Raw genomic sequence first — 72,089 nt, 5'->3', positions numbered from 1 at the left:
GTGGTGTACACATTGTTATGAGGTGTTTTCTTCCTCTTTTCTTGGGTTACGTGATCACCTAAAGAAAAGGTCGTATCTCACCTTTCGAAAATAGTGTCTCGTTTCCTTTAATTATTTATCAATGACAGATTTCCAAAATCGATTCTAATAATTAATCATAAACAATAAATTTGGAATTGATAGTAATATCGTACATACATTCGTAGTATATAATCTATGTATCTTGTGAACGCTGAATTATTGAAAATGGCAAATGGTGAGACAACCTTGTAATTCTCACAAAAGAAAATAGAGACGAAATATATAACTTATATACTTTAATATATACATCTAAGGATATAAGGGTTTACAGATCCCAGTTTATTAGCTTGCAGTAGCCGTTAATACACCCCAAGAGAGATAAAAACTTCCAGAAACCTCGCTCCAGGAGCTGTAAACTATTAATATACAAGCTTTCATATGTGCGGTTTTCAGACCTCATGAGTATAGTACAGTATAATACGAGCACGAGACCGGCAGTTAAAATGCTCACATTAAGATTCCAATATCCAGTTTCATGCTTTGTCTAACCAATAAGTCATAAAACATGTCAGACCATCTTTAATTCATTCCATAGAAGCCACAGAGTCCATAATAAACCAATTATTTTATTCCAGCTTTAAATCATCACCTAAACTTACATAAAGAAACTTCTTTGTTCTCTCAAATTATCATCCTCGCCCTTCGTCTACATCCTGTACGCTACTGGCTGAATACAGAACTAGAATGCGGGCTATGGCTGGTTACCAAAAATCATTAAATATATACCCTCTTGAACAGTCAATTAGTGCCGTAGCCACGAAAGGGTTGTAGAGGCTACATCTCCCCTGCATGAGGTCTTGTTAGGAGACTTAAAAATATAATCTAAGAAAATTATTAGAAACTCATATCTTCTATAGCAATCAAAAAGTGCCGTGGCCCTGGAGGGGTTGTAGAGGCCACAACTCCCCTGCATGAGGTCTTGTTAGGAGACTTAAAAATATAATCTACAAAAAAATTAGTAACGCATATCTTCTATAGCAATCAAACTGTGCCGTGGCCCTGGAGGGGTTGTATAGGCCACAACTCCCCTGCATGAGGTCTTGTTAGGAGACTTAAAAATATAATCTACAAAAAAATTAGTAACGCATATCTTCTATAGCAATCAAAAAGTGCCGTGGCCCTGGAGGGGTTGTATAGGCCACAACTCCCCTGCATGAGGTCTTGTTAGGAGACTTAAAAATATAATCTAAAAAAAATTAGTAACGCATATCTTCTATAGCAATCAAAAAGTGCCGTGGCCCTGGAGGGGTTGTAGAGGCCACAACTCCCCTGCATGAGGTCTTGTTAGGAGACTTAAAAATATAATCTACAAAAAAATTAGTAACGCATATCTTCTATAGCAATCAAACTGTGCCGTGGCCCTGGAGGGGTTGTATAGGCCACAACTCCCCTGCATGAGGTCTTGTTAGGAGACTTAAAAATATAATCTACAAAAAAATTAGTAACGCATATCTTCTATAGCAATCAAAAAGTGCCGTGGCCCTGGAGGGGTTGTAGAGGCCACAACTCCCCTGCATGAGGTCTTGTTAGGAGACTTAAAAATATAATCTACAAAAAAATTAGTAACTCATATCTTCTATAGCAATCAAATTGTGCCGTGGCCCTGGAGGGGTTGTATAGGCCACAACTCCCCTGCATGAGGTCTTGTTAGGAGACTTAAAAATATAATCTAAGAAAATTATTAGAAACTCATATCTTCTATAGCAATCAAAAAGTGCCGTGGCCCTGGAGGGGTTGTAGAGGCCACAACTCCCCTGCATGAGGTCTTGTTAGGAGACTTAAAGATATAATCTACAAAAAAATTAGTAACACATATCTTTTATAGCAATCAAACTGTGCCGTGGCCCTGGAGGGGTTGTATAGGCCACAACTCCTGCGTAATTACTTATCCTTGCAGTGTGTTACGATTATGAAATTCAGTTTATAAGTGCAGAGCTATTGGTTCAAGTATGGGGAGAACATTATTTGAAGTATAATTTGCCATATTATTTCATAAAGTGTAATATATAGCAATTATTACATATTGCGTATTTTATATTCCTCTTTATCATAAAAAGTATACAGAATATGCACATGTAAATAAGAATATTCAACTACTAATATATGTTTAAGTATTGCTTTCTTATATCCATAACAGTACTATATATGTATGTAAGATTTACAGATTACAAATCAAATCGTAAAATCATGTTTAATAATAACGTGACGCTGCAATCCGCTATATTGACGCAGGCAGTGAGCTATGTAAATGTGAGCTCTCGCCTGTCAGATGACTAAACAATAATGAACAGTTGGTAATCTAACGCTAACATACGAATACAAGTTGAAAATATTAACTCTACGGGACAACACATTTCGTGTCTTCTTTTACATCAAATATTAGTTTTTATTATTTTAACAGTAATTATTTTTATAATATCCCGTGTTTATTTAGGTGTTACTACAGTATCAGAAAATAATTTTCTGATAATTATTGTCGACAATAATTGTCGACCAGATTTACAAAGTTTTGTTGAGTTTAAACCCCTCATGAGCACCCACCATGAATAACATTACAATTTTTATCTCTAATTAATGGTAAATTAGAATGAACATTAAATTATCTTATCTGCGTTACTTTAAACACTCACTGGTTTGATACTTAGCTTTCAATATTAATTGCATTAGAAACAGTAGAGATGCTCGATGTCTCAGTGTGGTGTAGTCTCTACTCGCAGTCACGCACTAATTAGGATCCAAGTAAGAGATCCAGTCTCAAAACCTCAAGAAGTTCTAGAGTCTTGTGAAGTGCAAACCGTTTTAGAGTTAATTAGTCGACACTTTAGAGATGCTAAGCGTCGAGTTATTACATTCGTGAGCGAGTTCTTCTCACCTTAATCCGAGTTCATTACTGCCGACTACTTTATTACATACGCTTTTACACGTTGGTTCGTTAACCGTACTTCACTTGGATTAAACTATTTGCAAACTCTGCCCAATTAAAAATATTACTTTCTAATTAAACAGTTTCAAGTTTGATATTCACTAACCGAGCAATACATTTATTTTCTGAAGGGAGAGTTATAGCAAATTACTTTTATTTAACTTGAATTTATACGAACTCCAGTCTGTCAAGTAACTCTCCAGTTTAAAACATTTATGAAATTTTTAAAGTAATAGTTTATTTTATATTTGTATACACTACCGTGATGTCTATAAATTATAGATCTCTCTCCTTTCCACAATAGTTATTGTGTTCGTATATTATTGATAGTCGTCTTCAAAGAAAGTGGATATCGTTTCTCTTGGACATTTAAATAAATTCACCCAATGTAATATAATATTATAACTTTTAAATTTGTTATCTAAACTTTTAGTTAAGAGCAATAACACTTTTAATATTTTTGCCATCTATGCTTGTTTTAATTCTCCGCTGGAATTAATTTTGGAAATCGTAATTTCTGCAACGTCATGCATCCAAATTAATATTTCATGTTTTCAGATATATCTATTTCGTTTATATTCTCTTTACTTGAGTTTTTAATGATGAATATATGTTTAGGTTATTAATTTTTTTATTTAACGCTGAAATCGATTTCCAATAGTACAAATATTAGAAATACGGTGAGAGAGCAGCAATCTTATTTCTTCCTAAGGTGGGTTATTAATCTAGAGTAAAAATAACCTCTAGCGGCTTTTGGCCATTGGGAAATTGTAGCACGTGGGAGATTTTTAAAGAAGGTTCTGTATTCTGAGAGCACTGTCTCGGATTCCGTGACTGTAGCAGCGCTCAGCCCAGGTCCGGATTAATCCCTCCCTCTGAAAACTCTCACATGTGGAAGCTTATAAATTATGCTGAAGATTCCAGCATCTGCAAAAGTTTCTACTATCTGATTAGTTTCAGCATCCGAACTTCCGATGGGATTCAGTTCCTGAAACCATCCAGGTCCCAAAAGCTTCCACTCTGCACCCTGTGGAAGCTGTCAGTCCATGAGAACTCGTGCGCAAACGTCTAGTCCCGGTCTCTGATATAAATACTTCGATATTTATATTTATAAAACTGTATAAACTTAAAATTAGAGTTACTATTTATTTCATATGATTTCTATCCAACTTTTCATCAAAATCCATCGATTAAAATTAAGGCCAAACTTTCATGACTTTTGTGAAGAAATTATAATGACCTTAGATTAGACCCTCTGGCACCAACAATGTTTGGCAACTAAAAATATCCATTGCGTATAAAACCATAACACAATTTGTTCAGATTAACGCATCCATTCGTCACGCAGCTTACTTGTGTGAAAGCAGTTTGGAACTTGGAGGTCTATTGCGTCAAACTTATTTTATGCATCGCCAAACCAATTTTCGTTAATAATGTAATAACATTTTATAATTAGTAAATAGTAGCATTTCAGAACCGTTATGTAGAAATCAGGCTTAGCTGTGGGCTCCGCTATGTTTGGCCCTTGACAAACAGTTCTTGGTTAACACTGCTTGACTCAGATAACCGCCGCCGTACCCGTAACACAGCGCCATTGACAATAATATGGGGCGTAATTGTAGTGATAAACAAACAGAAAGTCCTTGAAAAGTACACGTAGTACATTTTATCATCCTCAGGTTAGTTATCAGAGGTTGATTATCGCGAGCGAGCTGACTTTGGTACAGAATTTTGGTACAGTGTATTACTGTAACAAGAAATAGTGTATTGTTGTAACGTATTAGGAGATAGTGGGCGTTAAGTTGGCACACAACTTAAATTGTGTCATTGGTGATCCATGCGAGATCAATACGTTGGTATGTTTTCTTCATTTTGACCTAGATTTCGTTGTTTACCTAATAATGAAATTAAATTCCAAATCTCAAAAAGTAAAGTTATTGACTTTTTATTGTTGAAAATGGCAAATCTTATAATTCTCACAAAAGAAAATAGAGACGAAATATATAACTTTAATACTTTAATATATACATCTAATGATATAAGGGGTTACAGTTACCAAAGTTTATTAGCATGCAGTGGCTGTTAGTACACCCCAAGAGAGATAAACCTTCCAGAAACCTCCCTCAAGGACCTGTAAACTATTAACATACAAGCTTTCATATGTGCGGTTTTCAGACTTCAGGAGCACTCAGATCAGAACACTTCCTAAGGTGGAAAATTTAGTAGCTGAGAGTTCTCACAACTCCTACAAGCCGGACGTTCCCCTATTGTCTGGCATGGAAATTGATAGGCTGAGTTCTTCTGGACATTAGAAACATTCAGGTGATAACATTTTAAGGGGCATAAACATAAAAGAAGGTACAGATTTCTCAGATTTCTAATACTCCATACTCCAAACTCCTTGAAATGGTGTAAGCACCAAAAATAAAATATAAAATATAAAACCATCACTTTATAACTGAACTATGGTAAATTTCCAGAAAATCCTGTTTCTTTCGCAGTCCTCCCATTGTCAAAATCGTACTATTGTTTGTACTCTAGTCCTATAAATGTGATTACACAGTTCTTAAATGATTTAGTTTGGTCTTTGAACATAGAGTTCAAAGAGTTCAAACTAAATGTGGGTCACTGTCTCAATAAAAATGAAACCCTGTAGGGGTGCCCCTTAACACACGATAATGGCTCTACAGCAATTCCGTTGATATCAAAGTCTCACTATGCATTCCTGCCTCTTAGAAAATGTCCCTTAAGTTTCATTGTAACTCTTTGTAACAAACTAAAAGCGGAGTTGTGCGTTTTAATGCACTAAACGAATGTTGAGTGTATTCTTTATCAGTATAAAACTGATATATATATATATATATGTATACCAAGGTAAAGATAAAGGTGTCGGTGGTGGGTAAGAGTAGGGGGTGGTGTATATATATATATATATATATATATATATATATATATATATATATATATATATATATAAAACATCCGAAAAAAGAAAAGATACCAATTTAAATTCTCCATCTCTCCCTCTCTCCCCCTCTCGCCCCCTCTCTACCCTCTCTCCACCTCTCTCCCCCTCTCTCCCCCTCTCACTCCCTCTCTCCCTCTCTCTCCCTCTCTCTCCCTCTCTCCCTCTCTCCCTCTCCCTCTCTCCCTCTCCCTCTCCCTCTCTCTTTCTCTCTATCTCTATCTTGCCATGGTGACATCTAGCTAGTAGGCCCACTAATTAGGAACGAAACGTTAAGGAGTTTAATTTTACTTTATAATGTTTCATTGACCTATTGCGACATCTTGTAATTCAGGAATATTTAAGATTCCTCTTTAAGAAACTAAACTTGTTGAGAATCACACATAATGTGTTTGTTCTCGATGTAGTGATTACGACTTGGTACAACAATAAGCTGAACAAACACTGCAGTTATGTTTGGGATCAATGTAGACTCTTAAACAAACACAAACTTCATTACAGGGGTGATGTAAACAGTTCTTGCATCAAAATAAACACAACTTAACTACCCTGAAGGCACACGTGCTGTATTGTTTATCAAATAAAGACCGTAGTTTTGAATATAAATCATTTGAATACTGGAAACATTTCTTTTTGACCGAATGCATATTTTATTAAGCTGTTAATGTTTTAATTGCCATTATCTATCGTTGATAAATCACTAATTATTACATATAAATCTTACCAGGTCTCCTATTGTGAAGGATTACAACGGACGAACGATTAGAGCTTATCGTACAACAAAGAAACTGCTTAAATCACATAATATAAGTTTAAATCTTGCATTGAAATTTTATTTACAGGATGTAACAAAACGGAAAGTTTATTGTTTAAAATTAAAATAATTTAATAAAGATTGTATCGAATGGACGAAAGACATGGGTTTCGATAACGCTAGGGTCGTAGTAACGAATACTCGATTTGCAAAGTTTTATTATATGTTTAACTGTGGCAAATAAACATGAAAGTACCGCTTCTAGATGTTAATAATAAAATAATTTAATAAAGATTGTATCGAATGGACGAAAGACATGGGTTTCGATAACGCTAGGGTCGTAGTAACGAATACTCGATTTGCAAAGTTTTATTATATGTTTAACTGTGGCAAATAAACATGAAAGTACCGCTTCTAGATGTTAATAATAAAATAATTTAATAAAGATTGTATCGAATGGACGAAACACATGGGTTTCGATAACGCTAGGGTCGTAGTAACGAATACTCGATTTGCAAAGTTTTATTATATGTTTAACTGTGGCAAATAAACATAAAAATACCGCTTCTACATGTTAATAATAAAATAATTTAATAAAGATTGTATCGAATGGACGAAACACATGGGTTTCGATAACGCTAGGGTCGTAGTAACGAATACTCTATTTGCAAAGATTTATTATATGTTTAACTGTGGCAAATAAACATGAAAGTACCGCTTCTAGATGTTAGTAATAAAATAATTTAATAAAGATTGTATCTAATGGACGAAAGACATGGGTTTCGATAACGCTAGGGTCGTAGTAACGAATACTCGATTTGCAAAGTTTTATTATATGTTTAACTGTGGCAAATAAACATGAAAGTACCGCTTCTAGATGTGAATAATAAAATAATTTATTGCCACGTTGCTGCAAAATAGAGTGATAATGAACTAAATTATATCATGTGGGTGGTCCTAATGGTTCCAATGTTCTATGGGAATTTAAAAATTTACTTCCCTTCACGTTAATGTCAACTCACAAGCACGGACGTCAGCATCTTGGTTCGGAATTGCGGCTGTAGTAAGAAAAAGAGAAGATTAGCAGACTAAAAGTGTAAAACATGAATGCTGGAAGCACTCAAAATTGTACTCATAGTTAAAATCAAACTCAGAGACTCGGACAAGACGCGCGAGATGTAGCAGGAACGGCAGCTACAAAGTTCACGAGAGAAATAACTAATACGCTTACCAATTAGGTTATTAATCCGCCAATAATTTAGTTCCAAGAACATTGGATGTAACTTATATTAACCAGTATCGAGTGACAGGGGCACGGAAATATCAAGAATTGTTATGGTTGTCCCACATTGACAGTTAACAATGTCACAGGATTGGCATGAATTAGGCTACATCATTTGTCATATTTCATTATAACTAAATTTAAATTTCTTTACAATTAGTTTAAACTGTCCTGTAGGTAGTTTAACATTTCTTTACATTTAGTTTAAAATTCAATATCATTAAAATTTAGGAACACCTCTTAAACTGAATAAAAAGCCTTCATTTTCAGCCACTTAACCAAAACATTCTTAAAGTTCTTAGTGCACACTGTTTAGGCATTATGAGGTAACTTATTGAAAAGATTTGTACCAATGTAGACAAAGCTATGTTGGGACTTGCTTAACCTAGTGTATCTCACATAAATTAGATTTGCAGATCTGGTATTATTAGAGTGTACAGAATTTCTTAAACTAAACAAGGTCAGATTTTCTTTGATATCATGATTACTAGGCTCTGTAAAATGTAGATACTAGACAATGTTTGTATGCCTGATTCTATAAAGAAAGGTCTGCAAGAATCTCTCTCATTAACGTTCATGAGGAAGCGAATAGTTTTTTACATTTAAAAACTTTCTTTGCACCAGCAGTGTTGTCCCAAATAGTACCGTACAAAAGGTGACATTGAGAAAGTGAAAAATAGGCATTAATAAGTAAACTAGAACTTGTACATAACTTAAGTTTCTTTAGACAAACATTTACTCTGGAAAGGCGGGAGCAGAGAGTTGGTATGAGTACTCCAGGTAAGCGTAAAATATAAATTAAGTCCTAAAAGCTGAACTGATTCATTTTTAGTCTGTTGTCCTACTTCTTAGACTAAAAACATTTTTTCCGTTTTTTTATTGTTTGACCTTTATTTTATTTGCATGCAACTTGTATGTGTGACGTTTTTCTCATGTAATCTAATATTATATTATTCAGGTCATAATCATAACCAGATGTTAACAGAGTTGTGTCATCTGCATAGAGTATGTTTCTGTTAGGCACAAAGTTAGGCAGGTCGTTTATAAAGACAATAAATAAGAAGGGGCCCAGGTCAGAGCCCTAAGGCACTCCACAAGTAACATATTGAAGACTAGACTGATCTTCATCTATTTTTACAAACTGTGAGCGGTCAGACAGGTATGAAATAAACAGGGACAGTTCTTTCCGCTCAACATCATAGTAACGTAATTTTTCTATGTCTTCATTATGACGTACCATGTAAAACGCTTTACTTAAGTCTAATAGAAGTGGGCAGGCTTTTTCCTTTTTCAAAATTCTGTAAAGCATAGGATACAACATTTTCCATTCCCTTGATAGTAGTCAATTTATTCCTAAATCCATAATGTGCTGGTGTAAATAAGTGGGCATAACAAGCTACAACTCCATAGTGCACATTTCTGCAGTAGTTCGCAACTAACATATAGACTACAGGTGTATATGTGTACAGTTCATCATGAGTATATCGCACTTGTTGTTATACATATAGACTACAGATGTATATGTGTACAGTTCATCATGAGTATATCGCACTTGTTGTTATACATATAGACTACAGGTGTATATGTGTACAGTTCATCATGAGTATATCGCACTTGTTGTTATACATATAGACTACAGGTGTATATGTGTACAGTTCATCATGAGTATATCGCACTTGTTGTTATACATATAGACTACAGGTGTATATGTGTACAGTTCATCATGAGTATATCGCACTTGTTGTTATACATATAGACTACAGGTGTATATGTGTACAGTTCATCATGAGTATATCGCACTTGTTGTTATACATATAGACTACAGGTGTATATGTGTACAGTTCATCATGAGTATATCGCACTTGTTGTTATACATATAGACTACAGGTGTATATGTGTACAGTTCATCATGAGTATATCGCACTTGTTGTTATACATATAGACTACAGGTGTATATGTGTACAGTTCATCATGAGTATATCGCACTTGTTGTTATACATATAGACTACAGGTGTATATGTGTACAGTTCATCATGAGTATATCGCACTTGTTGTTATACATATAGACTACAGGTGTATATGTGTACAGTTCATCATGAGTATATCGCACTTGTTGTTATACATATAGACTACAGGTGTATATGTGTACAGTTCATCATGAGTATATCGCACTTGTTGTTATACATATAGACTACAGGTGTATATGTGTACAGTTCATCATGAGTATATCGCACTTGTTGTTATACATATAGACTACAGGTGTATATGTGTACAGTTCATCATGAGTATATCGCACTTGTTGTTATACATATAGACTACAGGTGTATATGTGTACAGTTCATCATGAGTATATCGCACTTGTTGTTATACATATAGACTACAGGTGTATATGTGTACAGTTCATCATGAGTATATCGCACTTGTTGTTATACATATAGACTACAGGTGTATATGTGTACAGTTCATCATGAGTATATCGCACTTGTTGTTATACATATAGACTACAGGTGTATATGTGTACAGTTCATCATGAGTATATCGCACTTGTTGTTATACATATAGACTACAGGTGTATATGTGTACAGTTCATCATGAGTATATCGCACTTGTTGTTATACATATAGACTACAGGTGTATATGTGTACAGTTCATCATGAGTATATCGCACTTGTTGTTATACATATAGACTACAGGTGTATATGTGTACAGTTTCATCATGAGTATATCGCACTTGTTGTTATACATATAGACTACAGGTGTATATGTGTACAGTTCATCATCATGAGTATATCGCACTTGTTGTTATAGATATAGACTACAGGTGTACTGTATATGTGTACAGTTTCATCATGAGTATATCGCACTTGTTGTTATACATATAGACTACAGGTGTACTGTATATGTGTACAGTTTCATCATGAGTATATCGCACTGTTGTTGTTATACATATAGACTACAGGTGTATATGTGTACAGTTCATCATGAGTATATCGCACTTGGTTATATGTGTATATAGCACTATATAGACTACAGGTGTATATGTGTACAGTTCATCATGAGTATATCGCACTTGTTGTTATACATATAGACTACAGGTGTATATGTGTACAGTTCATCATGAGTATATCGCACTTGTTGTTATACATATAGACTACAGGTGTATATGTGTACAGTTCATCATGAGTATATCGCACTTGTTGTTATACATATAGACTACAGGTGTATATGTGTACAGTTCATCATGAGTATATCGCACTTGTTGTTATACATATAGACTACAGGTGTATATGTGTACAGTTCATCATGAGTATATCGCACTTGTTGTTATACATATAGACTACAGGTGTATATGTGTACAGTTCATCATGAGTATATCGCACTTGTTGTTATACATATAGACTACAGGTGTATATGTGTACAGTTCATCATGAGTATATCGCACTTGTTGTTATACATATAGACTACAGGTGTATATGTGTACAGTTCATCATGAGTATATCGCACTTGTTGTTATACATATAGACTACAGGTGTATATGTGTACAGTTCATCATGAGTATATCGCACTTGTTGTTATACATATAGACTACAGGTGTATATGTGTACAGTTCATCATGAGTATATCGCACTTGTTTGTTATACATATAGACTACAGGTGTATATGTGTACAGTTCATCATGAGTATATCGCACTTGTTGTTATACATATAGACTACAGGTGTATATGTGTACAGTTCATCATGAGTATATCGCACTTGTTGTTATACATATAGACTACAGGTGTATATGTGTACAGTTCATCATGAGTATATCGCACTTGTTGTTATACATATAGACTACAGGTGTATATGTGTACAGTTCATCATGAGTATATCGCACTTGTTGTTATACATATAGACTACAGGTGTATATGTGTACAGTTCATCATGAGTATATCGCACTTGTTGTTATACATATAGACTACAGGTGTACTGTATATGTGTACAGTTCATCATGAGTATATCGCACTTGTTGTTATACATATAGACTACAGGTGTATATGTGTACAGTTCATCATGAGTATATCGCACTTGTTGTTATACATATAGACTACAGGTGTATATGTGTACAGTTCATCATGAGTATATCGCACTTGTTGTTATACATATAGACTACAGGTGTATATGTGTACAGTTCATCATGAGTATATCGCACTTGTTGTTATACATATAGACTACAGGTGTATATGTGTACAGTTCATCATGAGTATATCGCACTTGTTGTTATACATATAGACTACAGGTGTATATGTGTACAGTTCATCATGAGTATATCGCACTTGTTGTTATACATATAGACTACAGGTGTATATGTGTACAGTTCATCATGAGTATATCGCACTTGTTGTTGTTATACATATAGACTACAGGTGTATATGTGTACAGTTCATCATGAGTATATCGCACTTGTTGTTATACATATAGACTACAGGTGTATATGTGTACAGTTCATCATGAGTATATCGCACTTGTTGTTATACATATAGACTACAGGTGTATATGTGTACAGTTCATCATGAGTATATCGCACTTGTTGTTATACATATAGACTACAGGTGTATATGTGTACAGTTCATCATGAGTATATCGCACTTGTTGTTATACATATAGACTACAGGTGTATATGTGTACAGTTCATCATGAGTATATCGCACTTGTTGTTATACATATAGACTACAGGTGTATATGTGTACAGTTCATCATGAGTATATCGCACTTGTTGTTATACATATAGACTACAGGTGTATATGTGTACAGTTCATCATGAGTATATCGCACTTGTTGTTATACATATAGACTACAGGTGTATATGTGTACAGTTCATCATGAGTATATCGCACTTGTTGTTATACATATGGACTACAGGTGTATATGTGTACAGTTAATCATGAGTATATCGCACTTGTTGTTATACATATGGACTACAGGTGTATATGTGTACAGTTCATCATGAGTATATCGCACTTGTTGTTATACATATGGACTACAGGTGTATATGTGTACAGTTCATCATGAGTATATCGCACTTGTTGTTATACATATAGACTACAGGTGTATATGTGTACAGTTCATCATGAGTATATCGCACTTGTTGTTATTTAGAAATACCTCCGGAGTATTTACTGTATTTTTAATTGACTGAATGTTAAGATGCGCAACTACCAATTCCGAGTGTTCCTGGGTAAAACTAGACCTAGGCCTGCACTGAGTTCCACTTATATCTACATTTAAGTCTACGTCCTCGGTTCCATACATTGCCCATGTTCCAAAAAAGAAGAGTCACTTCTAGTAGAGGAGTTTTTCTGGTTAAACGAAAGCGATTTACGTTTTATATGTATTGTATAAAATACAGCTAAGTAACGGTACAATATAGTTCTTTCTAAAGTGTTGTAGACCACATCATAATAGAGGAGCAAAATGAAAAAATCAGGACTTTACTTGTATATTTAATATTACTTTACGGTATGAAGTCGGTACTTAGTAATTTTAAGAATAAAGTAAAGTAAAATTCTTTATGGATTTCTATAAATATGACGTACAAAGTTGACGTATAAATATTCAAAACTATCCAACAGTTTACTTAACTAATCCCTATTAAATAAATATACAAATCTAAAATAGTTGTAATATAAAAACTTTTGGCCAGGTGGTTACTTCAAGTAATAATTCAAATTATCATTGTGTATGTCTTCGAAAAAAGCTTTCACGTTGTCATGGATAAGAAGGTAAGCAGCTTATAAACGTTCTCCAGTGGAGACAAATAAATAATTTCAGTACTATTATTGGAAGCTGTTACTTCTACGCAGTCATATTTTTTAATGTAACGTTTATTGTAATAAATAAAATCAACTATAGATATTTTGCATATTTAAACAAACTCACCAAGAAAATATATCTAGTTGATATAATATGTCCTCAAGAAACGGAAAAGATACCTTATTACCACATGCAACTGACCTTCAATTTATTTATATTTTTTATGTGTAAAACAAAAATACAAAATAAATGTTATAGCTCAAAGATGCCTATCTCTCTTAACATAACGTATATAAAAAAGCTTTCAACATCAGATATGGTGGGGCCAATTACTCATATGGCTCTTCGTGTTAAAAAAAAGTAGTTTAAAACCAATGTAGTAGTTTTATCTTGTTAAATCTTAGGAAATTTATTTTGTAAAACAACCATTACATACCAGTATATAACATATTGGTTTATCATTTTGGAACGATTTAATATATCCAGATAATATTATCACCAAATGGTTTTAATGAACATGTATCATGAAGCAATTATTTACATATAAAAGTATTGAGATTGAACTGACCACTAGCTATGGCATACTCTAATTTATCGTAAATATTTGAAGTGGATTCCTTGAATATGACGGAGAGGAGTTCATTGTGTACATAATCCACACGCATGATTGATTTAACATTACACGTTTATAAGAATAATTAATAATACTCACGCCATAAATATGTTCGATTACTTATTCTGTGAAATTTTCAGTTCGCTTGTTTGCGGCATGTGAATAGTTTGTACAGACGAATATATAAATCACTATGTTACGATTTATTGTATTTATTATATATATTTTGTATCGTTCTAATACATTTTAGTCACATTTGAGTCATTTTGTCAAATTTGCGTGCTGAATATTTTTTATAGACATCTCAATTAAGTTTTGGTTCAATAAAAGCAAATATCTTGATTTTTCAAAATAACTTGTCTTTTAAATAAGTATGCATATTGTATAGACAGCTTATATTCATGCTAGTTTCATATTTTATTAGTATTTAAGGAACTCGAAACGGGACGTAAGTCGGTTGAGTATAAAGGAATGTTTGATGTATCAACCGCTGTTGCTGTGCTATAAAAAGAAAAACGTGGACAGACCTGCCCGACCCTGCAGCAAACACTCATGTTTGGATATAGAAATCGGTGTTTGTAATCCACTAGAGTTTTGCAATTCCAGCAGAGTTTTACAGCTTGACTCGAGTGTTATATACACGTAATTACATTTCTATCAATTCGGCCTTCCGTCTCCCTGGCGAGGTTTAGGTGGAGAATGGTCTGGGTGTTTGCGACTGACTTGTAATTTGGGTTTTATACCAGCTTTAATTCTGCAGTGTGAACCTGAAATCCCCATTCATTATAAGTGTTTTGTCGTAATAATTACTTACGAGATAGAGGGCTATTAGGAGACTTCTAAACAGACCTCAGAATATATTTAACAGAATTATTTTATTTTATTTATTTACTGTATATCACTACGAGAATGTTATGATGATATTTAATCAGATATCTTTAGATTCTTATAACACAGTTTGAATGCTAAAAATTAATTGTTATTTTTTTTAATCTTGTTGTCTCAAAGACTATGATACTACGATGTAAAAATCGTTTACCATCAACCAAATATGGAGTGAACTACGCAACACCGACGGCCAGTAAACGTTGTCAAAAATAGTTTATGACATTCTCTATAATTAATACACTATTTAAAGTTTTTATTATTGAAGTACCGTCAATGATGTCACATTTTGAATAGAACAAACACAAGTGGTAATGTAGTAACAAAAACCATTATTTAATCTTTGCCAACTTTAACTCAAGTCAAAGTAATACATTTAATAGTAACACAATCTAATATTCAACAATGATAAATTTTGTACTTAAAATATGTTTTTGGCTCCAGAAATGTTTACATATTCTGTAATAATTACGAGTAAATACGGAAGTCAGTTAATAAATTTTAGTTTGTCATGGAAGTTGAACCTGTCGCATAGCTAATAAGTTAGTAATTTACAGATATTTCTTTAGTAGCAATTTAAATAGTAGTAAGAAATCTAAAATAAAGAAATCTAAAATACTATATAAATTGATTAACGAGAAATTTTACGTTCATTTAATTCTTTAAGAATATGAGACTTTTCTCTATGTGGAATTCTTCACAGTTAAGGGCATTTTCTTTGACGGGAACTAATTTCATTCAATAATTACTTTCACTTTATCTTCCTCAAACGGTTTATAAGCGGCAAGGACTCATTTAATTAAAACTCTCATTGATTGAATATTGTCAATTAATATTGTGAGTTTAAATACAATTTAGTTTTTGTATCTAATATTTTCTCGCTATAAGGTCTATAGCGAAAAGTGATGAGAATTAGGGGATAATTTAGAGCAATATAAAAGCTATAATCCTACATTATATTATAACAGTATAAAACGTTCAGTTTTAATACAATTTAGTTTTTATTTCTGATATGTTCTCGCTATGAGGTCTGCAACGAAAAATGAGGAGAATTAGGGGATAATTTACAGCAATATAAAAGCTATATTCCTACATTAGTTTAATGTTACACAGTATAATATTTTCAGTTTACGGCAACATATTTTATTAAGTATATCGCGTTTTCTTCTTTTGCAGGATGGATAATTGTATTACTGTTAATCAATTATTTTGTTAATCTACAATAAATGTTTTTGTTTGTAACTGAAAGCAAGATGACACAATTCAGCATAACTTTCAATCACTTAAAAGAAATTTAGCAGTAATACGAATCTGCTGTTTCGTTTTTTATGGTAAAACGTGGATATGAAACATTTATAGAATTACATGCACACGTTTAAGATCTATTATTACGGAAAAACTTCAAAATACCGTTCATTTCATATTTATATGTATGTTGCTAGAGAACATTTCCTTGTTCATGTTACGGTACAGAATGTAGAGATGCAGTCCATCAGCGATAGGAAGACAGGATTTATTGTAATGTCTGTGACTAAGTGATAAAAATGAAAAAATCTTTCGTCATGAACTAGGAACACGAATATAAAATTGGTTATATACCGGAGACTAGGAGTCTGATCCCGCAAACTGTTGGGTATTTAATCCAGTAGCTCAAAAGATGAATACTGGTAGCATCAACGGCTAAACCGTCTGTAGACGATCGAAGGGACCATGTCTGGACGAGCCTAATAGTAAATAGAATAAATTTGCCTGCGTAATTTACACATTTTCTGAAAAAAGTATATATTTAAAACTTTTAAAGACTTTTAGGGTCCTTATTATTCAGTGTCAGAAAATTTGAAAATGATAGTTCTTTCATTAACTACCTAACTGTTGCAGCTGATAGGCCAAAAAGTATATATTTCTTAACTTAGGTTTATATTCATTTTCTTCCAAATAGATTTTCAACACCATCAACTTATTCAATTTCTTTAGTAATCACTATTTTCAACAGTTCAAAACGTTTAATATTTAATGTTCTAAAAAGTGATTAAAATAGAAACATGTTTAATTCCCAACAGAATGCTGTCATAAAAAGTCCATTGTAAATTATTTCGAAATCATGATTTTATAATCAATTGACTTAGTTGCTGCATTGTTTTAGATTACCTTATATATCATAAAGCTACGTAGATGTAATTATACATATTTATTGGTGCGCATTTACATAGTAGATTAGTTTCCATCACTAGAGAGTTAATAGAACTGTCAGGTGCGATGTGTGTTTGCTGTGTATAGCGATATTATTGGATATATACAGGTTGATTGGTGCGCATTTACATAGTAGATTAGTTTCCATCACTAGAGTCTGTCAGGTGCGATGTGTGTTTGTTGTGTATAGCGATATTATTGGATATATACAGGTTGATTGGTGCGCATTTACATAGTAGATTAGTTTCCATCACTAGAGAGTTAATAGAACTGTCAGGTGCGATGTGTGTTTGTTGTGTATAGCGATATTATTGGATATATACAGGTTGATTGGTGCGCATTTACATAGTAGATTAGGTTCCATCACTAGAGAGTTAATAGAACTGTCAGGTGCGATGTGTGTTTGTTGTGTACATATTATTGGATATATACAGGTTGATTGGTGCGCATTTACATAGTAGATTAGGTTCCATCACTAGAGAGTTAATAGAACTGTCAGGTGCGATGTGTGTTTGTTGTGTATAGCGATATTATTGGATATATACAGGTTGATTGGTGCGCATTTACATAGTAGATTAGTTTCCAACACTAGAGAGTTAATATAACTGTCAGGTGCGATGTGTGTTTGTTGTGTATAGCGATATTATTGGATATATACAGGTTGATTGGTGCGCATTTACATAGTAGATTAGTTTCCAACACTAGAGAGTTAATATAACTGTCAGGTGCGATGTGTGTTTGCTGTGTGTATAGCGATATTATTGGATATATACAGGTTGATTGGTGCGCATTTACATAGTAGATTAGTTTCCATCACTAGAGAGTTAATAGAACTGTCAGGTGCCATGTGTGTTTGTTGTGTATAGCGATATTATTGGATATATACAGGTTGATTGGTGCGCATTTACATAGTAGATTAGTTTCCATCACTAGAGAGTTAATAGAACTGTCAGGTGCGATGTGTGTTTGTTGTGTATAGCGATATTATTGGATATATACAGGTTGATTGGTGCGCATTTACATAGTAGATTAGGTTCCATCACTAGAGAGTTAATAGAACTGTCAGGTGCGATGTGTGTTTGTTGTGTATAGCGATATTATTGGATATATACAGGTTGATTGGTGCGCATTTACATAGTAGATTAGGTTCCATCACTAGAGAGTTAATAGAACTGTCAGGTGCGATGTGTGTTTTTGTTGTGTATAGCGATATTATTGGATATATATACAGGTTGATTGGTGCGCATTTACATAGTAGATTAGTTTCCAACACTAGAGAGTTAATAGAAACTGTCAGGTGCGATGTGTGTTTGTTGTGTATAGCGATATTATTGGATATATACAGGTTGATTGGTGCGCATTTACATAGTAGATTAGGTTCCATCACTAGAGAGTTAATAGAACTGTCAGGTGCGATGTGTGTTTGTTGTGTATAGCGATATTATTGGATATATACAGGTTGATTGGTGCGCATTTACATAGTAGATTAGTTTCCATCACTAGAGAGTTAATAGAACTGTCAGGTGCGATGTGTTTTTGTTGTGTATAGCGATATTATTGGATCAGGTTGATTGGTGCGCATTTACATAGTGATTAGTTTCCAACACTAGTTAATAGAACTGTCAGGTGCGATGTGTGTTTGTTGTGTATAGCGATATTATTGGATATATACAGGTTGATTGGTGCGCATTTACATAGTAGATTAGTTTCCATAGAGAGTTAATATAACTGTCAGGTGCGATGTGTGTTTGTTGTGTATAGCGATATTATTGGATATATACAAGTTGATTGGTGCACATAGTAGATTAGTTTCCAACACTAGAGAGTTACTGTAGGTGCGATATAGCGATATTATTGGATATATACAGGTTGATTGGTGCGCATTTACATAGTAGATTAGTTTCCATCACTAGAGAGTTAATAGAACTGTTAGGAGCGATGTGTGTTTGTTGTGTATAGCGATGGATATATACAGGTTGATTGGTGCGCATTGTAGATTAGGTTCCATCACTAGAGAGTTAATAGAACTGAGGTGCGATTATAGCGATATTATTGGATATATACAGGTAGATTGGTGCGCATTTACATAGTAGATTAGTTTCCAACACTAGAGAGTTAATATAACTGTCAGGTGCGATGTGTGTTTGTTGTGTATAGCGATATTATTGGATATATACAGGTTGATTGGTGCGTATTTACATAGAAGATTAGGTTCCATCACTAGAGAGTTAATAGAACTGTCAGGTGCGATGTGTGTTTGTTGTGTATAGCGATATTATTGGATATATACAGGTAGATTGGTGCGCATTTACATAGTAGATTAGTTTCCAACACTAGAGAGTTAATATAAACTGTCAGGTGCGATGTGTGTTTGTTGTGTATAGCGATATTATTGGATATATACAGGTTGATTGGTGCGCATTTACATAGTAGATTAGTTTCCAACACTAGAGAGTTAATATAACTGTCAGGTGCGATGTGTGTTTGCTGTGTATAGCGATATTATTGGATATATACAGGTTGATTGGTGCGCATTTACATAGTAGATTAGTTTCCATCACTAGAGAGTTAATAGAACTGTCAGGTGCCATGTTTGTTTGTTGTGTATAGCGATATTATTGGATATATACAGGTTGATTGGTGCGCATTTACATAGTAGATTAGTTTCCATCACTAGAGAGTTAATAGAACTGTTAGGTGCGATGTGTGTTTGTTGTGTATAGCGATATTATTGGATATATACAGGTTGATTGGTGCGCATTTACATAGTAGATTAGTTTCCATCACTAGAGAGTTAATAGAACTGTCAGGTGCGATGTGTGTTTGTTGTGTATAGCGATATTATTGGATATATACAGGTTGATTGGTGCGCATTTACATAGTAGATTAGTTCCATCACTAGAGAGTTAATAGAACTGTCAGGTGCCATGTGTGTTTGTTGTGTATAGCGATATTATTGGATATATACAGGTTGATTGGTGCGCATTTACATAGTAGATTAGTTTCCATCACTAGAGAGTTAATATAACTGTCAGGTGCGATGTGTGTTTGTTGTGTATAGCGATATTATTGGATATATACAGGTTGATTGGTGCGCATTTACATAGTAGATTAGGTTAAATCACTAGAGAGTTAATAGAACTGTCAGGTGCGATGTGTGTTTGTTGTGTATAGCAATATTATTGAATATATACAGGTTGTTTGGTGCGCATTTACATAGTAGATTAGTTTCCATCACTAGAGAGTTAATAGAACTGTCAGGTGCGATGTGTGTTTGTTGTGTATAGCGATATTATTGGATATATACAGGTTGATTGGTGCGCATTTACATAGTAGATTAGTTTCCATCACTAGAGAGTTAATATAACTGTCAGGTGCGATGTGTGTTTGTTGTGTATAGCGATATTATTGGATATATACAGGTTGATTGGTGCGCATTTACATAGTAGATTAGTTTCCAACACTAGAGAGTTAATATAACTGTCAGGTGCGATGTGTGTTTGTTGTGTATAGCGATATTATTGGATATATACAGGTTGATTGGTGCGCATTTACATAGTAGATTAATTTCCCCACACTAGAGAGTTAATATAACTGTCAGGTGCGATGTGTTTGTGTTGTGTATGTATATAGATTGATTGGTGCGCATTTACATAGTAGATTAGGTTCCATCACTAGAGAGTTAATATAACTGTCAGGTGCGATGTGTTTGTGTTGTGTATAGAGATATTATTGGATGTATACAGATTGAATGGTGCGCATTTACATAGTAGATTAGGTTCCATCACTAGAGAGTTAATATAACTGTCAGGTTCGATGTGTGTATTTTTTATTGTGACAAAACTGTGTATTGTGTTAACAGCTACACTTGGGTGAATGCCATGTAAACTTCAAAGCCCTTAGAAGAGATGAAATTTTCGGCTAATTATAATGCTAAATATACTTGTTGATGTATACAACCATTGATTTGACACAGTGCCAGTACACGAATCGTTGTAAATATGTAATATATTAAATGATTAACACTTTAAAAAGTTCAACCTGGTTTTTCATCAGTAGCACTTGATGACAAATGATTTGTTATTGATGTTAGTCATCCTTTATAATTTATAGAATAATCAAAACCGACGAGTTAAGGTTTTTGGAAAATTCAGGAATTAAATAAAACAAACTATTCAAATCCACGCGTACTGTATGTAAATTGTACACTAAATACACTAACATAAGTATGGTAGGAAGAGTGAACTTAAGGGGAATGATGAGTTTAGCACCATCTCAACTTTCGCTCAGCGCAGCGCCAGACTCGACCCTTGGTATCTCAAATCCACATTTTACTTTGTTAAACCAGAACTCCTGAATGAGTAAGATCTGAAATCTAGAATCTGCTCCGCCTCGTTCTCGCTGACATAGTCACAGACTCGACTCTTGGTATCTCAAATCCACATTTTACTTTGTTAAACCAGAACTCCTGAATGAGTAAGATCTGAAATCTAGAATCTGCTCCGCCTCGTTCTAGCTGACATAGTCACAGACTCGACTCTTGGTATCTCAAATCCACATTTTACTTTGTTAAACCAAAACTCCTGAATGAGTAAGATCTGAAATCTAGAATCTGCTCCGCCTCGTTCTCGGATTGTGCACTTGTGAGACAATGGGAACACCTCTTCGTTTGGATTACACTGGATGGCTGGGGTCTCTGATGCATAGGATGCTAAAACGACGCAAAGAGATTCTGTTTAAAGCCTATTGTGATTTTACGACCATTGTGATTCAATTACATAGAAAAATTCATTATAGAAATTCAATAATAATATATTATATTATTAGAATTTTCATTATATAAATTTATACAGTGCATTATGCAATAAAAACATTAAATTAACTTGAAAACTTTTTTCGTCGCTGCATTATTTTGGGACTTTATTCTGTTAGATCCTTTCAATTCCCTTTTCAGATCATTTTGCAGTATTGGTAGCAAAACCAAATTAGTATAAACTCAAGAGTTGGCTGAGTGGTTAGCCCGTTATTTAATGTGTAGATCATAAATTATTTAATTTTTTAAACTAATGAGATTCGATATATTATGTTACATTATCTCATTTCCAAATTTGATTTTAAAGCGAGATTGAAATTTGAAATTAAGATTATCACTCAATGGCAAAACGCCCAAAAATCCTTTGCCTTAAATATCACAAAGCATACCCTGTTCCCATTTCTTCTCCTTAAGGACCACAAATCGCTGCCCTAAGTAAAGTACATTTTAACAAAGAAAAATGCGACGTTTCATCGATATGGATTTATGTTTTAGGATTTATCCAATGGACAGATACCAGTCCAAAAATGTCTTGTTCCTTTCGTTTGGTCGCTCTTCAAGAATTAAAATACTTCGAAATATTTTCTATTCTTTAAAAATAATATTTGTTCCATCACAACCGCATTGTCGTAGATTTAACTTAACCAACAAAGAAACGACATCATAAATCAATAAGTCATTAATCTTTACCATTTTATGATGGATTTTGAATGAAATATATCCCTTTTTAAATATAACTTCAGAGTGAAATTCAACACCATATTCCTTATTTTGGGAACGACTTAAAACTTGCATCAACTAAACTTGCTACTACCTATATTAAAAGATAATAAATGAACAGTATAACTGATAACATCCATTGAAATGGAATTATTTACTTTTTTAAGTCACAAAGCAGTGGCTCCGTGATTTTTTTTTTCTAGTATAAAAAGTTTTAACACGCTAACATTAATTAAGTCTCTTTAAATGATAATAATTAAATCCAAACCGCGCAGAACAGTCTAATATTTAGGACATTTTGGTCTATTGCATGGTGTGTAATGAATTTTACATAACTTAGTTACCTCAAAATATAAAATATACTAAGTACCAATATATGAGTACTGCTATTATGAACCGGCCTGCAAACTAGAGCAAAAAGTTTAATCTTAAAATGTTTAAAGTCAATGAAAGTTACTCGACCTTCCAAGGGTTCTTAATCTAAAAAGAATCTTGTGACTTTTGTAAGAAGCTTTTCTTCTTTGATAGAAACTAATTTGTTTCAAACGATTTTCCTTACTTGAAAGGACTTTTCAGTTACTCACGAGGATAAAGAAATACATTTCAGTTCTGATGAAAAAATTCTACAAAATTAAGTTTAAAACCGATAGGTACCATAAAATAGCTATGAAATTGTTAGTTTAAAATTGTTTACTTACAGTCAATTTTGCATCGTTTATTTACAGTCCTTGTAAAAATAATACTATAACTATAATTGTTTACAGGTGTTTATATTACATAACAAAAAATATTATTGAGCTTTGTTCATTATAAAACATTAAATAATTTACCTCACACAACATTTTTTTACAAATTTAGTAAAAGCATGGTCTAATTTGTTAAAGAACACAACATATGTGGCTTGTTTTTATATATTTATAAATTTGAGAACACGTGTTATTCATGTCTTATTATATCGTAGACCACAGAGCAACCGCATACGCAATAACAATAACATTTAAGATTTCGGTTCGGCCTTACGGAGGTAGATAAGGGCACAGTGGTACTGAAGGGGTCCAGCAGAGAAATAACGGTTTGGTATAGAATTTTCTAGTGTTAATAACTTTTTCCTGAGACGTGTGCGCACTCAAAAACTAAAACAAAAATCTAAAAATCAAAATTTTCAATAAACTAGTTTCAAATAAGGCTAATAAAAAAGAACACATTTTGTTAGACATAAAAAAGATATAAAATGAGCATTTCAATACCGTATTCCAATTCACCAAATAAACACAAATTACAAACGTCAGAGTTTGCATTGTTCTGTCCAGCTGTGGTGCTTGACTATGGTGCATATCACCGATCGACACACGGCGGGGGCAGTTCCTGGTCCAACTATACGAACCTACAATGAACAGGGAGTTTGTCAGTGCGTCTGATATCTCATTTCCAAAGATTCCCTGACCACTGGTCAGAGTTTGCATTGTTCTGTCCAGCTGTGGTGCTTGACTATGGTGCATATCACCGATCGACACACGGCGGGGGCAGTTCCTGGTCCAACTATACGAACCTACAATGAACAGGGAGTTTGTCAGTGCGTCTGATATCTCATTTCCAAAGATTCCCTGACCACTGGTCAGAGTTTGCATTGTTCTGTCCTGCTGTGGTGCTTGACTATGGTGCATATCACCGATCGACATACGGTGGAGGCAGAGGTAAGTTCCTGGTCCACCTATACGAACCTACAATGAACAGGGAGTTTGTCAGTGCGTCTGATATCTCATTTCCAAAGGTTCCCTGACCACTGGTCAGAGTTTACATTGTTCTGTCCTGCTGTGGTGCTTGACTATGGTGCATATCACCGATCGACACACAGCGGGGGCAGTTCCTGGTCCAACTATACGAACCTACAATTAACAGGGAGTTTGTCAGTGCGTCTGATATCTCATTTCCAAAGATTACCTGACCACTGGTCAGAGTTTACATTGTTCTGTCCAGCTGTGGTGCTTGACTATGGTGCATATCACCGATCGACATACGGTGGAGGCAGAGGTAGTTCCTGGTCCAACTATAGAAACCTGCAATGAACAGGGAGTTTGTCAGTGCGTCTGTTATCTCATTTCCAAAGATTCCCTGACCACTGGTCAGAGTTTTCATTGTTTTATCCAGCTGTGGTGCTTGACTACAGTGCATATCACCGACCGACATACGGTGGAGGTAGAGGTAAGTTCCTGGTCCACCTATACGAACCTACAATGAACAGGGAGTTTGTCAGTGCGTCTGATATCTCATTTCCAAAGATTCCCTGACCACTGGTCAGAGTTTACATTGTTCTGTCCTGCTGTGGTGCTGGACTATGGTGCATATCACCGATCGACACACAGCGGGGGGCAGTTCCTGGTACAACTATACGAACCTACAATGAACAGGGAGTTTGTCAGTGCGTCTGATATCTCATTTCCAAAGATTCCCTGACCACTGGTCAGAGTTTACATTGTTCTGTCCTGCTGTGGTGCTGGACTATGGTGCATATCACCGATCGACATACGGTGGAGGCAGAGGTAAGTTCCTGGTCCACCTATACGAACCTACAATGAACAGGGAGTTTGTCAGTGCGTCTGATATCTCATTTCCAAAGATTCCCTGACCACTGGTCAGAGTTTACATTGTTCTGTCCTGCTGTGGTGCTGGACTATGGTGCATATCACCGATCGACATACGGTGGAGGCAGAGGTAAGTTCCTGGTCCACCTATACGAACCTACAATGAACAGGGAGTTTGTCAGTGCGTCTGATATCTCATTTCCAAAGATTCCCTGACCACTGGTCAGAGTTTACATTGTTCTGTCCTGCTGTGGTGCTGGACTATGGTGCATATCACCGATCGACATACGGTGGAGGCAGAGGTAAGTTCCTGGTCCACCTATACGAACCTACAATGAACAGGGAGTTTGTCAGTGCGTCTGATATCTCATTTCCAAAGATTCCCTGACCACTGGTCAGAGTTTACATTGTTCTGTCCTGCTGTGGTGCTGGACTATGGTGCATATCACCGATCGACATACGGTGGAGGCAGAGGTAAGTTCCTGGTCCACCTATACGAACCTACAATGAACAGGGAGTTTGTCAGTGCGTCTGATATCTCATTTCCAAAGATTCCCTGACCACTGGTCAGTTTAATTGTTTACTGGTGGTGCAGATCGACATACGGTGGAGGCAGAGGTAAGTTCACCTATACGAACCTACAATGAACAGGGAGTTTGTCAGTGCGTCTGATATCTCATTTCCAAAGATTCCCTGACCACTGGTCAGAGTTTACATTGTTCTGTCCTGCTGTGGTGCTTATAGTGCATATCACCGATCGACATACGGTGGAGGCAGAGGTAAGTTCCTGGTCCAAGTATAGGAACCTACAATGAACAGGGAGTTTGTCAGTGCGTCTGATATCTCATTTCCAAAGATTCCCTGACCACTGGTCAGAGTTTACATTGTTCTGTCCTGCTGTGGTGCTGGACTATGGTGCATATCATCGATCGACACACGGCGGGGGCAGTTCCTGGTCCAACTATAGGAACCTACAATGAACAGGGAGTTTGTCAGTGCGTCTAATATCTCATTTCCAAAGATTTCCCTGACCACTGGTCAGAGTTTACATTGTTCTGTCCTCCTGCTGTGGTGCTTGACTACAGTGCATATCACCGACCGACATACGGTGGAGGTAGAGGTAAGTTCCTGGTCCACCTATACGAACCTACAATGAACAGGGAGTTTGTCAGTGCGTCTGATATCTCATTTCCAAAGATTCCCTGACCACTGGTCAGAGTTTACATTGTTCTGTCCTGCTGTGGTGCTGGACTATGGTGCATATCACCGATCGACACACAGCGGGGGCAGTTTCCTGGTACAACTATACGAACCTACAATGAACAGGGAGTTTGTCAGTGCGTCTGATATCTCATTTCCAAAGATTCCCTGACCACTGGTCAGAGTTTACATTGTTCTGTCCTGCTGTGGTGCTGGACTATGGTGCATATCACCGATCGACATACGGTGGAGGCAGAGGTAAGTTCCTGGTCCACCTATACGAACCTACAATGAACAGGGAGTTTGTCAGTGCGTCTGATATCACATTTCCAAAGATTCCCTGACCACTGGTCAGAGTTTACATTGTTCTGTCCTGCTGTGGTGCTGGACTATGGTGCATATCACCGATCGACATACGGTGGAGGCGGAGGTAAGTTCCTGGTCGACCTATACGAACCTACAATGAGCAGGGAGTTTGTCAGTGCGTCTGATATATCATTTCCAAAGATTCCCTGACCACTGGTCAGAGTTTACATTGTTCTGTCCTGCTGTGGTGCTGGACTATGGTGCATATCACCGATCGACATACGGTGGAGTCAGAGGTAAGTTCCTGGTCTATCTATACGAACCTAAAATGAACAGGGAGTTTGTCAGTGCGTCTGATATCTCATTTCCAAAGATTCCCTGACCACTGGTCAGAGTTTACATTGTTCTGTCCTGCTGTGGTGCTGGACTATGGTGCATATCACCGATCGACATACGGTGGAGTCAGAGGTAAGTTCCTGGTCCACCTATACGAACCTACAATGAAAAGGGAGTTTGTCAGTGCGTCTGATATCTCATTTCCAAAGATTCCCTGACCACTGGTCAGAGTTTACATTGTTCTGTCCTGCTGTGGTGCTGGACTATGGTGCATATCACCGATCGACATACGGTGGAGGCGGAGGTAAGTTCCTGGTCGACCTATACGAACCTAAAATGAACAGGGAGTTTGTCAGTGCGTCTGATATCTCATTTCCAAAGATTCCCTGACCACTGGTCAGAGTTTACATTGTTCTGTCCTGCTGTGGTGCTGGACTATGGTGCATATCACCGATCGACATACGGTGGAGTCAGAGGTAAGTTCCTGGTCCACCTATACGAACCTACAATGAACAGGGAGTTTGTCAGTGCGTCTGATATCTCATTTCCAAAGATTCCCTGACCACTGGTCAGAGTTTACATTGTTCTGTCCTGCTGTGGTGCTGGATTATAGTGCATATCACCGATCGACATACGGTGGAGGCAGAGGTAAGTTCCTGGTCCAAGTATAGGAACCTACAATGAACAGGGAGTTTGTCAGTGCGTCTCATATCTCATTTCCAAAGATTCCCTAACCACTGGTCAGAGTTTACATTGTTCTGTCCTGCTGTGGTGCTTGACTATGGTGCATATCATCGATCGACACACGGCGGGGGCAGTTCCTGGTCTAACTATAGGAACCTACAATGAACAGGGAGTTTGTCAGTGCGTCTAATATCTCATTTCCAAAGATTCCCTGACCACTGGTCAGAGTTTACATTGTTCTGTCCTGCTGTGGTGCTTGACTATGGTGCATATCACCGATCGACATACGGTGGAGGCAGAGGTAAGTTCCTGGTCCAAGTATAGGAACCTACAATGAACAGGGAGTTTGTCAGTGCGTCTCATATCTCATTTCCAAAGATTCCCTAACCACTGGTCAGAGTTTACATTGTTCTGTCCTGCTGTGGTGCTTGACTATGGTGCATATCATCGATCGACACACGGCGGGGGCAGTTCCTGGTCTAACTATAGGAACCTACAATGAACAGGGAGTTTGTCAGTGCGTCTAATATCTCATTTCCAAAGATTCCCTGACCACTGGTCAGAGTTTACATTGTTCTGTCCTGCTGTGGTGCTTGACTATGGTGCATATCACCGATCGACATACGGTGGAGGGAGAGGTAGTTCCTGGTCCAACTATAGAAACCTGCAATGAACAGGGAGTTTGTCAGTGCGTCTGATATCTCATTTCCAAAGATTACCTGACCACTGGTCAGAGTTTACATTGTTCTGTCCAGCTGTGGTGCTTGACTATGGTGTATATCACCGATCGACATACGGTGGAGGCAGAGGTAGTTCCTGGTCCAACTATAGAAACATGCAATGAACAGGGAGTTTGTCAGTGCGTCTGTTATCTCATTTCCAAAGATTCCCTGACCACTGGTCAGAGTTTTCATTGTTTTATCCAGCTGTGGTGCTTGACTACAGTGCATATCACCGACCGACATACGGTGGAGGTAGAGGTAGTTCCTGGGCCAACTATAGGAACCTACGTCTGATATCTCATTTCCAATTGTTTCTTTAAAACTTTAAAAGCATCAAGACGGAGTATTGCACACATTCTCAAATAAGTATGTAACAAGCTTTGGAAGGGGTAATTGCTCTAAATGTCACTTGGTTGTCTGAGAAGAAGATATTCTTACGCTGCTTTATACCCAGATTACGGGTCAAAATTGCATAGGAATATGCATGAAAGATTGCTATAAAAAAATGCAGATATCTTAAATTTGGGGATCTAAATGAAAAGAAAACATCCTGATTTCGTTCTTTATTTCCACTACCTTTCGTTTAGTGATCGCAACAAATAATCACAGCCTCCTGTGGAACTAACGACCCTAAGACTTGTAAATTTACTCTGTCCAGTAACCAGTGACCAAACATCATAGGATCATTACAAACTATATCACTCTCCTTCACGTTATTATATGTTGGGATTGTTGCACATTTCATATCCGCTTCAAATCTAGACAGCCTCCTGTGGAACTAACGACCCTAAGACTTGTAAGTTTACTCTGTCCAGTAACCAGTGACCAAACATCATAGGATCATTACAAACTATCTCACTCTCCTTCACGTTATTATATGTTGGGATTGTTGCACATTTCATATCCGCTTCAAATCTAGACAGCCTCCTGTGGAACTAACGACCCTAAGACTTGTAAGTTTACTCTGTCCAGTAACCAGTGACCAAACATCATAGGATCATTACAAACTATATCACTCTCCTTCACGTTATTATACAGTATGTTGGGATTGTTGCACATTTCATATCCGCTTCAGATCTAGACAGCCTCCTGTGGAACTAACGACCCTAAGACTTGTAAGTTTACTCTGTCCAGTAACCAGTGACCAAACATCATAGGATCATTACAAACTATATCACTCTCCTTCACGTTATTATATGTTGGGATTGTTGCACATTTCATATCCGCTTCAAATCTAGACAGCCTCCTGTGGAACTAACGACCCTAAGACTTGTAAGTTTACTGTGTCCGGTGACCAGTGACCAAACATCATAGGATCATTACAAACTATCTCACTCTCCTTCACGTTATTATATGTTGGGATTGTTGCACATTTCATATCCGCTTCAAATCTAGACAGCCTCCTGTGGAACTAACGACCCTAAGACTTGTAAGTTTACTCTGTCCAGTAACCAGTGACCAAACATCATAGGATCATTACAAACTATCTCACTCTCCTTCACGTTATTATACAGTATGTTGGGATTGTTGCACATTTCATATCCGCTTCAAATCTAGACAGCCTCCTGTGGAACTAACGACCCTAAGACTTGTAAGTTTACTCTGTCCAGTAACCAGTGACCAAACATCATAGGATCATTACAAACTATATCACTCTCCTTCACGTTATTATATGTTGGGATTGTTGCACATTTCATATCCGCTTCAAATCTAGACAGCCTCCTGTGGAACTAACGACCCTAAGACTTGTAAGTTTACTCTGTCCAGTAACCAGTGACCAAACATCATAGGATCATTACAAACTATATCACTCTCCTTCACGTTATTATATGTTGGGATTGTTGCACATTTCATATCCGCTTCAGATCTAGACAGCCTCCTGTGGAACTAACGAACCTAAGACTTGTAAGTTTACTGTGTCCAGTGACCCGTGACCTAACATCATAGGATCATTACAAACTATCTCACTCTCCTTCACGTTATTATATGTTGGGATTGTTGCACATTTCATATCCGCTTCAGATCTAGACAGCCTCCTGTGGAACTAACGACCCTAAGACTTGTAAGTTTACTGTGTCCGGTGACCAGTGACCTAACACCATAGGATCATTACAAACTATCTCACTCTCCTTCACGTTATTATATGTTGGGATTGTTGCACATTTCATATCCGCTTCAAATCTAGACAGCCTCCTGTGGAACTAACGACCCTAAGACTTGTAAGTTTACTCTGTCCAGTAACCAGTGACCAAACATCATAGGATCATTACAAACTATATCACTCTCCTTCACGTTATTACAAGTTGAGATTTTTGCACATTCCATGTCAGGTTCTGATGTAGACTGTATAGAGTATCTTCTAAAACTTTTCATCTATGAAGATGCTGAAAGCTGCAACGCCAAAACTACGAGTGGGGTAGAACAGAGGTGGACAGAGTAACCAGTGACCAAACAATCTCGAAGTCCAATCTTGTGGGCCATGACCGCCTTGTTTTGTGATTTTTTAGTTTGTACAGAAACTAGGTTTAAGTTTGGTTCATGGATAATATGAAGTGAAATAAAGCCCCTTTATTTTGCAACGCTACATTTTGGAGCAAGGGCTTCTTTTCACTCTTCTTTATTCAGTTAAATTATTATTAAATACCAGTTATAAGCAAATCTTTGTAATATTCTAAGTTAGAACTTCAAATCCTAAAATGCGATGTAAATTTAATCATGCTAAATTCAACTCTCTAATGTTCTTTGCAAATATTATGAAATCTTCATCCAACTTGACGTCGTATTTCGTAGAAAATCATTTCATACATTGGTGTTACTGAAACCAATTATATTTTGACCAAAGTTTCCTTACAGCTTGGTGGAATATAAATTAATATTATGTTAAAATTAACTGTCATAACATTTTTCTTTGTATGATTACTACAATACTTCTTTCTGATTACTCAATATGTAAACAGCGTGTCGCACGTATCATAAACCGATTGGGAGGTAACTTTGAAACTATTATAGTAGTGAAATACATGGATTCCTTCCACAATACTTTCCCTTGAGTACAGATTAAAAATGTTCAATACTTACCAACCAAGTATCTGGTTCTAGTTTGTATGAACACCTTTGCATTTTGTTGTTATTTTTTATATATGAGATAAATAAATAATTAGACTTTCAAATGTTTAAAACCCCTTAACGTTCTTGGTGAATATGGATAAAAGTTATACATGTTAGCAAAGATGAGTTTTTGTATCAAAACAACGCCATTACATAATAATGTGTTAAAGAATTATAGGGAATGACTCGGGGCAACTAAGGTGAAATGAATAAACAAATTAGTAAATTAGTGTGTATACATAATTGTATCTGATAACTTCTACAGACTGATATTCACGTAACTTTCTACTTGTTTTACATTGTCATCTCAAAATATTTTGTTTTGTATCACGTGTGCTAGTTTGACACGTGACTTACCTTCCACACAGCGTGGGCGACCATGTTGAGAACAGTTTCCTGGCTTTGTTAACATAAATCATTATGTTTATTATTCTTAAGTAGAAGGCGTTATCCGTAAATATTGTTCAAGCTTTTAGACTAAAAATATGGGTTTGAACTGAGGTGACTGTTATAACACTGTAAGTGTAACGTGACGAGACAAACACTCAGAGAGACACAGGGCTCACACGATTGAAGCAGAGATTAACACACATACAGCCCCGTGCTGATCAGCTGTTAGACTATATGTTTGAACTGATGACTGTTATAACACTGTAAGTGTAACGTGACGTCAGAGAGGGAGACTACAATATATGGGGCTCACACGATTGAAGCAGAGATTAACACACATACAGCCCGTGCTGATCAGCTGTTAGACTAAACATATGGGTTTGAACTGTGGTGACTGTTATAACACTGTAAGTGTAACGTGACGAGACAAACACTCAGAGAGGGAGACACGGGTACAATATATGTTTTATCTACAACATACTGGGCTCACACGATTGAAGCAGAGATTAACACACATGCAGCCCGTGCTGATCAGCTGTTAGACTAAACATATGGGTTTGAACTGAGGTGACTGTTATAACACTGTAAGTGTAACGTGACGAGACAAACACTCAGAGAGGGAGACACGGGTACAATATATGTTTTATCTACAACATACTGGGCTCACACGATTGAAGCAGAGATTAACACACATGCAGCCCGTGCTGATCAGCTGTTAGACTAAACATATGGGTTTGAACTGAGGTGACTGTTATAACACTGTAAGTGTAACGTGACGAGACAAACACTCAGAGAGGGAGACACGGGTACAATATATGTTTTATCTACAACATACTGGGCTCACACGATTGAAGCAGAGATTAACACACATGCAGCCCGTGCTGATCAGCTGTTAGACTAAACATATGGGTTTGAACTGAGGTGACTGTTATAACACTGTAAGTGTAACGTGACGAGACAAACACTCAGAGAGGGAGACACGGGTACAATATATGTTTTATCTACAACATACTGGGCTCACACGATTGAAGCAGAGATTAACACACATGCAGCCCGTGCTGATCAGCTGTTAGACTAAACATATGGGTTTGAACTGAGGTGACTGTTATAACACTGTAAGTGTAACGTGACGAGACAAACACTCAGAGAGGGAGACACGGGTACAATATATGTTTTATCTACAACATACTGGGCTCACACGATTGAAGCAGAGATTAACACACATGCAGCCCGTGCTGATCAGACGTTCAAGTACAATACGAGATTGATGGTTGTTTAACACCACGTGCCGATGCTATTAGCCGGAATCCGCAGTTTCAGAGCCCAGCTATACGCAGAAGCATTCACATTTGTAGTTTACTGACAGCTATTATATTATCTTTATAATATTATATTGAATCTATATTTTCATCAACTTTACCTAAATAAGTATGTATGTATATTTTTTCATACTTTAACACCCTGGTATTATTACATAGCTACAAAATATTGTTATTGTTTAATATTTTATAATATTTTTATAGCAGAACAGAAACACAAATAGCACTACCAATAAAGACCGATAGCGCTTTATGAAGCATAAATATGCAAACATGCTTTAAATAAAAATTTTCATTACACGAGAAAAATTAATTCGTAATAACGCAGAACATTTTTGTTAAAGACATGAAATATCATAGCAAGAAAACTTTAGCTGCTTAGAGGCGTAATGAATGTCAGGAATATAATTCTGTTGATGCAAGTGATTATTGAGTATTTCTCATCAAATGAAACGTTGCTTTCTAAATTCAGTTTATACGATATAATTATCAAGGCATGATTTCGTTCTCTTGCGTAAGTCAGCTTGCCAACTTCTTAAAATGTAATTGAATCCTGATAATATAATATTAAATGTGTAATCCACAGATTTGCTTCTAAGTTATTTTTTTATGTTGGGATAGTACAGAACGTATGTATATCTCTTAGTAATACACAAAAACTAACAAAACATACACAATTGTTCCCTTAACACCAGATACTCGTAAACAAAACTAGAACTGTGTAACAATCTCCGCCAAACGTAATAACTAAGGTTAAAACAGACACAATTGTTCGCTCAATACCAGTTACTCGTAAACAAAACTATAACAGTGTAACAATCTCCGCCAAACGTAAACTAAGGTTAAAACAGACACAATTGTTCGCTCAACACCAGTTACTCGTAAACAAAACTAGAACTGTGTAACAATCTCCGCCAAACGTAATAACTAAGGTTAAAACATACACAATTGTTCGCTCAACACCAGTTACTCGTGAATAAAACTAGAACTGTGTAACAATCTCCGCCAAACGTAATAACTAAGGTTAAAACAGACACAATTGTTCGCTCAACACCAGTTACTCGTAAACAAAACTAGAACTGTGTAACAATCTCCGCCAAACGTAATAACTAAGGTTAAAACATACACAATTGTTCGCTCAACACCAGTTACCGTAAACAAAACTAGAACTGTGTAACAATCTCCGCCAAACGTAATAACTAAGGTTAAAACATACACAATTGTTCGCTCAACACCAGTTACCGTAAACAAAACTAGAACTGTGTAACAATCTCCGCCAAACGTAATAACTAAGGTTAAAACATACACAATTGTTCGCTCAACACCAGTTACTCGTGAACAAAACTAGAAATGTGTAACAATCTCCGCCAAACGTAATAACTAAGGTTAAAACATACACAATTGTTCGCTCAACACCAGTTACCGTAAACAAAACTAGAAATGTGTAACAATCTCCGCCAAACGTAATAACTAAGGTTAAAACATACACAATTGTTCGCTCAACACCAGTTACTCGTAAACAAAACTAGAAATGTGTAACAATCTCCGCCAAACGTAATAACTAAGGTTAAAACATACACAATTGTTCGCTCAACACCAGTTACTCGTGAATAAAACTAGAACTGTGTAACAATCTCCGCCAAACGTAATAACTAAGGTTAAAACATACACAATGGTTTGCTCAACACCAGTTACCGTAAACAAAACTATAACTGTGTAACAATCTCCGCCAAACGTAATAACTAAGGTTAAAACATACACAATGGTTTGCTCAACACCAGTTACCGTAAACAAAACTATAACTGTGTAACAAAATCCGCCAAACGTAACAACTAAGGTTAAAACATACACAATTGTTCGCTCAACACCAGTTACTCGTGAACAAAACTAGAAATGTGTAACAATCTCCGCCAAACGTAATAACTAAGGTTAAAACATACACAATTGTTCGCTCAACACCAGTTACCGTAAACAAAACTAGAACTGTGTAACAAAATCCGCCAAACGTAACAACTAAGGTTAAAACATACACAATTGTTCGCTCAACACCAGTTACTCGTGAACAAAACTAGAAATGTGTAACAATCTCCGCCAAACGTAATAACTAAGGTTAAAACATACACAATTGTTCGCTCAACACCAGTTACTCGTAAACAAAACTAGAACTGTGTAACAATCTCCGCCAAACGTAATAACTAAGGTTAAAACATACCCAACTGTTCGCTCAACACCAGTTACTCGTGAACAAAATCAAATCAAATCAAATCAAATCAAATTCTTTCTTTCTTGTTCATTGACATGAGACATGCATGGAACATGGTCAGAGATTATAAAACCGATTAATACTAAACAGAAGAATACAACATCACACATTTACATAACAGTTAAAAACAGTTTAAAAAACATAAAATATTACAACTTAAACTACAAACTATCTTATCTATATCGTCCACTAGGCTGGAGCACCGCTCACCAGTTCGTTAATGGAGTAGAATGCTTGTCTTATTAGTGTATTTTTTTTAAGTTGTTTTTTAAAAGACGTCTCAGTCTCGCACGCTGTGATACTAGAAGGCAAAGCATTAAAGATTTTAGGGCCCATATATGACATTGATTTTTTTAAATGTGTTATTATGATGTTGCGGAATGATTAGAGCATCTCTGTTTCTTGTAGAATACACGTGGTTAAATGATGGAAGGATTGAAGGTTCTTAAATGTAAATGTGGCAACCGAATATATATAAAGTGATGGCAATGTCATTATGCTTTCCCTAGGGAAAACCTCCCGACAGCTCTCACGATGACCCCCAGACCACACATCAGTCGAACAGCCCTCTTCTGCAGTTTAAAAACCCTAACCGATCAACCCACCTGAAGCCGTCCCCCAGAAAATCAATCCATATGTTAAAATGGGCACAAAGTAACCAAAGTACACTAGCCTAAACGGTATCTCTAGACAGAAAACTTGTTAGGTTACCTTAAAGAGTAAATGCTGGCACCAAGTCTTTGACAGACATGACTGATGTGATTTGACCAATCAAATCTGGAATCAATGTGGAGTCCCAGGAAGCAGACCGTTGAAGAATGCTCGATAGGTATATTGTCAAGAGGAGTAACTAACGCACTGCTCATTCTTGTGGGTCCTAAAGTGAACTATTGAGGTTTTTTTTTCAGGATTGAGAAATAAATAGTTAGCTGAAAAAACCAAGAACTAAGACTCTTGAGTGAAAAAGCCAGCTCGGTGGAAAGAGATTGAGCTGTGTCAGCTTGAATAAGTACACTGGTGTCGTCCGCATATTGCACCAAGTGGCCCCTCACAGATGAGTTAAGGTCATTCACGTAATATATTAAATAAAAGAGGGCCAAGAATTGAGCCTTGCGGCACCCCAACCTTGACCGGTAAGAGAGCAGACCTACCCCTACCCCCTTTGTTGGTGATCTCAACAAACTGAGAGCGACCAGAAAGATAGGAACGAAACCACTCTAGAGGGATGTCTCTGACACCGTACCTTTCCATCTTGTCCAGGAGACGTTGATGTTTGAACGGTGTCAAAGGCACGGGAAAGATCACAAAAAATGCCCGCAGTATCACTGACAGAGTCAACAGAAGAGAAGGCGGTATTAAGGAAATCATTTATCGCGTGAGTGGTTGATTTATCTTTAAGAAACCCGAATTGTGAAGGAGATAGTAAGGAATTTTCGTTAAGAAAATTAATCAGTCTATTGTGAATTAATCGTTCAAATATTTTGCTCAACGTGGAAGTATTGAGATGGGGCGATATTGGTTTAACTGAGGTTCTATCTCCCTTCTTAAAGACAGGAATGACCTTGGCGATTTTAACGCAGAAGGAAAAGAGTCCCTGGTCAATAGAATTATTAAACAGGACAGTTAAGGGATACGAGAGTGAATCTGCAACCCTCCTGACAATGGATGGAGACATATCAAATACATCAGAAGAGGAGCTGGCCTTGAGACCCTTAGTCACACTCAACACTTCACTGTATGAGGCATGAGCAAAAAAAATGCTCGATGAATTTGGAGAGCTGGGCAACCCCGAATCAGTTGATGTTATTTTGCTCTGAAGGTCCAACTGATTACAAGCGTTAACGAATGAGAATTAATCCTTGCAGCTATCAAATTAGGTTCTGAGACCAACAAGCCATTATCAATCAAACCATTTATGCGTTTGTTACTTTTGCACTTCCCTGAATATTCAGCCACAATCTGCCAAACCGCTTTTTCCTGTATTGTCACTATTCTCAATATGAGACCTAGCCACAAAGCTCTTCTCTGATTGGATAAGCTTTCGATACTCTGATTTTCTTTCATTATACAACTTGCGATGGAAAGCCGATGGAAAATCGCGCTGGAGCAAATATAAGATCCTTCAAACGCCTCCCTCGCCCTGACGACCCCAACAGTGAGCCATTTAGGACGTACTCTGTTTTCGGCCTTGCGAGTGACAAGAGGAAATGCATAAATTAAAGATATGAACAAGAACATCCATAAAAAAGAAGAAAATTGGACCTCAATATCCTCCCCATCATCAGGGAATACATGTTTGTTCCAGTTTAACCTGTTGCAAAAGACCTAGAAAATCTATCAACGTTTATTGAGGAGAAACCTTCTCGCTTTTACCATCTTCGGACTCTGCTACCAGTCGAACTAGAGGTGTCTGAGACGGAGAACAACTGGGCTTCGTGGTCTGATAAGGCTGTAGGAAGTATTTTCGGCTGAAACCTGATCGACCTCAATGTTAGTCAAGACGTTATCAATGCACGAGCCACCAGAAGAGCAAGGTCGTGTCACTCCTCGAATAAGAATTTTCAGTGAAAAACTATTGAGAACATCTAATAGTTGAACAAATCTCCTATCAGCTTCTTCCCAAAAATGAATATTAAAATCTCCGCATATGATAATATTCCTGTTGCTTCTCATAAGTATTCCGAGAGCCTCCCTCCAGTCTCTCAATGAGAAACGTCACAGTCGCTATCTGGAGATTCTGTAAAGTGACAGTAATGTTCAAGTTCAGAACATGGACAACAACAACAGAGGACTCAAAGTGCTTCTCGTAGTTGAGGTGAGAGATAACCTGGCGGTCTGAGACGAGATGAGGGAATCTGTTACTGACAAGTGTACACACACCACCTCTAAGCGAGGTTAGGTCTACAGTAAATATCAGCAACCCAGTACCCCTGTATATTCAAACTACTCCGCTTGTCGGGGGTTAAGCCAATGCTCTGTTAAACAAGCTATATCTACATCTTTACTGTGGAGAATGGCTTCAATGGCCCAATTTTTTGAGGCAACAGATTGTACATTTTGATGCAACAAGGTTTATAGACTTCTTACTACAATTATTAGAAAAGGTGTCTGATTCTCTATAAAAAAGAGAAACTATAAACTGGGTAACAATACACCATTGTAACAGACAAATCTTCATCAGTGTAAGCGTTATTTTTAACAGGTAATTGAATCAAAAGAAATTGAAAATAGTAAATATTTATACTTAATATATCGCAACAGTCATAAAGAGTCAGTATTTATCATCATTCATTAAAATTTACAGCATTTGTACGCATAAATAGATTTCAAAATCCCATTAAAATTAAAAAAATTATAACCAATAGCAAAAAATTATATAGTTTTTACTCCTTGTCTAAAGGAACGAGAGAACATTACTGTAAACCAGGCACAATATCCCGCCAGCTACTCCGTCACACGGTATTGATGTGGGCAATTAGTTATGTAAATTTTAGCTCTCACTCCGGTGATGGTTTTACAATAATGCACAATATGAAACCGAACAGTGCTTGTACTCAATTGTAACAAAACATAAAGGAACGAGAGAACATTACCGTAAACCACACACAATATCCCGCCAGCTACTCCGTCACACGGTATTGACGTGGCCAATTAGGTATGTAAATTTGAGCTCTCACTCCGGTGATGGTTTTACAATAATGCACAATATGAAACCGAACAGAGCTTGTACTCAATTGTAACAAAACATAAAGGAACGAGAGAACATTACCGTAAACCACACACAATATCCCGCCAGCTACTCCGTCACACGGTATTGACGTGGCCAATTAGGTATGTAAATTTGAGCTCTCACTCCGGTGATGGTTTTACAATAATGCACAATATGAAACCGAACAGAGCTTGTACTCAATTGTAACAAAACATAAAGGAACGAGAGAACATTACCGTAAACCACACACAATATCCCGCCAGCTACTCCGTCACACGGTATTGATGTGGCCAATTAGGTATGTAAATTTGAGCTCTCACTCCGGTGATGGTTTTACAATAATGCACAATATGAAACCAAACCGTGCTTGCACTCAACGTGGAATAACTTGTATGTTGTGCCTTAGCATGCTTTCCTCATTGATTATACTTTATCCAATTTCATAATTAAAATAATATTGTTATTAATGAGTTCACACGTGCAGATGACTGTATTGTATGTGTTTAAATAATAATAGTGTAAGGGGATTTCGAACATTTGCTTTCGTTGTATGTTACAAAATATTAACACAAAGTTTCAAGGGTTGGAAATCTATCCACTTTGTCAGGTGGGGGATATTAATTCATACAAAAATAATTGTACACAGATTCTGTAAAGCGATAACGCCTGGACTGGACTTTTTTCTGGCCTCTCTTTTCTTTTTCGGCGACGGCAAATCTCCGAAGTCCTGTTATCCTTTCAAATCTTCCATTGCCAATAAAAAACCTAAAACAAAGAATAATACTGAAGCATTATACCTGTCAAACAATGTAGTTGGAGACGGGAATCTACATTCAATTTCACTGAGATATACAATTTTGTTAAAGAAGTTGGTAATTATCGGAATCAATATTCCTTTCGTACGGGACGTCGAGCTTTTGTCAGTCAACTTTGTGAATATAAGAATATAAGTTTAGCATCGGAGACTTTTAGTTTCAGTCTTCACCCCAACGAAGTTTTCATCCTGCATGGATTCATCTCTGAAAAAACTGTAATACCCGTTTTTGTAGATGCCTGAGAAACTAAAACATACCTCTTGTTTTGCAGTCTGGCATGTACCGGGTTTCTTAAAAACCCCACTCCCTCACCCCTGTTAACTTTCTTATGAATAGAAATGGAGTTAACTACTTTGGAGCATGTTTATATGACCACCTGAGGTGGTTTTTTTCATTTCCGAAAATTTTTCAAATCAAATCAAATCAAATTCTTTATTGTTCATTGACATGAGACATGCATGGAACATGGTCAGATATTATAGAACCGATTAATACTAGACAGAAGAATACAACATCACACATTTAAATAACAGTTAAGAACAGTTTAAAATATGAAATAGTACAACTTAAACTACAAACAATCTTATCTATTTCGTCCACTAGGCTGGAGCACCGCTCACCAGTTCGTTAATGGAGTAGAATGCTTGTCTTATTAGGTATTTTTTAAAGTTGTTTTTAAAAGACGTCTCAGTCTCGCATGCTGTGATACTAGAAGGCAAAGCATTAAAAATTTTAGGGCCCATATATGACATTGATTTTTTAAATGTGTTATTATGGTGTTGCGGAATGATTAGAGCATCTCTGTTTCTTGTAGAATACACGTGGTTAAATGATGGGAAGGATTGAAGGTTCTTAAATGTAAATGTGGCAACCGAATATATATAAAGTGATGGCAATGTCATTAGGCTTTCCCTAGGGAAAACCTCCCGACAGCTCTCACGATGACCCAGACCACACATCAGTCGAACAGCCTTCTTCTGCAGTTTAAAAACCCTACTGATCAACCTACCTGAAGCCGTCCCCCAGAAAATTAATCCATATGTTAAAATGGGTACAAAGTAACCAAAGTACACCAGCCTAACGGTATCTCTAGACAGAAAACTTGTTAGGTATAGATGTGATTTGACCAATCAAATCTGGAATCAATGTGGAGTCCCAGGAAGCAGACCGTTGAAGAATGCTCGATAGGTATATTGTCAAGGAGAGTAACTAACGCACTCTCATTCTTGTGGGGTCTAAAGTGGACTATTGAGGTTTTTTCAGGGTTGAGAAATAAATAGTTAGCAGAATACCAAGAACTATGACTCTTGAGTGAAAGAGCCAGCTCGGTGGAAAGAGATTGAGCTGTGTCAGCTTGAATAAGTACACTGGTGTCGTCCGCATATTGCACTAAGTGGCCCCTCACAGATGAGTTAAGGTCATTAAAATATATATTTAATAAAAGAGGGCCAAGAATTGAGCCTTGCGGCACACCAACCTTGACCGGTAAGAGAGCAGACCTACCCCTACCCCCTTTGTTGGTGATCTCAACAAACTGAGAGCGACCAGAAAGATAGGAACGAAACCACTCTAAAGGGATGCCTCTAAAACCGTACATTTCCATCTTGTCCGGGAGACGTGTGTGGTTAACGGTGTCAAAGGCACGGGAAAGATCACAAAAAATGCCCGCAGTCTCACTGCCAGAGTCAACAGAAGAGAAGGCGGCATTAAGGAAATCATATATCGCGTGAGTGGTTGATTTATCTTTAAGAAACCCGAATTGTGAAGGAAATAGTAAGGAATTTTCGTTAGGAAATTAATCAGTCTATTGTGAATTAATCGTTCAAATATTTTGCTCAACGTGGGAAGTATTGAGATGGGGCGATATTGGTTAACTGAGGTTCTATCACCCTTCTTAAAGACAGGAATGACCTTGGCGGATTTTAACGCAGAAGGAAAGAGTCCTTGGTCAATAGAATTATTAAACAGGACAGTTAAGGGACACGAGAGTGAATCTGCAACCCTCCTGACAATGGATGGAGACATATCAAATACATCAGAAGAGGAGCTGGCCTTGAGACCCTTAGTCACACTCAACACTTCACTGTACGAGGCAGGAGCAAAAAAAATGCTCGATGAACATGGAGAGCTGGGCAACCCCGAATCAGTTGATGTTACTTTGCTCTGATGGTCCAACTGATTACAAGCGTTAACGAAATGAGAATTAAACCTTGCAGCTATCAAATTAAGTTCTGATACCAACAAGCCATTATCAATCAAACCATTTATGCGTTTGTTACCTTTGCACTTCCCTGAATATTCAGCCACAATCTGCCAAACCGCTTTTCCTGTATTGTCACTATTCTCAATATGAGACCTAGCCACAAAGCTCTTCTCTGATTGGATAAGCTTTCGATACTCAGATTTTCTTTTATTATACAACTTGCGATGGAAAGCCGATGGAAAATCGCGCTGGAGCAAATATAGATCCTTCAACGCCTCCCTCGCTCTGACGACCCCAACAGTGAGCCATTTAGGACGTACTCTACGTTCGGCCTTGCTAGTGACAAGAGGAAATGCTAAATTAAAGATATGTACAAGAACATCCATAAAAGAAGAGAATTGGACCTCAATATCCTCCCTATCATCAGGGAAGACATGTTTGTTCCAGTTAACCTGTTGCAGAAGACTAGAAAATCTATCAACGTTTATTGAGGAGAACCTTCTCGCTTTTACCATCTTCGGACTGCTACCAGTCGAACTAGAGGTGTCTGAGACGGAGAACAACTGGGCATCGTGGTCTGATAAGGCTGCAGGAAGTATTTCGGCTGAGACCTGATCGACCTCAATGTTAGTCAAGTCGTTATCAATGCACGAGCCACCAGACGTGTCACTCCTCGAATAAGAATTTTCAGTGAAAAACTATTGAGAACATCTAATAGTTGAACAAATTTCCTGTCAGCTTCTTCCCAAAAATGAATATTAAAATCTCCGCATATGATAATATTCCTGTTGCTTCTCATAAGTATTCTGAGAGCCTCCTCCAGTCTCTCAATGAAAACGTCACAGTCGAGATCTGGAGATCTGTAAAGTGACAGTAATGTCAAATTCAGAACATGGACAACAACAACAGAGGACTCAAAGTGCTTCTCGTAGTTGAGGTGAGAGATAACCTGGCGGTCTGAGACGAAATGAGGGAATCTGTTACTGACAAGTGTACACACACCACCTCTAGCGAGGTTAGGTCTACAGTAAATATCAGCAACCCCTCTGTATATTCAAACTACTCCGCTTGTCGGGGGTTAGCCAATGCTCTGTTAAACAAACTATATCTACATCTTTACTGTGGAGAATGGCTTCAATAAAAAAGAGGCTGATGAGTGATGCTCGTCAGCTCGAGAGAACTTTGTATAATGAGACAACAGAGCATAGACTACAAATACGTACACAACAATCTCTTACCAGATAAATTCAGGTGCTGACCGCTCCTTACGTAATGATGTTTCTCTAGAAGATGGTTGAAAATCAAAAACGGTACTATGGATTGAGTTGCAAGAGAAAATATCGTGCCATTACAAGCTTTGATTTGTCTTAACTTAGTTTTAGTGGCACCAAACAGCAACGGTTATCGAGTTGTTAATTATATAAACAAGTGTTTCATTTACACGTGAGCAGTGGTCAGAGCTAGTGTTATTGGTTCCACCCATTACAATCACAGTGTCCTGCGCTCCCAACTCCTCACGCATCAAGACAAGAGACTCCAAAACATACTCCAATGGAGATCCAGGGTGACATTGAACCATGATAATGTCATGCTGAGGCAACAATGGTTGTAACAACCATGCCAGGTCTCTTACATGGGTTATACATTTTTTCAACTTTACCCGGTATATTAAGTAGTCTAGCAGCCACTGGTCATGTCCTGAGATTGAGATGTGGGAGCGAGATATGTACTACCGTGATATACTGGAATGGGTTTAGTATCTTGAGCTTTGTGCTATAAATTCTCCATCTTTCCCTGGGCCCTACCGTGATTTACTGGGATGGGTTTAGTATCTTGAGCTTTGTGCTATAAATACTCCATCTTTCCCTGGGCCAGTATGTTGTGTTGCAGCCACTGGACATTTCCCGAGATGGAGATGTAGGAGCGAGATATGTACTACCGTGATATACTGGGATGGGTTTAGTATCTTGAGCTTTGTGCTATAAATACTCCATCTTTCCCTGGGCCAGTATGTTGTGTTGCAGCCACTGGACATGTCCCGAGATGGAGATGTAGGAGCGAGATATGTACTACCGTGATATACTGGGATGGGTTTAGTATCTTGAGCTTTGTGCTATAAATTCTCCATCTTTCCCTGGGCCAGTATGTTGTGTTGCAGCCACTGGACATTTCCCGAGATGGAGATGTAGGAGCGAGATATGTACTACCGTGATATACTGGGATGGGTTTAGTATCTTGAGCTTTGGGCGATAAATTCTCCCAGCTTTTCCGGGCGCCATATTTCACAATATCCTCTATCAGGCAACAGTCTTAAAAAGCTTTCAGGCTGATGCACATTAAATATTGTTCGTTTAATAAAATTGTATTATTATCATAGTAAATTTATTTAGTATATTCCTGTATTGTTTTTACTCAGAGTAATGTTTTAACAAATGTTCATTAAATATTTGTATTAAAACTATCGTTAAAATCTATATATTTAAGGACTCCATTGGTTTTACTTAGAGATTCTTAATGTTAAATTGTTAAAAACTAACTAAGAATGCTGAAAATATATTAATTATTATTAACAAATATTATTTTATGCATCGTAAAATATACATGTATCTATATAAATATATTATTTGTAGTCCCATTTCGTGTCAGATCTTATCACTGTGTTTAAATAAAGTATTTAGATGTATTTAAATAAAGTGTTTTTTTCATTTCATAGATGTATCATATGAATTCTGCAAGATATTTCTTTGCAAAACGTATAAAAACTCTATACATCTTTCAGTCATAAACACTGTACACAGTGCTCAGTGATATACTACAAAAATCCAAGCTATGTTTTTGGTTTTTGACATTGTAATATCACCATGAATAGTTAATTTGTAACCCACAAATTTATATGGTTTTATGAAAATTACTTTAGGAGTAAACTTAAATGTTTGGTCAGTTGAAGATCAAATTGTTTACTATTTAAAAATAAATCCTGTTTAACTGAAGTTTTGGTATTTGCCCTCAATATTTTTTTAACCAAAACTGAAACTTTAAGTTCAAGAACTGTTATCTGTCTCCTTATCCTGATGTTTTCCAAGATATAAGTAAGGATGGCGAACACATAAAACAGATCCTTTGTAGGTTGTAAATTCTATGGAGGCGCTTAAGTTGAGTTGAGAACAGATAACGTTTACTGTAATGGTATTTTCTTTATTCGACCTGTAACTGTATAAGTTTAGTGAATCAGAATGTATTTCGTAAAAGGCCACTCTATACAAAAAAAATATAAATCTCACCATTATTCATGGGTTTACGGAATTTCACTAGACTTTACTCACTCACTCAAACGTTTTAACATACTAGCTTTTTACAGAACATTTGATAGTTATGTAAATAATTTTATTGACGCTCTAGACAATTATTACAATAACATGGAACGAAGGAAAAGGTGCATTTTTCTGGGAGACGCCAACATAGACTTGCTTACATGTAATGACGACATTACAAACAGATGCTTAAACTGTCTTAACGGTTACGGACTTGTACAGTGTGTGGAAAAACCCACACGTGTGACGGGACATAGCATGACTTGCATCGACCACATCTTTGTAAGTGCAGCCGTGTTACAGACTACAGTCACAGACCACTACAACAGTACAGGACTCAACATAACACTTAACACGGCTGTCAGTAGGTCTACTGATACTCCACTACCACCTATCACATACATTGACCAAACATTGCTCACTAACATTCTCTCCAACTCAAACTGGGAATCCGTCCTGGAGAGTTTTGATGTCAATGAGTGCTCTACTAATTTTTATGCTATTATAATTAATTCAATTTCGCAACCAAAAAAAGAAATAAAAAACGTGACCACCTGGAAAAAAGCTTAAGCCCTGGATTTCTACTGATTTAATAAACCTGATGCGTAAACGGGATAAAATGGAGGGTACAGCCACCCTTTCTGTAAGTGAGAAACATGAAGAATCAGTTAGAATGCTAGAGGGCAAAATTATCTCCGATTAATCTAATTCTGCCACTTCTCGAGTAACTGCAAACTTAAAAAGGGACATGGATATTCCAATAACCGGTGTTAATAGTTTGTTTTTATAAATTGCCTTTCAGACTCTTTTTCAGACTGATATTGCGAATGTATGGACTGATTTATAAACTGACGGATGACTGATTTGTAAGATTATCATACCAGGTTGGCACTATGTACGCATTTTGCTTTTAATGAAAACTCTTTACTATATTTTTTAGAAGTTTATCTAGATCGAACCAATAATAAAGAAGGTCCACTCCTGTTTCTGTTGCTGCCACCACCATGTTTCTGACGCGACTTACGCCATTTACTATAATTGGCCTCTGGTCCGTTGTTAGTCGTTGGTCGTTTAGTGCAGACCTATTGTGACATGTGAGTGTTAGGTTTAACTTCAATTTATCTTCCTCAGTGCAGCGTCTAGAACCTGACCCCTGTCTCCGGATTTGACTCCTGGAATCTGGAGTCATATTTGACTGAAAAGTTCCAAAAACATGTTTTATTTGCATAAATAAACTCTGTGTCAAATTTATTCACGCATTCATCAGTTGGGTCAACTGCTGAGACAACTACTGTTGGGCAACTTATATCTCCAACAATCTAACTTATAACAGATACTACATACAATGATTTAGTTTGAGTCACCCGCACACCAAATCCCATCAAACGTTAAACAGAAGTTACTTTTCACTTATATTTAAAGTTTCTCACTGTGTATTCACAGCGATCGATTATTTATTCAACTCAGGGCTCAATCGACTAGACTACAAAGTGTAGAAGCACTTTAAAATCAGAAACTACTGAAAACATTTCAATTATAAAGCGTTGTCTCGGACATTCATGTTTCCCTTAGGAGGGCACACATAGAAACTGTTCTTACGAAGCTGAGTATGATAAATCCAAAAGGCTGACTTATAATTAATTTTAAATATCACTGAGATTTACAGTTGAATCCTATCCTCCATTGTATCTGACATTATAATGCGAATAATTTATAAGGATATGACGTAAGAAAAGAAATAAAACAAAACAGTGTTAAGTGATATAATTACAAAAACATAATAATGAGTAGCTAATGTTTTTTTTATATTTAATTGTACTGCAGAGGGAGCTAGTTGTATATGTATTATTTAAGGTACAGTTGTTTGTGGACAATAGAAACAAGCAGGGATTCAGGGTATTGTGGAATGCTAATGTTATATTTTATATTTAATTGTACTGCAGAGGGAGCTAGTTGTATATGTATTATTTAAGGTACGGTTGTTTGTGGACAATAGAAACAAGCAGGGATTCAGGGTATTGTGGAATGCGAATTATTTCTCGGTGGATGCATATTGCGTTGTTGGAAGGACGGTTTCATATTACAATTTTTAATTTTTTAAGTTATTGAGGAAAATGTCGAACCTCACCAATATAATTTACTTCAACATTCATAACAACCACCACAAAACCATCATTTTTGTTTATTACCATTATTAGCTTAATTAAACAAGAATAGTATTTGATGTGTTTATTGCATAATTATCAGTAATATACTTATCTCAACAACTCAATACTTATTGTTTCAACGGACATAGCAGTACGGCCAGTATACAATACTATGGCTTAACAAGTTCCACCAACCTACACCAGACGTATTACAGATACTGTCGGATATTAAAATGTGAAAGTGAAATTCTATCAATGACTGTCTAACCATTGATATCATTCCACTACATGTTGGTAAACTGGAGATAAGCTCGACATCCATATTCTTCCTTAATGTTGAGTAATTATGGAATTAATTCCCACATTTACTTACATATTAGTACTTATAGCACGTTATGTATATATACTCCGGACAATCTTGTCTCAATCTTTCTCCTGATGTCCTCAAAAGCAGGGGTTCAATATATCCAATTTTAAGCTGACTGTTTGAAATTAAGCTTGGAAAAATATTCATTGCATGAATTTAATTTGGTACAGTTTTACTTCAATTTCGTATTTATACTGAGATTGATGCAATGGGTCATGTTGCTTGGCGTTCCTTGAACCGAACTGCGCAGGACACAGAAATTAAAAATTAAATGTTTGAGGAAAGCTTTTCTAAAACTGTTCTACGGTCTTGGAGAATATAAATTGGATGATAGTTGTTTTAATGCAAGGATAGTATTTTTATACATCGGAATGTCTAAGGTTGTCTTCAATATGGATCAAAAGAAATGTCGTTCATCGAGAGATTGATCAATATCGTAAAATGGTGTCACAATATGTTTGAGTCATGTTTTGATTAAACACTCAGATTATTTGATTCAAGACCTTTCACGATATTGCCTCCTCACATATTCAATATCAGAGAAATAGACTTTGCCGATCTCTTCAACAACCCCCGTAGGAGTTATACAAATACAGTTTGTTTCAGCTTAGCTACATTTAAAAATATGTAATAACTAAACATGCCTCTTGGAAATTGATCACGCATTAATTTATTTTAATATTTATATTTCGGAGTTATTAATTTTGAAATATTTTGTGTTTCGTAAAAGAAGCAGGATATTTTGGACACATAGTTCAGTGGTACAAGATATTAGTAACACTACGTTTCTAAATCTACAATCTCATCTCTCCCTCAGGTTCTAGGTTACGCAAGTACAGTTTAGGTTGACATCAAAGTATACCAAAACCATAACAAAACAATTGTGTGTCAAGTCCGTGGAAGATATCCCTTACCATAATCATACACTTAATAAAAGCAAAACACTGAGTATTTTAACCGAACAAAGAATACAGGTCACAGTAACTCTGCTCTGACCGACCAACCACAGAGCACCGACTGTGGGAGAATAGTAGCCTAAATTGCGATCGTCACAGAAACAAAATTTCGAAATATTAGGAAACAAAATTAGGCCTTTATTTGTATTATTCTTACATTCAAGATGAACTTCAAAAACCATAATGTAATTTCGCACTTGTAGTATAATTTTGATAATACAGGTTTTCTATTTAGTTAATTTTGCAAATTTAGAAAGCAAAGTGGCCTAATTTCGTCCGATGGTTGAATAATTTAATGTTGATTCGCTAATTTATTTCGTTATTTTGTGTGGAATTTGATGATGTTTCGTTTTCTTTTTGGCAGGCTGTTTAATTGTTGTTATTTATCTTGAAAACTCCATGTTTTGTGTTTATTATTTCACTGCATTATTTGTGTTTTAATATGTTTTGCAGTAGTTACCTCAAGGTTGGTTTTGAAAAATATAGAGAGCAAAATGTTCGGTGAAGCCTGTTTTACGACTCTTCGTCTGAAGTACTCCCACATTGTTAGAAAACGTACCAAAGTCACAACTGCCACAATGTTCGGTGAAGCCTGTTTCACGACTCCTCGTCTGAAGTACTCCCACATTGTTAGAAAACATACCAAAGTCACAACTGCCACAATGTTCGGTGAAGCCTGTTTCACGACTCCTCGTCTGAAGTACTCCCACATTGTTAGAAAACATACCAAAGTCACAACTGCCACAATGTTCGGTGAAGCCTGTTTCACGACTCCTCGTCTGAAGTACTCCCACATTGTTAGAAAACGTACCAAAGTCACAACTGCCACAATGTTCGGTGAAGCCTGTTTCACGACTCCTCGTCTGAAGTACTCCCACATTGTTAGAAAACGTACCAAAGTCACAACTGCCACAATGTTCGGTGAAGCCTGTTTCACGACTCCTCGTCCCACACTGATAGGAAACAAACCGAAGACACAACTGCCAACATGTTTAAGATACTCTAATGGCTTGATTATAAAGAATGAAATTTATGTGGTTAAAATTACGTTTTAACATTCTTTTTTAATCAGCCCATTATTACGAGAATGACGCGTGCTTACCTTCTGGTTGTCTGTAACTATGCATTGTAAACGGATTTAACTGCTACATTCTACTAGCCAAACAGAGCTGATTCAGAGTTCGTCACACCTACTGGTATAATACTACAACTGATGGGAATTGCAGTACAATTTATCTCTTCATTAGTATTAGTCTTCCTAACAGACGTACAAGTACACCAGCTAGGAATGCAATTGAGAATTACTTCTGGGTTAGGATTACTATTATTGCATTGAATTTACTATTAAGATTAAGAAATTAAACAGTTAAAATTATTCGTTTTTAGCCCCAAAATTTTTTATTGCATTACCTTGTCAAATTAGTAGTCTGTCGCTTAATACCATTCTTGAAATGTATTAAAGAGTGGGTATCTTCATTGCAGAATGTTTAATGTTTATTAAATGTAAATTAAATGTTTTGATGTCCAGTTTTATTGTACAAAACTAGTGGGAGGGATATGCACTGTTAATGGCCCTGGTTTAATAATAAGCACTAATGCTAAAATAATAGTATTTTTTATTGAGAGTTATATATGAAATTTTGTATTGTTTGTTGATAGGGAAATGTATGTGTGGGTGTGGGAAATTGTACAATGGATAGTATTTGTTTGAAATAGATATAGATATACTGAGGATTATAATTTATAAAATGGGTGATTTATCTGTTTATCTTGCTAGAATCTGAATGAATTTTGTTGGAAAGAGGGTTTTAGGATTATGTTATAATATTTGGAAATGTATAATTGTTGTTTTATCACTGCTAGTTCTTTTATTTCTATGAATTATGTAAATGCCTCAAAACAGGCTTTGCCTTGGAGGCCCATACTTTGTTTCTCGGTATATGTATGTATGTATGTGTGGCATGAATGTTAATGTGTCAAGGTCAGCCAGTACTTATATACTCTGCAATCGCGTGCTATGCAGAAGATTATTTTGTTATGTATGTGCTTTGCAGGTATATTTGTTGTATATTTGTATTGAATATGTTGTAATGTGTGCATATTTATGAGGAATAAAGTTTATTCTATTCTATTCTAATTTTCCTGTATTTATACTTGGATAATTTAACAAATAATTATCATTATTATATTAGTAATTTCCACTTTTAAATATATATATATATATATATATATATATATATATATATATATATATATATATATATACAAAACCTTAAAGCCCCCACAACATTAAACCACTACAACCATAAGCCATCACAATCATAAGCCATCACAACATCAAGCCAATACAATCATAAACCGTAATAACCTTAAGCCGTCACAACCTTAAACCCCACAACATTAAGCCAAAACAACGTTAAACCACTAAACCCATAAGCCATCATAATCATAAACCGTTACAACATCAAGCCAATATAATCATAAACCGTCATAACCTTTAGCCGTCACAGAGTACTCACATTTTACGCTGAGAGTACCAAATGCGTAGCTCGTACATTGCATAAATGCAATTCTTATAAATTTTTTATTGTTTACGCTTTTTTTCAAATGTATCCATTGAATGGAAATTGGTAAACGGTGATTTTAAAAAACATTGTATGCACAAACCTGGTTTCAATAAATAAAGCAAAGCTGTAACATAAAAAATCTGATTACTATTTACAACAGTGCGTATTTACTCCAGTCATCACTTTGTATTGTGTTTGAAAGACATTTAGATCGTGTTTCTCATCAATTTGGGAATGTAGAGCATTATGGCATTTACTGTAACTCGAGTCTTATTGAATGAGCCATTACATAATACAAAAATGTTCAATTGTAAATTTGACTATTATTTACAACAGTGTATATTTACTCCAGTCATCACATTGTATTACGTTTGAAAGACATTGAGATCGTGTTTCTCATCAACTTGGGAATGTCGAGCATTATGGCATTTACTGTAACTCGAGTCTTATTGAATGAGCCATTACATAATACAAAAATGTTCAATTGTAAATTTGACTATTATTTACAACAGTGTATATTTACTCCAGTCATCACATTGTATTACGTTTGAAAGACATTGAGATCGTGTTTCCCATCAACTTGGGAATGTCGAGCATTATGGCATTTACTGTAACTCGAGTCTTATTGAATGAGCCATTACATAATACAAAAATGTTCAATTGTAAATTTGACTATTATTTACAACGGTGTTTATTTACTCCAGTCATCACTGTCTTGTCTTTGAAAGACATTGAGATCGTATTTCTCATCAACTTGGGAATGTCGAGCATTATGGCATTTACTGTAACTCGAGTCTTATTGAATGAGCCATTACATAATACAAAAATGTTCAATTGTAAATTTGACTATTATTTACAACGGTGTATATTTACTCCAGTCATCACTGTCTTGTGTTTGAAAGACATTGAGATCGTGTTTCTCATCAACTTGGGAATGTCGAGCATTTCTTTATTTCCCGTGCCTAGAACCTGACTGAATTTTATACTCTGGGTAAGAACGGATCATATTGTTACACTAACGAGTAGATCTATTTTAATAAAGAAATAATGGGAGCATACCAATCTTGAATTATAAAGAGTTATATAATAGTATTATTAATCTTTATATACACATACATAACAAATAATCTTTTAGTTGCGGATGTGTTGCAATTATTATTTATTTCAAAGATTTTCAATAACTTTCATTTGTATTTCTTCTATATATTTTTATTTTGCTTTTGGCACGGTCATTGTTTTCAACTGCGTGCTTATATTATCGATAATATCAGAGTTGTGGACCGTTCTAATCGTTGAAACATGTAAATAATCAATGTATAATTTAGGACTACATATTTCATAGCGGGAACGATTAATGACTTTAACAAACCGTTAAAGGGTTGAACGTGATTCTTATTAAAAGCCATGTAAACTACATAAGGTAAATCATTCTTTGAGTAAGTACGCCACAGAAACTAAAAGGAAGTAAACAAAAGACTTTAATGTACCACAGTTTCGAAGTCACGTCAAAAATTATTATGTCCAGCAACTGGACATGTCCCGAGATGGAGATGTAGGAGCGAGATATGTACTACCGTGATATACTGGGATGGGTTTAGTATCTTTAGATTTGGGCTATAAATTCTCCATCTTTCCCCGGACCAGTATGTTGTGTTGCAGCCACTGGACATGTCCCGAGATGGAGATGTAGGAGCGAGATATGTACTACCGTGATATACTGGGATGGGTTTAGTATCTTTAGATTTGGGCTATAAATTCTCCATCTTTCCCCGGACCAGTATGTTGTGTTGCAGCCACTGGACATGTCCCGAGATGGAGATGTAGGAGCGAGATATGTACTACCGTGATATACTGGGATGGGTTTAGTATCTTTAGATTTGGGCCATAAATTCTCAATCTTTCCCCGGACCAGTATGTTGTGTTGCAGCCACTGGACATGTCCTGAGATGGAGATGTAGGAGCGAGATATGTACTACCGTGATATACTGGGATGGGTTTAGTATCTTTAGATTTGGGCTATAAATTCTCCATCTTTCCCCGGACCAGTATGTTGTGTTGCAGCCACTGGACATGTCCTGAGATGGAGATGTAGGAGCGAGATATGTACTACCGTGATATACTGGGATGGGTTTAGTATCTTTAGATTTGGGCTATAAATTCTCCATCTTTCCCCGGACCAGTATGTTGTGTTGCAGCCACTGGGCATGTCCCGAGATGGAGATGTAGGAGCGAGATATGTACTACCGTGATATACTGGGATGTGTTTAGTATCTTTAGATTTGGGCTATAAATTCTCCATCTTTCCCCGGACCAGTATGTTGTGTTGCAGCCACTGGACATGTCCCGAGGTGAAGATGTAGGAGCGAGATATGTACTACCGTGATATACTGGGATGGGTTTAGTATCTTTAGATTTGGGCTATAAATTCTCCATCTTTCCCCGGACCAGTATGTTGTGTTGCAGCCACTGGACATATCCCGAGATGGAGATGTAGGAGCGAGATATGTACTACCGTGATATACTGGGATGGGTTTAGTATCTTTAGATTTGGGCTATAAATTCTCCCTCTTTCCCCGGACCAGAATGTGATTGGTGTTGCAGCCACTGGACATGTCCCGAGATGGAGATGTAGGAGTGAGATATGTACTACCGTGATATACTGGGATGGGTTTAGTATCTTTAGATTTGGGCTATAAATTCTCCATCTTTCCCCGTACCAGTATGTGGTTGGTGTTGCAGCCACTGGACATGTCCCGAGATGGAGATGTAGGAGCGAGATATGTACTACCGTGATATACTGGGATGGGTTTAGTATCTTTAGATTTGGGCTATAAATTCTCCATCTTTCCCCGGACCAGTATGTGGTTGGTTTTGCAGCCACTGGACATGTCCCGAGATGGAGATGTAGGAGCGAGATATGTACTACCGTGATATACTGGGATGGGTTTAGTATCTTTAGATTTGGGCTATAAATTCTCCATCTTTCCCCGGACCAGTATGTGGTTGGTGTTGCAGCCACTGGACATGTCCCGAGGTGAAGATGTAGGAGCGAGATATGTACTACCGTGATATACTGGGATGGGTTTAGTATCTTTAGATTTGGGCTATAAATTCTCCATCTTTCCCCGGACCAGTATGTTGTGTTGCAGCCACTGGACATATCCCGAGATGGAGATGTAGGAGCGAGATATGTACTACCGTGATATACTGGGATGGGTTTAGTATCTTTAGATTTGGGCTATAAATTCTCCATCTTTCCCCGGACCAGAATGTGATTGGTGTTGCAGCCACTGGACATGTCCCGAGATGGAGATATAGGAGTGAGATATGTACTACCGTGATATACTGGGATGGGTTTAGTATCTTTAGATTTGGGCTATAAATTCTCCATCTTTCCCCGTACCAGTATGTGGTTGGTGTTGCAGCCACTGGACATGTCCCGAGATGGAGATGTAGGAGCGAGATATGTACTACCGTGATATACTGGGATGGGTTTAGTATCTTTAGATTTGGGCTATAAATTCTCCATCTTTCCCCGGACCAGTATGTGGTTGGTGTTGCAGCCACTGGACATGTCCCGAGATGGAGATGTAGGAGCGAGATATGTACTACCGTGATATACTGGGATGGGTTTAGTATCTTTCGATTTGGGCTATAAATTCTCCATCTTTCCCCGGACCAGTATGTGGTTGGTGTTGCAGCCACTGGACATGTCCCGAGATGGAGATGTAGGAGCGAGATATGTACTACCGTGATATACTGGGATGGGTTTAGTATCTTTAGATTTGGGCTATAAATTCTCCATCTTTCCCCGGACCAGTATGTGGTTGGTGTTGCAGCCACTGGACATGTCCCGAGATGGAGATGTAGGAGCGAGATATGTACTACCGTGATATACTGGGATGGGTATAGTATCTTTAGATTTGGGCTATAAATTCTCCATCTTTCCCCGGGCCAGTATGTGGTGTTGCAGCCACTGGACATGTCCCGAGATGGAGATGTAGGAGCGAGATATGTACTACCGTGATATACTGGGATGGGTTTAGTATCTTGAGCTTTGTGCTATAAATTCTCCATCTTTCCCCGGACCAGTATGTTGTGTTGCAGCCACTGGGCATGTCCCGAGATGGAGATGTAGGAGCGAGATATGTACTACCGTGATATACTGGGATGTGTTTAGTATCTTGAGCTTTGTGCTATAAATTCTCCATCTTTCCCCGGACCAGTATGTTGTGTTGCAGCCACTGGGCATGTCCCGAGATGGAGATGTAGGAGCGAGATATGTACTACCGTGATATACTGGGATGGGTTTAGTATCTTGAGCTTTGTGCTATAAATTCTCCATCTTTCCCCGGACCAGTATGTTGTGTTGCAGCCACTGGGCATGTCCCGAGATGGAGATGTAGGAGCGAGATATGTACTACCGTGATATACTGGGATGTGTTTAGTATCTTGAGCTTTGTGCTATAAATTCTCCATCTTTCCCCGGACCAGTATGTTGTGTTGCAGCCACTGGGCATGTCCCGAGATGGAGATGTAGGAGCGAGATATGTACTACCGTGATATACTGGGATGGGTTTAGTATCTTGAGCTTTGTGCTATAAATTCTCCATCTTTCCCCGGACCAGTATGTTGTGTTGCAGCCACTGGGCATGTCCCGAGATGGAGATGTAGGATACATGTCTTTCTAAACTTCTTAATGTAATAACAAACACAACATCCTCCAGAAAAGAATCAAGTCTTCGTTTAACTCCCTGTTAGATTATCCCCCCCCCCTTCAGGAACCTAATGGTATAGTAACTAAAACTCCCTGGTCTACTTACTCTGCTGATATACATTACGAACTTGGTTAAAGTACTCTTCAGTACGGTACATAGAGGCTAACCTAATTCATGGTATGTTAGACAAATGAAATTCTGTACAAATGTACTTTACATTGTCCTAATTCCAGAAAAAGTCTAAAAGGAGATAATATTTTCGTTTTAACTGCTCTAAGTACGCAATTAATAATAGCTGACCTATACAGACTTTTCTCCTAAGCTCTGCACCGGGAAAACTAGAGGCTTTAGCTGAAAGTCTACGTTACAATTGTTAGACCGTGCAGACATTCCGTTAATGGCCGATAGTGGGCAAACGAGAGGGTATATCTCAATTATCAGGGCACAATAGAATACAGGAATGAAGTTTCTACAAACAATGTCCAGTCACTTTTTGTCGTACCTACAACTGTTAAGCCACAGTTGTGTGTACGACAAAAAGTCGTACAGCCTTTTACAGTCAAAACTTTATTTAAATCCAGAGAATATGTAAACGCTACGGCGAATTTAATACACCCTGGCAAAACTCATCTCCGAAATCAACTAATCACCTAATTCCCGTGCTACCTGAACTTTCAAACACCCAAATAGGGGCTGGAGGTGAAGCCCTCAGCGAGGCAAAAGCTATTTAATTATTAGTACACCGTCATCTTTAAGTATAATCATTAAAACACTACCACCCTAATTAGTACCCGTGTTATCCACCGGTACACAATATTATGTTACAGTAAATATTATTTACAGCGTAATAATGTTTGCCCATATTTTAGAAAACTGCTACTCAGACTTGAAAATCGTTATGAGCACTAGAACGGGGCATACTAAAAAGATAGAGTCCAGTTCCAAACAACCCGTGGTATTACCTTATATAGCTGACACAATATTTTATGGCTATTGTAACGTATAAACGTAGTGGGATTAGCCTATTCAATTAAAACAATATTGTTTGTATAACATTTGTAGTTCTTACCTAATGAGTATGAACTGGAATGGTATAAATATTGCTAATAGAAGATACATTTAGAAAAAACTATTCCCTAGCTATGGATTATTGACCTAGGAAATATTATTATATTTTACGCTGTTCAAGTGCCATTTCTTTAGTACCTAAATTTGGCAAAATGTTTTTATTTAATTTTTCTAAAATAATAGTAATAATTAAATAGTGAACGTAACTTGCTTCAGTATTTCCAAATATTTTCAAATGATTATGTATCAGGTACACTGCATTTACATTTACACAATGAGTTACGTATAAAACAAACCTTCATGTATGATTATTTATTAATGAACAAGTCAAGTTGTATATTTGTGTAGAGTCGGATGAGTCTAGTACAGTTCAAACATAGACAATCTCTGCCAGGAAATGTTTGTTTTGCGATCCGTGCATGGGAAAATTTGGTACTTTAATATATATGTGTGATAAAACTCCACTACTAAGCTGTTTTTATTGAATCGTTGTTATATAGTCGGTACATTAAGTATAAATGTTTAAAAGAAAAGGTCCTTATTAAGGTGTTTTCTTATCTCTCCGTCCACATGGGCCAGTGATATGTGCGTGTATCTTATCAAACAGAACAGTACATGGTCGATGGTACTGGCACTAAGTGGTATGATCTCATACAATATTTATTGAATAGAACAATAGTACAATTGCATCGAAGTAATCAATACTTTTACGTTGAGCAAAAGCAAATTAAGCCTATCATTCATTCAAACTCATACATACTGACAACTCTGTTCATTCATGCATAATTTCAATTTCAGTTCCATTATGACTTTACAAATTTAATTTAACAATTTTTTTTCCCAGAGACACATCATGATTTCATCAACAGAATAGAAAGCCTTAGAGACCTATAGACGTTTCAATCGAGTTTTAAATTGGTTAGAACTTTTAATTAGTTTCATGCTGTCAGGGAACTTGTTACTCATACTGACACCAACGTAACAGTAGTTGCTCGAATGCTTTTGTACTGCACTGTTGAACGTTAAAGTTGTGTCTGTCTCTAGTCTCATACGGATGAATATCTGTACCTCTAACAATTTTAACTTGGTATTGACAATAAATTATCACTTTTAAGACATAAAGTAATGGCCAGCCATAACGATAATCTTCCTGAAAGCAGCTCTGCACGACTCTTTGATTCTCCATTTCATTATAACTCTAACAGCTTTTTTATAGATTTTAAAATTCTCTTACATCTATGCTTTGAGCAGCTTCTCTATAGTTTTATTCCATACAACAAGTGGGAATAAAATAGTCTTTGACTGGTTACCTTTTAAACTTCAATGGAACAAGGTTTTGCTAGGTTATAAAAGGCGAAAATGCCCGATGCAAACTTTTAGCAAACATTGTCTATGTGGTATTCCCAAATAAACCCAGAATGAAAGAGGATTCAAGGAACTTTTTAGAATCGGTTTCCCCTACTAGGGCATATTCCACAATAACTACAGGTTTAAATGGTTTTGGTTGCAACCGAAAGAGAAAGTTGATAACGTTGGTCTTGTTAATTAGGGTTTAAGTTAATTTCTGAGTAATGGTTGAATGAATTACTTCAGATCTATAAAAATAATTTTACTCAATAATTCTAATATAATTTACTTGAAAACAAAGAGTCTTGTTGTCAGCAAATTAGATAACCTCTACATTCTGATTAAGTGAACTCAAACTTTTGTCATAGATTAGTAATATTACAGCCACAATAATTGATCCCTGAGGAACCCCATGAATAATTTGGGTCCCTGGCACACATGAATTGGAACGCATTTGGCAGACGACTTACGCTATAAGATTCTATTTCGTGGAACAATATATCATGATGCACACTAGCAAAAGCTTAAAAGATATATCAATAAATGTGCTTAGCACATGTCCCCGCCTCTCTCGTCCCTCAGCAGCTACATAAAATTCGCCACTCCACCAATCGTGCTCATACTTTTTCATAATTCGTAATGCTAACAAGAAATGATTTTGAATCTCTCCAGAAAGTTAGCAATCTTAAAGAATAATTTCCCAGACACCTTACTCAGAACAGGCAATTGAAACATGGCGGTAATTACCAGCTTCAGACTGGTTTCTTTCTTCTGTACAGTCATTACCTTGGCTGTTTTCAAATTATTGGAGAAACGTCCATTTTGAAATGAAAAGGTGTTTAATTTTGTGGATTTTACCAAAATGGAATTAGCATCGCTTGAGTAACCACACGGACATGCTCTAAACGTCATACGTTTTTTAGATTAAAATCTAAAAACCATACTTGCTACATTCTTTCAACATTAGAAGGCAGTGCCATATAGATCATCGGAGCATTTTCTGTTCTAGGGTAGAGCACAGGAAACGCAAGGTCCGTAATGGCAACAGAAGCAAAGTATTTATTGAAGAGGTTTGCTACTTTTACCGAGTTTTTAATAATATTTACATTTACTTTTAATGATATTTATTTTGAGGTCATTTGGATGTGGCGGAGTAGAAACAATTTATTACGCAAAAGTAGGCAAGGATACGGTGCACCTCATGTCTGTAGATGTTAAGTTGCTGTCCGTTCACCACGTCAGTGACACCGGCATTATTGACACTGCAGATACTCGTGACCGGTAGTGCACGATCATCACAGTAGCCCCGCCCCCGGTCTGCACACACCACTCACCATCGTCTCTGAGGTCACAAGACGTGGTGAGGCTGGCAAGGATACGGTGCACCTCATGTCTGTAGATGTTAAGTTGCTGTCCGTTCACCACGTCAGTGACACCGGCATTATTAACACTGCAGATACTCGTGACCGGTAGTGCACGATCATCACAGTAGCCCCACCCCCGGTCTGCACACACCACTCACCATCGTCTCTGAGGTCACAAGACGTGGTGAGGCTGGCAAGGATGCGGTGTAAGTATTTATTGAAGAGATTTGCTACTTTTACCGAGTTTTTAATAATATTTACATTTACTTTTAATGATATTTATTTTGAGGTCATTTGGATGTGGCGGAGTAGAAACAATTTATTACGCAAAAGTAGGCAAGGATACGGTGCACCTCATGTCTGTAGATGTTAAGTTGCTGTCCGTTCACCACGTCAGTGACACCGGCATTAATAACACTGCAGATACTCGTGACCGGTAGTGCACGATCATCACAGTAGCCCCGCCCCCGGTCTGCACACACCACTCACCATCGTCTCTGAGGTCACAAGACGTGGTGAGGCTGGCAAGGATGCGGTGTAAGTATTTATTGAAGAGGTTTGCTACTTTTACCGAGTTTTTAATAATATTTACATTTACTTTTAATGATATTTATTTTGAGGTCATTTAGATGTGGCGGAGTAGAAACAATTTATTACGCAAAAGTAGGCAAGGATACGGTGCACCTCATGTCTGTAGATGTTAAATTGCTGCCCTTTCACCCCGTCAGTGGCGCGGCATTAATAACACTGCAGATACTCGTGACCGGTAGTGCACGATCATCACAGTAGCCCCGCCCCCGGTCTGCACACACCACTCACCATCGTCTCTGAGGTCACAAGACGTGGTGAGGCTGGCAAGGATGCGGTGTACCTCATGTCTGTAGATGTTAAGTTGCTGCCCGTTCACCACGTCAGTGACACCGGCATTAATAACACTGCAGATACTCGTGACCGGTAGTGCACGATCATCACAGTAGCCCCGCCCCCGGTCTGCACACACCACTCACCATCGTCTCTGAGGTCACAAGACGTGGTGAAGCTGGCAAGGATGCGGTGTACCTCATGTCTGTAGATGTTAAGTTGCTGTCCGTTCACCACGTCAGTGACACCGGCATTATTAACACTGCAGATACTCGTGACCGGTAGTGCACGATCATCACAGTAGCCCCACCCCCGGTCTGCACACACCACTCACCATCGTCTCTGAGGTCACAAGACGTGGTGAGGCTGGCAAGGATGCGGTGTAAGTATTTATTGAAGAGGTTTGCTACTTTTACCGAGTTTTTAATAATATTTACATTTACTTTTAATGATATTTATTTTGAGGTCATTTGGATGTGGCGGAGTAGAAACAATTTATTACGCAAAAGTAGGCAAGGATACGGTGCACCTCATGTCTGTAGATGTTAAGTTGCTGTCCGTTCACCACGTCAGTGACACCGGCATTAATAACACTGCAGATACTCGTGACCGGTAGTGCACGATCATCACAGTAGCCCCGCCCCCGGTCTGCACACACCACTCACCATCGTCTCTGAGGTCACAAGACGTGGTGAGGCTGGCAAGGATACGGTGCACCTCATGTCTGTAGATGTTAAGTTGCTGTCCGTTCACCACGTCAGTGACACCGGCATTAATAACACTGCAGATACTCGTGACCGGTAGTGCACGATCATCACAGTAGCCCCGCCCCCGGTCTGCACACACCACTCACCATCGTCTCTGAGGTCACAAGACGTGGTGAGGCTGGCAAGGATGCGGTGTACCTCATGTCTGTAGATGTTAAGTTGCTGTCCGTTCACCACGTCAGTGACACCGGCATTATTAACACTGCAGATACTCGTGACCGGTAGTGCACGATCATCACAGTAGCCCCACCCCCGGTCTGCACACACCACTCACCATCGTCTCTGAGGTCACAAGACGTGGTGAGGCTGGCAAGGATGCGGTGTAAGTATTTATTGAAGAGGTTTGCTACTTTTACCGAGTTTTTAATAATATTTACATTTACTTTTAATGATATTTATTTTGAGGTCATTTGGATGTGGCGGAGTAGAAACAATTTATTACGCAAAAGTAGGCAAGGATACGGTGCACCTCATGTCTGTAGATGTTAAGTTGCTGTCCGTTCACCACGTCAGTGACACCGGCATTAATAACACTGCAGATACTCGTGACCGGTAGTGCACGATCATCACAGTAGCCCCGCCCCCGGTCTGCACACACCACTCACCATCGTCTCTGAGGTCACAAGACGTGGTGAGGCTGGCAAGGATGCGGTGTAAGTATTTATTGAAGAGGTTTGCTACTTTTACCGAGTTTTTAATAATATTTACATTTACTTTTAATGATATTTATTTTGAGGTCATTTAGATGTGGCGGAGTAGAAACAATTTATTACGCAAAAGTAGGCAAGGATACGGTGCACCTCATGTCTGTAGATGTTAAATTGCTGCCCTTTCACCCCGTCAGTGGCGCGGCATTAATAACACTGCAGATACTCGTGACCGGTAGTGCACGATCATCACAGTAGCCCCGCCCCCGGTCTGCACACACCACTCACCATCGTCTCTGAGGTCACAAGACGTGGTGAGGCTGGCAAGGATGCGGTGTACCTCATGTCTGTAGATGTTAAGTTGCTGCCCGTTCACCACGTCAGTGACACCGGCATTAATAACACTGCAGATACTCGTGACCGGTAGTGCACGATCATCACAGTAGCCCCGCCCCCGGTCTGCACACACCACTCACCATCGTCTCTGAGGTCACAAGACGTGGTGAGGCTGGCAAGGATGCGGTGTACCTCATGTCTGTAGATGTTAAGTTGCTGTCCGTTCACCACGTCAGTGACACCGGCATTATTAACACTGCAGATACTCGTGACCGGTAGTGCACGATCATCACAGTAGCCCCACCCCCGGTCTGCACACACCACTCACCATCGTCTCTGAGGTCACAAGACGTGGTGAGGCTGGCAAGGATGCGGTGTAAGTATTTATTGAAGAGGTTTGCTACTTTTACCGAGTTTTTAATAATATTTACATTTACTTTTAATGATATTTATTTTGAGGTCATTTGGATGTGGCGGAGTAGAAACAATTTATTACGCAAAAGTAGGCAAGGATACGGTGCACCTCATGTCTGTAGATGTTAAGTTGCTGTCCGTTCACCACGTCAGTGACACCGGCATTATTGACACTGCAGATACTCGTGACCGGTAGTGCACGATCATCACAGTAGCCCCGCCCCCGGTCTGCACACACCACTCACCATCGTCTCTGAGGTCACAAGACGTGGTGAGGCTGGCAAGGATGCGGTGTAAGTATTTATTGAAGAGGTTTGCTACTTTTACCGAGTTTTTAATAATATTTACGTTTACTTTTAATGATATTTATTTTGAGGTCATTTGGATGTGGCGGAGTAGAAACAATTTATTACGCGAAAGTAGGCAAGGATACGGTGCACCTCATGTCTGTAGATGTTAAGTTGCTGCCCGTTCACCACGTCAGTGACACCGGCATTAATAACACTGCAGATACTCGTGACCGGTAGTGCACGATCATCACAGTAGCCCCGCCCCCGGTCTGCACACACCACTCACCATTGTCTCTGAGGTCACAAGACGTGGTGAGGCTGGCAAGGATGCGGTGTACCTCATGTCTGTAGATGTTAAGTTGCTGTCCGTTCACCACGTCAGTGACACCGGCATTATTAACACTGCAGATACTCGTGACCGGTAGTGCACGATCATCACAGTAGCCCCGCCCCCGGTCTGCACACACCACTCACCATCGTCTCTGAGGTCACAAGACGTGGTGAGGCTGGCAAGGATGCGGTGTACCTCATGTCTGTAGATGTTAAGTTGCTGCTCGTTCACCACGTCAGTGGCGCCAGCATTATTAACACTGCAGATACTCGTGCCCGGTAGTGCAGGATCATCAACCAATAGCCCCGCCTCCGGTCTGCACACACCACTCACCATCGTCTCTGAGGTCACAAGACGCTGTTCGAGATATAAGACGAATCATGGAAGTAAAGTTTGAAAAAAGCATATTTTCGAATATTCCGTTTCTATTATCAAGTGAAATTAAAGTAACAAGAGAAAATTGAAAGACATAACAAAAACCAAAAATAACGTCAACAATGAAAAAGTTGGTGACCATTGATACGGAAGCCGTTTTGTTAATAACTGGGAAATGGTTAGTTTTAGTTTAACACAATCACAAGAACACTCCGCCCCTTGATCTCGCCTGTACAGACGACTGCTGACTGTTGGCAGTTTGTTTACTGAAGATGCCTCTTCACCGCCATTTAAAGATATTTGAAAAAGAGAATTGTGTAAGCCATGTTTCATAGCAATGTAAACCAGAGGAATGTAATGAGAACTAGTACTGTTTGCATACAGTTTGACATAATTTTATTGTTATTTAAAGATCTGTCAAATAATAAATTTAAAATTTAAATCAGATGACGCACTGTACTGTGTAAAGTCATTACCAAGTTATAGAGACTGAGTGTCACGCCTCGAGTCTCTATTTCCTCTCGTTGTAGCGTCACAATGACAGTTTGTCTGTCAAGTGTCACCAAGTTGTGATGATGTGCCTTTGATCGTTAACCACAACATTCTCGCAAATTACCTCTAATTCCCTCATTATTGGGGATACATAATTATTCTTTATGTTTTATCTGTTCTTTTTTTCGTTTAGTAACAAAAGAAATGTTACTTCGGCGTCGTATTTTAAGTCTACCTGATATTTCTTCCATATATACTTTTGAAAAGCAGGTGAATTTTTTTCCCTCAACATAATCTAAAAAATTAATTTAATAAGTATGGTGAAGGTTGTAAATTGATATTTCAATTCGTTTGGAATATATCCAGGCGTATCAGGACTTAATTTACACCCTTAATGTAAGGGGTTGTTTTCCCATAACCTTTACTATAATTGTCGTAGTATGTTTTTGTTCACGTAATTGCGTTTTTTTATTTACAATTCAAATGACGTTTCACAAGATAAGGGTTGAAATTTGAAAATTTAAAATGAACCCCTCTACCCTTCTTTGAAAAAGGTGAAGGTATGGTGAAAATTTTACATTGATAGCTCAATCTGTTGGGAATATATACTCAGGCGTATCAGGACTTAATTTACACCCTTAGATGTAAGGGATTGTTTGCCTATAGCTTTTGCTAGGATCGTTGTAGTGATAATTTTGTTTATGTCATGTTGTTTTCCCGTCTTTTAAGAAAGTGTAAGTATAGTAAAAATTGTACATCGATAGCTCAATCTGTTTGGAATATATATATATATTTAGGCGTATCAGGACTTAATTTACAACCTGTATATTTTGAACAAATATCCGTACCTTAAGGGATGCACACTGAGCGTTCCCAACAATAAACCACTAGAGGTTTCTTATAGTATTTAAATAAATATAAATAATGACGTATGTTTTTAATATCACTGTTTTTTCTCTCGTACTATTGGATGTCTACAACATTACTTATTTGTCTGCATAACAATTTTGTATATACTCTGTGAACAACTTTTATTGTATTGCTACACAAGAGATATGTCATTTATGTAGAAGTGGGTTACACCACCTATCCTAACTTCGACTGTTATCGTTCACATGTTTGCTAACTGACCTCTCAATCTACACATGAGATATATCATTTATGTGGAAGTGGTGTCCCGAGTTCCAAAGTATTATTTCTGTTAGTTCTGAGGTCTAACACTAGGGTTGCACCACCTATCCTAACTTCGACTGTTATCGTTCACATGTTTGCTAACTGACCTCTCAATCTACACATGAGATATTTAATTTATGTGGAAGTGGTGTCCCGAGTTCCAAAGTATTATTTCTGCTAGTTCTGAGGTCCAATACTAGGGTTACACCACCTATCCTAACTTCGACTGTTATCGTTCATATGATTGCTAACTGACCTCTCAATCTACACATGAGATATATCATTTATGTGGAAGTGGTGTCCCGAGTTCCAAAGTATTATTTCTGTTAGTTCTGAGGTCCAACACTAGGGTTACACCACCTATCCTAACTTCGACTGTTATCGTTCACATGTTTGCTAACTGACCTCTCAATCTACACATGAGATATTTAATTTATGTGGAAGTGGTGTCCCGAGTTCCAAAGTATTATTTCTGCTAGTTCTGAGGTCCAATACTAGGGTTACACCACCTATCCTAACTTCGACTGTTATCGTTCATATGATTGCTAACTGACCTCTCAATCTACACATGAGATATTTAATTTATGTGGAAGTGGTGTCCCGAGTTCCAAAGTATTATTTCTGTTAGTTCTGAGGTCCAACACTAGGGTTGCACCACCTATCCTAACTTCGACTGTTATCGTTCACATGTTTGCTAACTGACCTCTCAATCTACAGATGTTAGTTCAAGTACTCGCTTTACCGTGCCACAATTTACCACTTTGTCATCTCAAGTCATCTCTTTTACCAATGCAATTAAATGGATAAGGTATTAAGTATTTAGTTGACGTATGATCAACCATACATCTCATTTAAGATCACTTGAAGAAGTGATCCTGAGAACAAGCTCATTGGGGTTTTCTGATATCTGGAAACTCATGAATCTGATTGCTTTCCTTGAGGGCCCAACTGAGCTTTTGATAGGAGTTCTAATGACAGCGGAACTAATTTCTTTACAAGTTTACACGAACCCTCCGGAAAATAATTCTACCTCGATTTTTCTTCCCAAAATGTGTAGAATGTTAATCCTGTCACAGCCACCTCAACTTCAATTTATATTTGTCCTAATACAGTACGCTTTGATCTTGCTCTTTGACCTCGGACAATAAACATTATGTTTATACTGGGTGAATAAAAAGCCAGGACCCTCCTCCCTCTATCTTGTTGTAAAGGTTATATAATGAAATATCCTTTGGCTAGTGTGAAATTTGGAAAGGATTTTTCATTTGGTGATATTAAACATTTGTTGCGTCCTAAAAAAATTCATTTTTGGATTTTTGGGGCAACTCAAAAACCTCTCTCAAGTGTCACCTCATTTGGCAGAGCATAAAAACTTGGAATGGTGAAAACCAGAGATTGATAGTGATTTCGATTAGCTTTGTCACTCTTACTTTTAAATATTGTTTTCAATTATTACCGCTATCGATAATAATGCCGCGTAGTCACGATGATAAAGTATAAATTATATTTATTTTCAGGGCTTCGAATAAAAACGATCATGAGGCAGGAAGGTGGTATATTTATGCATATTCTGATAGTCCTGTGAAAATGAATACTTAAGAACTTTAGTAAATAAGTTTTGAATATTTGGATCCATTTCAGATGTTCCACGCCCAGATCGGCCTCCATGAAATTTTACCACGTGTTATTGAAGATCCGCATTAGTCCACCAGATCAAAAGCAAATCTTTGTCATGTTTCCCAAGGGTCTCTGGTACGCTTATAAACAACAAAAACTAAATTCCACACTTATAAAACTCAGCTTGCACATGAGTTAAATGAAGACGATCCAGGCCGTAATGTACAGTTTTGTGAGGAAATGGAAGCACTAATTTCTACTCATTCACTGTTTGTTGGAAACATTGTGTTCAGTAATGCAGTTGTTTTAATGAATGAAGCTGTAAACAAACACAACTTCAGGTACTGGGGCACTGAATATCCCAAGTTTTTCCGTGAACCCTGCACACAATACCCTGAAAAAGTAAATGTGAGGGTAGGGTTTTTGTGAATCACCTTTTCGGTCCATTTTTCATAAATATGAATCTTAATGGAGAACTGAATTTGAAAATATTACAAGAGTACATTTTCCCCGCAATAACTACTGTTATTAGGGTACATGAACATGAATTTTATGAAGATATCGTTCACTTCCACCACATTTCCACCATGCTGTGCATTTCCTAGGAACCCAACTACGTGGTCAGTGGATTGGTAGGCGTGTTCTAATAGAATGACCTGTGGGGACACCCATTGACTTTTTTCTAAGGGGTTACATAAATCCATAATTTACACCAATAGAACATTACAGACTTAAGAAACAGAGTTTTTGAGGCCTACAACCAAATACCACTAGACTTTTCAAAATGTGAGAAAGACTCACACTACGCTTTTCTCCCTGCCTAATAGTAGCAGGACGTCAGTTTGATATGACTTGGCAACGTAGTGACTTATTAAAATTATTGTTCTGGTAACTCTGGTTATTATTTTGGATGGGAAGAAATAACGATATCTAGGTTTCACAATTATTTCAGTTTTTATGCTATTCAAAATTAGGTACACTTGGGAGGGGTTTAAATTTGCAATTTTTGAGTTTCCATCAAAATCCCACATTTTGGAGGGCACAAAAATATTTTCAAAATCACCTAATAAAACTTCTTTCCACATTTCACCACTACCCAAAGGATATATCCTTATATACACTTTATAAAAAATAGAGGAAATGGTCCTGACTTCTTAGTCGTACTGTACATAGGGAGCATACATTAAGTAGCAACAGTTTAAAACTTCTTCCGAATTGATTATTATGAGTAGAATAATATATGATAGCCTGACACGAACATTTTTTACATTTTCCTGTTTGACCATATTAACACTTGCTATGTCCTCAACACTCTGTACGAATAAAAATTCCCCTACGATAAAAAAAGGTCCCACCAATGGCCAGACTGGCAGACTGCTTGGAAGGACAGGACGTTGCTTGACTCGTACGGTTGATGAGAGACCTCCAGGACGAGCGTGTCACCGACACCGAGCGACCGATCACTGCCTGGCTTCATAAGATCGGTCCAGACAATGCTGAGTGAGTGGTACTCTAATACCTCTACCAACAAGAATAATCCTTGGACGATTTAGTGCGTTGAAGCAGAGCAGTTTCAGGTATGTTCTCCGTAAATGGCTGAGCGTAAGCAAATCACCGCTAGTAGATAGAGACAATTGTATTTGTATTCGGCGAAACTGGATGGGCATAAGCGAATCGTCACTAGTAGATAGAGGCAGAGTAGATCTTATTGCGTTCCACAAAAAGGGCTGAGCATAAAGTAATCTTCATCATTAGACAGTTTAAATGCTATTTATGTTCAAGTAACAGATCTTTATTGTTACATTTCGGGAATACACTTCCTGGTCACAATTCTTTTTCAAGTTTTTAGCACTAGTAGATATGGGTGTGATGTAGGGGTAGAAACAAACATTTGCAATATACATGTCATTCTGACATACTTAATATAGTAGCAGACACCACCCTCCAGAAAAGAAGCACGTCTTCTTTTAACTCCCTGTTAGATTATCCCCCCCCTCAGGAACCTACTGGTATAGTAACTAAAACTCCCTGGTCTACTTACTCTGCTAATATACATTACGAACTTAGCTAAAGTACTCTTCAGTAAGGTACATGGAGGCTAACCTAAAATTCATGGTTTGTTAGAAAAATGAAATTTTGTACAAATGTACTTTATATTGTCCTAATTCCAGAAAAAGTCTAAAAAGAGATAATATTTTTGTTTTAAACTGCTCTAAGTAATTAATAATAGCTGACCCATACAGACTTTTCTCCCAAGCTCTGCACCGGGAAAACTAGCAGCTTTAGCTGAAAGCGAGGCGAAGGCCTCAGCGAGCCAAAAGCTATTTAATTATTAGTACACCGTCATCTTTAAGTATAATCATTTAAAACACTACCACCCTAATTAGTACCCGTGTTATCCACCGGTACACAATATTATGTTACAGTAAATATTATTTACAGTTTAAGAAAGTTTGCTCATATTTTAGAAAATTGCTACTCAGACTTGAAAATCGTTATGAGCACTAGAACGGGGCATACTAAAAAGATAGAGTCCAGTTCCAAACAACCCGTGGTATTACCTTATATAGCTGACACAATATTGTATGGCTATTGTAACGTATAAACGTAGTGGGATTAGCCTATTCAATTAAAACAATATTGTTTGTATAACATTTGTAGTTCTTACCTAATGAGTATGAACTGGAATGGTATAAATATTGCTAATATAAGATACATTTAGAAAAAACTATTCCCTAGCTATGGATTATTGACCTAGGAAATATTATTATATTTTACGCTGTTAAAGTGCCATTTCTTTAGTACCTAAATTTGGCAAAATGTTTTTATTTAATTTTTCTAAAATAATAGTAATAATTAAATAGTGAACTAACTTGCTTCAGTATTTCCAAATATTTTCAAATGATTATGTATCAGGTACACTGCATTTACATTTACACAATGAGTTACGTATAAAACAAACCTTCATGTATGATTATTTATTAATGAACAAGTCAAGTTGTATATTTGTGTAGAGTCGGATGAGTCTAGTACAGTTCAAACATAGACAATCTCTGCCAGGAAATGTTTGTTTTGCGATCCATACGTGGGACAATTTGGTACTTTAAATATATATGTGTGATAAAACTCCACTGCTAAGCTGTTTTTATTGAATCGTTGTTATATATTCGGTACATTAAGTATAAATGTTTAAAAGAAAAGGTCCTTATTAAGGTGTTTTCTTATCTCTCCGTCCACATGGGCCAGTGATATGTGCGAGTATCTTATCAAACAGAACAGTACCTGGTCGATGGTATCCGTAGTATTTACTCTTGGTAAATATTAGTAGGCATATTTACTCGGTAGGACCATTTAGACTTTAAATATTGCCTTTAATTGTTTTTAACATACCTGTGTTTCTTCAATTATAACTTAAAACTTTCCATCTCGAAATATAGTACTTCATGCGTGCTCACTCAGCTGATATAATAAATGTTTTATTAGTTTTAATTGCGAAAAGCCTTATAAGCAAATAGGCAGAGAATGTTTTGTTATGTTCACATGTTACATGTTATGTATGTAAATGAGGAGTGTGTAGTTTATTTATCTTTAGCACGTTGACTTTTTCTTGAAAATCTACTTTTTATTGATGTGTGTTTTGTGTCTTTTTAACACAAATCAGATATTATTATCAACTGTTTAATCATGAGATCGTATAAAATCGTAAATGTTCACTTCTTGTGACAAATGAGTGTAACAAGATTATCATTTGTACACATATGTAAAATTCTATAATAGCAAGGACGTTCCATACACGATGTTGTTATTTACGTAAGAACATCATTGTTGAGGAACAACACTAACAGCAGATATATCGCCATATTGAGACATAGATTTAGCTTAGTCGATATTCTATTCCACTTTGAGGGAGGATATTTGAAGTGGGTAGGGTTCCAAAGATAAACTGAAACCAAGCCCAAATGTGAGGCCCGATTGGATTGTCTGAGAGGCAGGAAGAGAAAAACTTGCCGTTCTTCCAGATTTTTATGTGTGAATTATCGTCCACTATTGTACTTCACTCTGGATGTAATTTGGGATCTCTGCAGCAGGCGTTTCTAGTTCTCCCCCCCTTACCCATCTTGAATATCCTATGGTAGATCTGAAAGCCGTAAAGTAGAGACTTCCACAACTTCTTTTTCTCGAGAGCAAAGATCGAACGACGAAACACAAAGTAACTACAAGCACGACTGTTTTTTTGAGGAGATAGAGAATGGAAACTCAGAGGGAATTAATTTCAGGATACTCG

This window comes from Homalodisca vitripennis, chromosome 8 (assembly GCF_021130785.1).
Source record: "Homalodisca vitripennis isolate AUS2020 chromosome 8, UT_GWSS_2.1, whole genome shotgun sequence".
NCBI lineage: Eukaryota > Metazoa > Arthropoda > Insecta > Hemiptera > Cicadellidae > Homalodisca > Homalodisca vitripennis.
This window is presented reverse-complemented; position numbering follows the sequence as displayed.